Source organism: Silene latifolia, chromosome 11 (assembly GCF_048544455.1).
Source record: "Silene latifolia isolate original U9 population chromosome 11, ASM4854445v1, whole genome shotgun sequence".
Taxonomy (NCBI): Eukaryota; Viridiplantae; Streptophyta; class Magnoliopsida; order Caryophyllales; family Caryophyllaceae; genus Silene; species Silene latifolia.
Genome location: NC_133536.1, coordinates 77295506 through 77367594, shown reverse-complemented (window position 1 = coordinate 77367594; position 72089 = coordinate 77295506). Strand labels below are relative to the sequence as shown.

The following is a 72089-nucleotide window of genomic DNA, read 5'->3' as shown; positions in this document are numbered from 1 at the left end:
TTTTGCATTTTTTTTGAACATTTTGAAAGTAACCTCATTTGTAGCAAGGGTAATTCTATTTAAGCATAGAAGTCTCTTTTAAATCCTCATTTCATTTGATGCAATTGCAAACATTTGACATTAATAGTTTGAACTCAATTTGACATTTTTGTGCTCATTCCCTTTTTGTTGACAAAATATGATGATAAAAGTGTAAGGACGGTTGCATGGCATCAAGGGTTACCTTGGAATAAACGGTAGCCAGGGAGTTATCATACCACAAGCCACTCTTGATTAGACCTTAGTTCATGGGTCAAAGGATACTAGTATGACACATCCTAAGGTGTCTTGAGAGTATTCTAGCAAACAAAGTCTCAAGGAGAAAAATTATCTACAAGAGCCTTATATACACTTGTCAAGCTTCCCAAATATGCATTTTCACAAAAAAATTTCTATTATGCAACTACATGCCATGATTCAACTAACATATATACAACTCTAATGCATATGCTTCTATCAACTAAAATGTCATATAAACTAGATACAAAATCATAACACATAGGTTTGTACTGCATCAATCAAAATATAGCCACATTGTCATTAACATATAAGGAGGAAGGAGATTTGGAAAATTCATACCATGCGGTCCTCTATATCCTTCATGCCTCGAATGTGGCGTAGTCGTCCCAATGTGATAAGAGTGACAAACAAGCAAACAAATATATACAATTCTACACTACAAAGAAAAGAAAATGTTTATGAAATTTTTAAATTTTTCAAATTTTTATCATTTTTTGAAATAAGGGTTTGAAATAAGGGTTAGATGTTAGAATGTTAAATGTTAGAATTTCCCATCCCCACACTTAGTATGGACATTGTCCTCAATGGACAAAACAATAGGAAATTATGCAAATGTATGATATGATATGATATGCATGATTCTATACTAAATTCACCCTACATGTGAAATATTTACATATATTGAGTATTTACATGTGATGCAAACTAAACTAACCTATATGATGCCCGCTTTCTATTGTTCGGAGAGCTAACTTAAATTAACTCGGGTTGCTTTTGAATGAACTTTCCCAAACCGAACAAAACATTATTTCTAGTGCAAAAAGTAGGGAAGTTTATTCACAAGCATGCAAATATAATGCATGAAAGGTTACTTTGTCATTTTGGATTCTTTATGGTGGGAGCTAAAAGGATAGTCACCTCAAAGTTACCGAGGTGTGAGTCCTTTGATGGTACTAGGACTCAAAAACTCGTAGCCATCAAAGAGTCCAAGATGACTCTCTAGATGCTCTAAACTAAATGTTAAACAAGTTAAGGAATGTATGTAAATATGAGAAAAAACAAAGAAAATGAGGGGTAGGAGACTCACAATGTAATAGGCCGAAATGCTAGCATAAGCTATCAACCCCGCATTTGTGTCGTCCTCCTTGATGTTTTGTCAACAATCAACTTTCACTCATTTCATCATCATCATTATCTCCCTCCATGGACCCGGAGGCTTCACCATCATCCTCTTCTTCTTCTCCACTTGAACTTTGCTCTTCATCATCATCAAGGCTTGACCCACTACCTTCCCTATCCTCATCACCAACTTCCTCACTCCTTGTAATCCGGTTATCCCCTTCTTCATCTTGAGAAGCTAGAGGAAAGAACACTTTTCTATCCACCGAATACGTCAAAGAACTCTTGGGATCAAGGAGTCCTTGCCTAGAAAGATGGTAAATGGGTGGATATTGGACGTAGTAAGGATTCACCCGATCTTTGTAAGCTTCTTTATGGATATGCTTCATGAATTGCGTCAAGTAATCATTGCCCGTCATAACACTAGGATAATTTGTTGTGAACTCTTGGTAAGAAAAGGGGTAAGGAGGTACCACTAAAGAGGATGTTGCTTCATTTGGACATTGTTGTTGTTGGTTGATGATGTTCTTGGCATGCTTTGAGATGGGGAGAAGGTAGTTGTAACAGCGAGTTGAAATTCGGCATATTTTCCTGGGCAAGATAATCGAATTGGCATCCTTGATCACCCAATCATATCCTTGGGCGGAGTTGTCATGTTTTACCCAATGGAACTTGTGGATCAAAGTGTTCATGTCAAGGAGGTTGCCACCTTTAACCGGTTCGTAGGTGTTATTTTCATTGAATATAGGGTTAAAGTGCTTAGCCAATTTCGTTATAAAGCCTCCATTCACAATGAAAGCCGCTTTCTCTTTTCCTTACTTGAAGTCTAACCATCTCTCAATCAACAATTAAAGGATAGTATATTCATTTTTTGATTTCCCATGGGCATTCATCTTGGAATCCAAGTAGGTGAGGTCGAGTTCGGTCATGTGGGTAGCTTCTTTCCTAGCAATCAAGGTGTTGGAAATGGACCTATGTCAATACTGTATACCCGGATGATGGATATACAAGGCATTACACTATGTAAATGTAGTCAACTCCCTTCCGGAAATTGCCTTCCAAAGGGGCTTGGCATCAAATCTGTAAGGTTTATTGTGGAAACTCCAAAGGTCACCAATTCCAAAAACCTTTCTGAAATCACCCATAATCATCCTCCTACTCTTGTTCTCAAGTCGGAATTCAACATATTTCCGAGTCTCTACCTTATACTCCTTCAAAGAGCTAATGAACTCTAATGTGAGGGAAGGGTAAGTTAATTCATTCCTTTCGAACAAGATAGACAATCCCATGGACTCGAAAAATGCTCTTGTTTGGTCAAGTACCCCCAATTTTCCCAAAGTGTCTTGGCATACAAACTTAATGGCGATATTTTTCTTCTTAGCAAGGGATTCAAAAGCGGTTCTATGCTCATTAGAAATAAACGTTACCTCCGGATAATCCTTAAGTTGCTCAATCTCCGGTATAGTGGTAGTAACTTCTTCAACGGCCTCAACGATTTCCCTTGCTTGTACACTTGGTATCTCAACCACCACTAAAGCTTTAGATGCTAGAACCTTTTGTCTTTTGGAGAGAGTTTGGGAAATGGGTGCTTTGGTGTTGCCTTTTGTCCTTGCCATTGTTGTTTTCTCCTTCAAATTTGTGTCAATAAACCTTGATTATGCTTGAATGCTCTTTTTATCTTCCAACTTCAATCAAATTTTCAATCAATTTGGGGTTTTTTCGGATTTTACCCTAACCATAGAAGTTTTGGTTTATTTTGTGAAGATTTTGATGTTTGAAGGTCTTTTTGTTGACAAAGGAGTGATTTGTTTTGATTTTGAGCAAGTTTGCAATTGATTTGTATGGATTTGGTTGAGTAATTTGTGTTTTTGGATGATGGGTTGATGGTTCTAGTGAGGGAATGTGTTGTGTTTGTGTTTGGAGAAGAATAGAAATGAAGGATGAAAGTTAAAAATCCCGTGTTTATGCTTAGTATGCAGGGAGGGATGCTAGACCTCATCAGGGGACGGGCGATTTTATTTTAAGGATTTTTATTAAAGCTCTGGGGACATCCGACCTGAGCTTGGCTCGAGCGTGCTGAGTGCTGGGACGCCCGTCCTGGTGCCAGCTCGAGCGAGTTCTGCTGCAGCTCATTTTTTTTCTTTTCTTCCTTGCTCCAGCCCCCACGAGCTCAAGTTTGCCCATAGGGATCCCTTTCCCGCAATATTTGCTTCTTCATTTCTTAATATTCCATCATGGGGTGCACTACAAAGGCTTGGCTAGCCTAAGCAATTGCTTCCTCACATTTGATCATCAAACACTACACATTTCAAAACATATTAGAATCCCTCCCTCACTTGCTCTCATGTCACATAAATTCTAAAAACAAAGCATAAAATACAATGCAAAAATTGAGTAATGTACAAGTTAAATGAAATGCAAGTTAAGAGGTTAGAATATTTACAAATGGTGGTTTAGGGAGGACTCCACCAAACTCTACTTCTTTTGAGAGGTGTCAAGGGGGTAAAGCAAGGACGTTGTTGATGTTGCTCAATGCCTTGTAGAAGTAATCAAAGGCTTGTTCATTGTCATGATAAAGGTCTTGCATAGACCTTGGAACATTGTTGTCTTCATTCATGTAGTAATTCGAGTCAATGTTGCGGTGACAAGTATCTACAAAGCCTTGGTCTAGGGTCATAGCATTTCCAATGTAAGGATTAACAAGTCCTTCAAACTCGTCATCCCATAGATCATATATTTCCCTTGGTTGTTTCCCTGTGTTGGGAGGATCATGAGTTGGTAAGAGCAACTCTCCTTCCTTGTCATGGCCAATGAGGGCTCCAATGATACTTATCATGGGTGAGCTTTGCAAGCTCTCATGCTTGTTATGAAAAATTCCATGCTCTCCGAATAGAGCCACTTCAACATTATCAATATCTTTATTCCAATTGGGCGGTGTTTCTTTGCCCTCCTTGCTAGGATTTCCATCTTTCACATGACCCTTGAATGGGGATTCTACTTTCTTCTTGTCACCTTCCCGGCTATAGTGATCAACCATAAAGCATGGTTCAAACAAGTTGAGAGATCTCATAGTCTTATCAAGATTAAAGGTGGTTGTTTCATTACCTACTTCAAGTGAGAGCATCCCGTGCTTTACATCAATCACCGCTCCGGCGGTGTGTAGGAATGGTCTTCCTAGAATGATTGGGATATTGGAATCCTCCTCCATATCAACAATAACAAAGTCCACCGGTATGAAAAACTTTTCAATCCTCATGGGCACATCTTCCATACCCCGAGTGGTTTTTTTGTTGTTCGGTCCGCCATTTGTAGAGTCATGTTAGTGCACTTGAGTTCTCCCACTTCTAGCCTTTCACATACCGAATATGGCATAACACTCACACTTGCACCTAGATCACATAGTGCTTTGTTGATTGTGGTATCACCAATGGTACATGGAATGGAGAAGCCTCCCGGATCTTTGAGCTTAGGTGGGTAATTCCCTTGAAGTATGGCACTACTTATCTTTGTGAATGCGATGGTCTCCAATTTCCTTATGGACTTCTTCTTGGTAAGGATATCTTTCATGTATTTTACATAGGCTGGAATATGGTTTATCAACTCCGTGAATGGGATGGAAACCTCAAGGTTCTTCACAATCTCCATGAACTTTCCAAGTTTCTCATCAAGCTTGGGCTTGGGTTGGCGACTTGGAAATGGGAGTCTAATCACAATTGACTCTTTCCCAACTTCTTTGGCCTTCTCTTCATTTCTCTTCCTTGATGATTCATTGGTAGTTGGGTCCACTACCTTAGGAATTCTCCTCAATGGTTCCATCACATCTCTTGTCTTGACACTTTCTTCAACAACATCCTCTTCAATTAGCTCCTTAGGTCCCTTATATCGTGTACCACTTCTCAAGTGGATGGCATTGATAGTTTCATATCTTATAGGAGGATTACCTTGAGGAGGTAATTGTCTTTTTTTGTCTTTGGGAACTTGAAGAGGCCAATTGGGACATTTGTGTCTCCAACATCTTGGTATGAGCTAAGATATTGTTGATGGTGTGTCTTTGGCTTGGCTATCTCTTTGCATTTGAGTAAAAAATTCTTGTTGGCTCTTTTGTATTTGAAAGACCGCTTTTTGAACATCAAAAGTTTGGTCATTGGATTGACTGTAAGAAGGTTGGTTTTGGAATCCTTGGTTTTGATTGGAGTATGGTCTTTGAGTAGGATTTCTCATTGGTGGTGGGGTGTATGTTTGTTGAGGATTTTGAACATTTTGGCTTTTGTATGAGAAGTTTGGGTGAAATTTGGTGTTTTCATTGTAATAGTTGGAGTAAGGGGTGCCATTCTTGTATACTTGAAAATCATTCACTTGCTCATTTGTGCCCCTACACTCTTGTTGATCATGTCCCAAAGTTCCACAATTCTCACACACTCTATTTGGAATAGAAGATATTGCCACCAAGGCATTGACTTGTTGCTTGGGTGATTAAGAAGCTTCATTCATCTTGGCAATGGCTTTATCAAATTTCAAGTTCATTGTGTCAATATGGGAACATAGTTGGGCACCCAAATCGGCACTCAATTATGTGACGGAAACAACTTCATGTCTCCCTCCCCTAGTAGCTTTTCTTAGACTACTATATTGAGAGTAATGAACCGCCATCTCCTCTATCTTTACCCAAGTTTGGTTGTCATCTACCTCGGTGAATCTTTCATTAGAACACATGTTGAGTACATTCCTTGCATCTTCATACAGCCCATTCCAAAATTGTTGGACTAGAAACCATTCGCTTAGTCCATGATGAGGACAAGAGCGACATGTATCTTTGAATGTTTACCATGACTCATATAGAGAGACTTAATCTCTTTGCTTGAACCCGATGATTTGGGCTCTTAGCATGTTGGTCTTCTCCGGAGGGTTGAACTTCTTGTAGAAGGCAACTGCTAACTTCTTCCATGAATTAATACCAAGAGTGGCATTGTCTAGGCTCTTCAACCATTGTTTTGCGGTTCCGATCAAGGAAAAAGGAAACAATACCCATCGAATTTGGTCTTGAGTTACCCCCGTTTGAGAAATGGCATCACAATAGTAAAAAAAACGTCTCCATGTGTAGATGAGGATCCTCACTAGGCATCCCTCCAAATTGACTTCTCTCAACTAATTGTATGAATGCGGATTTGGCAATGAAATTACCGGTCAAGTGGTGTGGTGTTGGAGTACATTTTGGTAGGTTCTCCTCGGTTCGTACGGAATGAGATGAAAATTTAGGCATTGTAGGTTGATTTTGTGGTTGGTTTGGAATTGGGTTTTCCTCTCCTTGTCTTGTAAAATGGTTAGTAAACTCAACACTATCCGATTGGACAATACCAATGTCCACACAATTGTTGAAGTTCCTCTAACAATTCCTCTAATATTCGTCAAAGTTCTTTCAATATCGGGATCAATAGCAAAGGTTCGCCTTGTGATCTCCTAGACATGCAAAAATTAAACAACTAGAAAACAATTAAAACTACCTTGAGGAGTTTGACTTTCCCAAGGTTAAGAAAGACACAACTAAAAACAACAAATGATAACAATTCAATTGAACACCGTCCCCGACAACGGCACCATTTTGATGAGGGTTTGGAACGTCGTTTATTCTCCCTATCAAACACTATTTATAATCTCAACAAACTACTCTTAGTAGAGTGGTAAGTAAAGGTCGGATCCTAAGAGACGGGTATTGTATTGATTTATCAGTTGTAGAAAGCTATGTCTTGGGTGTCACAAATTTGGGTTGAGTTTGAGGTTTACAATCTAAACTACTTAACAAAGGAAATTGTGGACAAGGCCCTCGGGAACTGCGTCCTCGGGATCCACACTAGGCATAATCGACTCGAGGTTCTTTCGAATCGAATTAAGACAAATTAGAGTCGCCACCAAGTTTTTTGGGAACTTGGAACCGTTCAAATCAACTTTACACCTTTCATCGAAAAGCATAAAGCCAATCGACTACGAGTGATTAAAGATAAAGACTTGTACCCTATATCACTCGATTTTAATGACTCTCGTAATCCAATGGTATTTAGACGGATCCACAAACCATAGATCTTGAGTAAGGGGTGAGGGTACGTGTTAGGAAGCCCGTAAGGACACCTAACCCCGCCCGTCGATAACGGCCTCTACTAAGTCAAGTATCGGATTTCAAACAAGGTCATAGCTACTACGATATATGATATGCAAACATTGTTTTAAAACCCTAACATGTGACAACAATTTCTATGTCGTTTTAGATGCAACTAAACTAACTTTGTCAAAGTTGTAATTTAGCATGTGGGTTGATTGATCTAACAACATTCAAACGAAACAAACAAGGCTTGATGGGAATGGGGGAGCCGTTGGGATCTACCCTATTACAACCCAGGCATTTCATGCCGACGCAACGAGAAATTAAAGATACAACTCGATCTAAAATACAACGCTACACACAAAACCGTACACGACACATCACACGGCCAATCGGCCTAGAAAAACATGCACAAAGGGGTGGCCCACGGCTCACATGACTCACGGCCTTGGGTCACTCCTCGTGATGTGTGCTTTCACTTAATCTTATCGAATTAGACATTGGGTCACGCACCAAAGCATGCATTAGCATAAATCGGGCCATGTTGCTTTAAACAACATGCGATTTACTACGCTCTCACTTGCATTGGGGCACAACCGTCAAACCAAACAAGACTAAGGTTTTTGAAAGAGGTTTTGACTCGATAAAAGAAAACTAACTTGAAAATTACAACTCGATGAACAAACGATAAATTACAAGTGATAAGGCAATAAAGAACAAACGATGCAAAACAAACGAAACAAGAAAGATCAAAGGACACGGCCAAATCACGGCCAAACCAAACACGGCTACCCTAGGTCCTAGGTCAGGTTCATTAGTTAGATCAATTGATTGTGAAACGAGCTCGAAACAAATTAGAAAACAAGTTAGAAACGACGTTGATCGATTGGAAGGGTGTCGCGCAAAGGTGTATTCTACACGGCCTAAAAGGGGTCAAGTTAGGTCAAATTCGCTAATTAATTTAACTCATCGAGTGTCAATAAGAAGGTGCTAATCACGCACTCTCATACTAGCGAGAAATTATGTGAAAGAGAGATGCATTCGGTTGAATTACAGAATTGTTAGTTGATTTCAAAGCTTATGTCGAAGCCACCTATCGTGTCTAATTAGGTTATTAAATTGATCTAATGTCATCTAAATAAGTTATATGTTAACAATCAGAGGTCATACTAACATGCAATGGGTCCTAAGGTGGGTCGAATTGGCCGAGACAAACAAAGGGTCAAAAACGAGGAGCGAAGTTAGAAATTCGTTTTATTTATGCCCTACCTTGAACACGAGGATATGTAAATGAGACGGGGGTGTACGACCGACTGATGTAGCGGTTTCTTTTCCCATCTCAAGTCAACGCGGGTGTTCAAGGTGGTACTTTAACTCATACTCGGACTAAACTAGTTTCATAGTTAATTTAAACGATAAATAAAAGCGATAAACAAACAAAAACAAACTATAAGAAAAACAAGCATAAAAATACGAAATAAAAGGGAGAAAGAAGAGGATTTAATGCACCCTCAACCTACATGTATCGTTGACACCTTCTTGGGTCATAATCGATGGTAGATTTTATCTCAAGAGGCCGTCGTCGACGAAGAAACAAAGCAAACACGCGTTTTTGGCAAATCTGGACAGCAACTTTCAAACAACGATTTCTCCCTCGTTTCACGATGAAAATTCGATTTAAAAGATGTTTTGAAAACTAGAAAGAGAGGAGAACAGAGATCTTAAAGCAACCCCTGCTCGTTTTGAGTTATTGGGCACGAAAAACGAGCACAAACAGAATGGACAGACAGAACAAATCACAAAAACAGAGTGTATAACACTCTGTTTTTCGAGGGATTTCGTGTACTCTCAAGGGCAATTTGGCTCGTAAATCTTTGTCTAATGTGTATATGGATGTTATGGGGTTAATTAGGAACAAGAAACTCGAGTTTTGATGGAGGTTTGAAGGAGGCACGAATTGTTTTTCGAAGAGGACACACAAACTGTTTCAGTTTGGGTGTCGGTTTTGTGGAGGGTTTTTGAGAGGCAATTAGGGTTTGTTTCTGAGGTTTAAAGCTTGTGAGTGAAGGTAGGATGTATGGAGAACTTAGAGGAATGAATGTATGGTGAAGGGGTGGTATTTATAAGGAGTTAAAGTAGGGTAAAAGGGAAGAGAGGCAGACGGGCTCGGCTGAGCATAGCTGCTGTCCAGCAGCTTTTGGGGGGCTTTCTAGGGTTCGTATGGGGGGTTTTCTTGGTGATTAAGGTAAGGTAATATGGGTAGGATATTAGGGTATGGGTTAGGGTTAATGGGCACGGGTTTTGGTAGTGTTTGGAGCGGGTTTTGGACTCGGGTTTGAGCTGCAAAACAGGGGGGCTGCTTCGCGTTTTTGTGCGGGCTGTTGGGGGTGATTTGGGACGGGATTTGGGCCATGGTTAAGGGGTTCGAACTGGGGTTGGATGGGTAATGGTCTAGGTTGGTTAGTGTACTCGATATTCGTGCCAATTCGTAAGGGAAACGGGCTCAAAAACCGAGCTAAAATCGAGCTCAAAAACACATGCTTCTAAAACGAGTTTTCTTCGCTTTTCAAATCGATTTTTCAAATCAATTAACACATTAAAATAAATGATTTTTCAAATCAAATATATTCATAAAATGATTTTTCAAATCAAATATTTATTTTATTTTCAATAAAATAAACTTGGGAAAATAAATTCAAAATAAAATAAAATAAATTGAAATCACCTAAAAAAAGCCATAATTTAAATATCATTTAAATTAATAAAATGAACTCACTTAAAAAAACATTAATTTAAATATCATTTAAATTAATAAAATACTTCATCGACGACGCCCATTCTACATCGTAAAACGAGCTCCAAATAATGACAATGACAACTAAAGAATACATGTGTCCTATCATCATCGGGTGTTTGTCGGGTTCTCTATAAATTCCAATATCGACGGATACGGGTATCTACAGAAATGTAAACAAATGAAAGAAAAGCAAAGCAAGCAAATGAGGTTGTAATCAATTGGTTAAGGCACTAGGGTATCATGAGTTCATAAGGGAATCATGGTAAGGTCATACAAACAAGTTTCATAGATGCAAGAAATTTATTGTTGTAGTGGAATCGAGTTAGTTTATATTTTACCATTCTTAGGAAGATTTGGGTCTCGGAGCTGAGTCGGTCAGGACTTTACAACACCTACAAGTCGACTTACTTTCTTCCTATTCAACTATATGCATTCTTACAATTCCTAGGAAGATTTGGGTCTCGGAGCCGAGCCGGTCAGGACTTTACAACACCTACAAGTCGACTTACTTTCTTCCTATTCAGCTATATGCATGGTCTAATAAGCCTTGAGTTAGTTTATGTCTTACACGTCTTGTTGAATGGATAAGAGATTCATACTAGGTTGTCAATAATCAAGTATTTCATCAAGCATAACATGTGCATAAGTTGAAACTACAACAAGCAAGCAATCATATGAAATTTTGAAGTAAAGATCTACCGCATGATTAACTCCCCTAATCCCCCATTAACCCTAGTTGGGAGACTACTGACTCATGATCATGGAAAACATGCTAATAGAGGTGTCAATCACATTAACAAGTCTAAACATGATGGATGAGTAAAATAATAAACAAAGATTAAGCAAAGGGTAAAAGGAATTATACCAACTTAGGATGATCCAATATAAAGCAAAGAATAATAGAAGAAAACTTGATGAATGATGAAGAGTTGTCAATTCTCCAATAAACCCAAATAGTCTTCAAATTACCCAACTAAATCTATGAACACTTGAATAATTAAGGAAAGATTAAGATGTGATTAAGATTTATTTGTGTAACAGAACTTGATTAACATGAATAAAACTTGATCAAAACTTGGTAATAAACTCTACTAAAACTTGATAATAATCTCCTAATACAATGGAGTATTTATACTAAGTACAATTATTAGGGTAACTAAGGGCTTAAATGACGATTAAGTCCCTAAAATGAAGATTAACGACTTGCAAGTCCTCCATGGAGACGCTCGACCTGCCCCTGTTGGACGCCCATGTTGTATGGGAAAACGCCCGTCCTGCTTGTGGGACGCTCGGGATGAGTCTTGGGACGCCTGTCTCAATCTTCAAGGCGCTTGGGCCGAGCTTGGGACGCCCGTCTTGAGGGTCAGTTTGGCTTCTTCTTCAATTGGATGCCTCATGATCCGTGGGGATCGTTGAGGAGCCCAGGGGGTCCTTCATCATTGCCCAAATACTTGTTTTATTGACTTAGGCATTTAGTATTGGTCTCCTCTTTGTTGCTTGGTCGTTAGATGCGACCCATTTAGCTCTGTTTTGCTCCATATATGCAAGGTTAGCAAATTAGGAGGCTAAAGATAAGAAACGACCCTAATGCATGCAAGAAAGCATAGGAACGAGGCTTGTTCGGGGACTAAATGTGTGTAAATATGAGTCACATCAATGGTTTTGACAAAACTAACGGGTTAACCGTAAAAATAGCAGGAGTAGTTATAGAAACAACAGTAACCAAAGAAGTAGTTAACGTAATAGTATTAACACGAGATGTTGTGAAAGTAATAGTATTAACAACGTGAGTGGTGAACGTGTCTCATAATTTGTTGATTAATTTTACCTCTCATCATAATTCCAAGATATAAATTTTTAACGTATGGGTAAACCAAATTTAACGAATCATATTTCATAAAAAAATAAAATTTAAATGATAAATAAAGGTAGCCCGGGCGGGAGTAGTGAATTTGTCTCATAATTTATTTCATCGTTATTTAAGATATGACATTGAAAAATGTATTAAAGATAAATTTATGTGTTACGCAACTTTAAAGTAGTTTTATTTAATTGAAAATAAATTTTAATGTTAAATAAAGGTAGCTCGAGCGTAGCCGGGCACCAATACTAGTTAAACTAAAAGTAGGACCCCAATTTTCCATATTTGAGCAATTTAAAGCTTCTAATATTGGGAATCCTAAAAATTAATACGGAATTACTAAGTTTACACATAAAATGATGATAAGCAAATAAAGCCTCACACATGCTGTAACACCCCCATACTCCAAGTGCCTTACCAGGACCACTCAGGTATAAAGATGTTACCATCTCGGTTCCCCGAGGCAATGATAATCATAAGACAATAACGAAACGACATTTAAATAGTATAAGTTTAGTGAAATAATACAATCCAAAACCAAAAGCCCAAAATACGGGTTACATGTTCTCAAACCAACTATCTCATCAACTAAATAAAATGTCTGACAAACTACTCAAGCTACAGCGGAAGACTCTATCATCTGAAGGTGACACATCCCAGCTAGCCCATGTATCTCGACTCATACCTGCTCAACAACTGCTCACCATCCCCGAATGGATCACCACAGTTTTTAAAACAATAAACGGGGTCAGTACTAATCACACAATTTATATAACTCAACAACACAACAAACAACACAGCTCAATCGTCACAGATATACTCCGAACTCCATCATCAACTCCAAAATACTGACTACACACTAAAGTGTGTAGCCCTGCCAGAGCACCCATCGCAACAGGTTACTCCTCGCCGCCAGTGGGGGACCGCAGCCGTTCCCACCTAAGCCCCGCTCATCTCCATCGAGCGATAAACCCAAATCCATTAATGTGCACACCCCTTCTGTGGCGGGTTCCACAGAAGGCGAATAATGGGCGTGAAGCCACTCCCGCAAGTGACGCACCCCGAAGAACACAGACAGATACAATCACAACAATCAACAACAACCAAATCCAACAACCGTCACAATATGAATATAATACTTTACAACAATCACAAGAAACAACAAACCACATTATGTGACTAATACTGAGTAGGGAAACCCTACCTGGAATGCAATACAGTCAGACGATCTTAACAGCTGTTATCAAAAAGCCTCCTCTACGAATCCTCCTCCTAACATAACATCACATATATCACTAACCACACAAAACTAACACAAATCCCCAATTCCCAAAATTAGGGTTTAACAAGACTTAATTAAATATAACAAATTCGGTACGTAGATCTTACCCTCGACGCAAGGATTACAAAGATGTAAAGAAAGATGAATTCCGACCTTCCAAACTCCGGGATTTGTCAATAATGCGACGAATGCGAAGTACGTAGGTTGAAATCTCTTTTTCAAAGTAATTAGATTTGTAAAAGCGTATTATGAAAGTGACGGAAGTGTTTATATACTAATTCGCATTATTAACAAAACCCGACAAAACATTACCCGTAAACCGGGCTACTCGATCGAGTAACTGACGTACTCGGTCGAGTGCCGCCTACTCGATCGAGTACCCTACAGGTCAGAAACTATTTTAAATTGCAAAACACCCTTACTCGACAGAGTAAGGCCCACTCGATAGAGTACCCAGAGACTCATAAAACCGTAGTATTGCAGTCTTCCCTCCTTAAAAAGAACTTCGTCCCCGAAGTTCAAACCACAACAAAACAAAGACATACTACTACACTCCCGACGCAACAACCAAAACAAAACTCAACATAAAAACATGCTACTAACCAAACTCAGCCCGACTCAACCACAACAAAACATACCGACACAACACAAAAAGGGTATAAAACTCTTAAAAACTCTTTGCGATCATCTCCTACCCCCCTAAAAGAAACAAGGTTATGTCCCCGTAACCATACATACCTGATCAAAAAGGAAAGGGTAACGCTCTCTCATGGCCTCCTCTGCCTCCCATGTAGCTTCCTCTGTCTCGTGATTAGACCAAAGGATTTTGAGCAAAACTGTCTCACCACTCCTAGTCTTCCTAACCTTCCGGTCAAGAATCTGCTTAGGCACCTCAAGATAGGACAAGTACTCATCTAGCTCTATGCTCTCTGCCTCTAACACATGTGATGGATCACTCACATACTTGCGCAACTGAGATACATGAAACACATTATGCACCCTCTCCAACGCAGCTGGTAAAGCCAAACGATAAGCAACCTCTCCAACCCGTTCTAAGATCTCATAAGGCCCTATGAACTTCTGACTCAGCTTGCCTTTCTTCCCAAATCTTAATAACCCCACGCATAGGAGACACTTTCAGAAGAACCTTGTCCCCAACCTGAAACTCTATATCCCGACGATGTAGATCTGCATAACTCTTTTGCATAACCTCTCCAACCCGTTCTAAGATCTCATAAGGCCCTATGAACTTCTGACTCAGCTTGCCTTTCTTCCCAAATCTCATAACCCCACGCATAGGAGACACTTTCAGAAGAACCTTGTCCCCAACCTGAAACTCTATATCCCGGCGATGTAGATCTGCATAACACTTTTGCCTATTTTGAGCCGCTCTCATCCTTTCCCTGATCATCTTAATCTGCTCAACCATCTCATGTACCATCTCTGGTCCTAGAACCACTGCCTCAGCACTGTCGTCCCAACAAATCGGACTCCTACATCTGCTCCCATATAAGGCCTCAAACGGTGCCATGCCAATACAAGAGTGATAGCTGTTGTTGTAAGAAAACTCAATCAAATCTAATCTCCTTTCCCAGCTACCACCAAAATCCATCACACAAGCTCCTAACATATCCTCAAGAGTCTTGATTGTTCTCTCAGTCTGACCGTCTGTCGCAGGATGAAATGCTGTACTCATCTTCAATGTCGTTCCCAAATATTCCTGCAACTCTTTCCAAAACTTTGAGATAAATCTCGCATCTATGTCAGATACTATGTTCTTAGGAACCCCATGCGACTTTAGCACATTCTTCCGATAAGCCATAGCTAATTGTGCCTTAGTCCATGTATCTTTCATTGGCGCAAAATGAGCTGACTTGGTCAGTCGATCCACTATTACCCATATCATGTTGTTACCATGTTGACTCTTCGGCAAACCCACGATAAAATCCATAGAAATGGATTCCCACTTCCACTCAGGTACCTCTAAAGACTGAATCTTACCTTGTGGCCGTCGCTGTTCCCCTTTAACTCTCTGGCATGTCAAACAACGGGCCACAAACTCAGCTGTTTCTTTCTTCATCCCAGGTCACTAGAACGTGTTCTTTAAATCCTTGTATAGCTTGTCACCACCTGGATGTACTGAATACGGTGTACAATGTGCCTCTGTCATGATTGTCTTTTTCAGCTCCTCATTATTAGGGATACACCACCTCCCATCAAACCTCAGACTACCATCTGTATGAATAGAGAATCGAGACACTGTCCCTTTCTCTACTCCAGCCCTCCACTCTACCATCTTAGGATCAAACGCCTGTTTACCACGAATATCATCATAAAGATCAGGCTGTACTGTCAAATCTCCCATGGCATCCCCTCTCTGCATCATATGTATCCCAAACTTCCCCACCTCATCTCTCAATCTCATCAAAGACAAAGCTGTACACAAAGAATGTACACTCTTTCTGCTCAAAGCATCTGCAACAACATTCGTTTTTCCTTCATGGTAGATAATATCCATGTCATAATCGCCAATCAGCTCCATCCACCTCCTCTGTCTCATGTTCAACTCCTTTTGAGTGAAGATGTACTTGAGACTCTTGTGATTAGAAAATACCTTAAAGGTCACCCCATAAAGGTAATGTCTCCAAATCTTGAAGCAAACACCACTGCACCCAAATCTAGATCGTGTGTAGGATAATTCTCCTTATAAGGCTTCAATTGCCTAGAAGCATAGGCAATCACTTTACCGTTCTGCATCAACACACATCCCAACCCATTCTTTGAGGCATCTGTTTAAACCTCAAAGTTCTTAATCCCTTCAGGCAATGCTGAGATAGGAGCTGTGGTCAAACGCTCCTTTAATGTTTGGAACGCCATCTCACAACTCTCATCCCAACGAAACCTGTTCTCTTTCCTCATCAAAGCTGCCATAGGTCTAGCAATCTTGGAGAAATCCTTCACGAACCGTCTGTAATATCCAGCTAAACCCAAGAAACTCCTGATCTCAGCAACATTCTTTGGTACTTTCCACTTTGTCACTGCCTCAATCTTTGTCGGATCCACGGCTACCCCATCCTTAGAGATCACATGCCCCAGAAAAGCAACTCTCTCTAACCAGAACTCACACTTGGACAGCTTAGCATATAGCTCGTGCTCCTCAAGGTCTGCAACACAACCCTCAGATGCTCCTCGTGCTCCTCCTTAGTCTTGGAATAGACTAAGATGTCATCGATAAACACCACCACAAACTTGTCCAAAAACTGTCAGAAGATTCTGTTCATCAAATCCATAAACACAGCCGGTGCATTAGATAACCCAAAAGGCATCACCACATACTCATAATGGCCATACCTCGACGTGAAAGATGTCTTTGGTATGTCCACCTCCCTAATCATCACCAGATGGTACCCCGACCTCAAACCGATCTTGAAAAAGACTGATGCACCACTCAAATGACCAAACAGGTCGTCTATCCTTGGCAAAGGATACTTGTTCTTCACCGTCACTCGGTTCAGCTCCCTGTAATCTATACACAACCTCAAGCTCCCATCTTTTTTCTTCACAAAAAGAACTGGTGCTCCCCACGGTGATACACTAGGTCTAATGTATCCCTTCTCTATCAGATCATATAACTGTTTCCTAAGCTCCTAAATCTCTTTAAGACCCATTCGGTACGGTGCCTTAGAGATTGGCCCCGTCCCCAGTTTCAACTCAACCGTGAAATCTATCTCTCTCTTCGATGGCAACCCCGGAATCTCCTCTGGAAAGACATCTGCAAACTCACCCACCACTGGTATCTGATCAACTGTCGGACTCTCTATCCGGTCATCTCTCACATGGCACAAGATCAAAGGGCATCCCTTCCTCAAGTAGGACTTCAAGGTCACAGCTGCAATCAACTTAACTTTGGTTTGACCACAAACCCACGATAAGACACACTAACGCCCTTAGGACCTCTCAAAGACACTTTCTTTTGATGACAGTCTATCTTAGTTTTGTACTTTTCCAACCAATCCATCCCGACTATCATCTCAAAACCGTCTAAAGGAAACTCTAGCAAGTCTACAGGTAGGTCAACTTGCCCAGCTATCATAGATACATCCCTAAACAACCTCCCACATGATACAGACTCACCCGAAGGTATAAAAACTTTCTCACTTACAGACTCATATACCCTCAAACCCAACCGTTTAACATGACTCGAAGATACAAACGACTGAGAAAAACAAAGGTATGAATACCGTTAACAAGAAAGGTACCAGTGATAACATGTGCATCGTCCTCAGCTGCTTTCTTGTCCATCATAAACAGCTTTCCACTGGTCTTCTGTCCACCTCCCGGACAGTACTGGCTGATGTTGTTGGCTTAGCACCCGACCCCTGATTGTTGTTGTTGTTCGTAGCTGGTTTCTGATAAGAATTATCGTCATTGCGGTTACCTCCACCCTGGTTGCTCTGACCTCCCCGGTTGGACCATGACCCAGCCGGTCTGTTGCTCGCATAACTCTGTGCCGGTCCCTGAGAATAGCTCTCCTGAGCCGGTCTCTGAAAAGCCCCCGGTACACTCGTGCACTCATGTCTCTTGTGGCCTACACCGCCACAGCCAAAGAAAGTCATCCCCCAACTACCACTACCGCTCCCACGGCCACACCCAAAGGAAGCCCCAGTACTTAACCCTGAACCAGAAGAAAATGCTCTAGCCTGACTGTGGTTGCCTTTCTTTTAATTAGATTGGCCACCACCTTCACTCTCAGCCTTTCTTTTCTCACTACCTCTCTCCCGGGCCATCTCCACCAACCTTTCAGCTCTCCCAGCCCTCTCATATGCTTCCTTAACATCAGTAAGGACTCCCACGGGTAACTTGTCCATAATCCCGGGGTCAACCCCTCTCAAATCTCAGGCGCTAGGTTCTCCTCACTCAAACCCATGTCCTCAAAGATACCTAGACTTCTCATTAAACTGCTTGTAGTACTCAGCTACCGACATATCAGATGTCATCCTAAACCCATCAAACTCCTCCCTCAGCTTACTCCTCACATGCTCAGGTACAAACTCTCTCCTCATAGCCCTCCGGAACTCTTCCCAAGGTATAGCAGGTAGGCCCTGCTTCGTATACATCTCCCTAGCACTCACCTTCACCTTATCCCACCACTCACCAGCCGCTTCCCTCAAGTAGAACGCAGCCTGTTCTACTTTCATCTCATCAGGACAATATACCAGATCCAGAATGTTCTCCATCTCACGATGCCAATTGTCAAGAAGAATTGGCTCCCCGGTCCCCTTGTACTCTTTTGGGTTAAACCTCGCTATATAAAGACTGATCTTAGAGTGATCAACCACCTTATCCTTCCCCACTCTCTTTAGGGTCTCCGTAAGAGCATCTTGATGCTCCAACATCTTAACTATATCGTCGATGTTCATGCTCTCAGCTCTCGCATACAAAGCGGTTTTCTATGGCGGCATCTTGAAATTATATAAGGAAAGGTAGATATAAACATACATACTATAACCCAAAACACGAAAACACTCTGCTCAGAATCCACTCGATCGAGTGCCTAAACCTACTCGATCGAGTAGAGGCTACTCGATCGAGTGCCCAACATACTCGATCGAGTGCCCCGACTCCAGACCCAAAACAGACCTTCTGATCTCTAACATACTCGACCGAGTAGCATAGCCACTCGATCGAGTGACCCCCTACTCGATCGAGTGCCCCTATGTACTCGATCGAGTACCCAAAAACACGCTTCTGATCATAAAAAACGTCAAAATATCCACTCGATCGAGTCAGACCCACTCGATCGAGTACCTCACCTACTCGATCGAGTGCCCCCTACTCGATCGAGTCATGCTGACTCGTACATACTACCCGCATGTTATCTCTCATAACCCAACATACTATGCAACTTCATAATCTCAACATTATAATATAACTACGCATGCAATTCTACACAATTCCTCATACAATTAACAAAATAAACTACTTCATGTTATCAAATGCCACATAATAAATAACCATCATGCTTCTTTATTCAAACCAACATATATACACACCCCACCAAATTTTCAATCACAATTTCAATCCTCTACTCCCAACATCCAACAATTCACAACATATATCGTTACATTCACATACAAGCTAACAGACACCACATACGACCTTGACATATATCCGCCCATGTGACCGGTTCAAAATTGTAGGGCGAGGTTGCGACTTTAGGACGTCTCCCAAGCCTTTGCATTAGCTCCTACAACCCTTACCCCGGGTTCATTTTAATTGACTCCATATATTCATTAGATTCATTAGTTACAGGTTTCAGGATCGTCGCTCTGATACCATTTTGTAACAACCCGACTCATCACCGTCGTAACACAACCCAATAAGATGGGTGTGTAACTTTGGGCCCTTTACTTGTCCTCACTTAAGCCCAAAAGCACAAGGCCTTGTTACTAAGTGGTGGGTGGAATCCCTTATAAACATATCACAACCTCCTTAATTCCCCGATGTGGGACAACCTTACTCTCAATAACTTGGGCTGTTACAATCTCCCCCACTTAAAGAACACAACGTCCTCGTTATACCTCCAACTTGACCGCAGCCAAACCCATAAACCTCCCCCGCTAGGTGTGTGACCCGGGTACTCCCGACCACGGGCTCACCACACGGTCGCAGGGTCGCTCTGATACCATTTTGTAACACCCCCATACTCCAAGTGCCTTACCAGGACCACTCAGGTATAAAGATGTTACCATCTCGGTTCCCCGAGGCAATGATAATCATAAGACAATAACGAAACGATATTTAAATAGTATAAGTTTAGTGAAAGAATACAATCAAAAACCAAAAGCCCAAAATACGGGTTACATGTTCTCAAACCAACTATCTCATCAACTAAATAAAATGTCTGACAAACTACTCAAGCTACAGCGGAAGACTCTATCATCTGAAGGTGACACATCCCAGCTAGCCCATGTATCTCGACTCATACCTGCTCAACAACTGCTCACCATCCCCGAATAGATCACCACAGTTTTTAAAATAATAAACGGGGTCAGTACTAATCACACAATTTATATAACTCAACAACACAACAAACAACACAGCTCAATCGTCACAGATATACTCCGAACTCCATCATCAACTCCACAATACAGACTACACACTAAAGTGTGTAGCCCTGCCAGAGCACCCATCGCAACAGGTTACTCCTCGCCGCCAGTGGTGGACCGCATCCGTTCCCACCTAAGCCCCGCTCATCTCCATCGAGCGATAAACCCAAATCCATTAATGTGCACATCACTTCTGTGGCGGGTTCCACAGAAGGCGAATAATGGGCGTGAAGCCACTCCCGCAAGTGACTCCACTCAGCCAGGGACGCACCCCGAAGAACACAGACAGATACAATCACAACAATCAACAACAGCCAAATCCAACAACCGTCACAATATGAATATAATACTTTACAACAATCACAAGCAACAACAAACCACATTATGTGACTAATACTGAGTAGGGAAACCCTACCTGGAATGCAATACAGTCAGACGATCTCAACAGCTATTATCAAAAAGCCTCCTCAACGAATCCTCCTCCTAACATAACATCACATATATCACTGTAATACTACGGTTTTATGAGTTTCTGGGTACTCTATCGAGTAGGCCTTACTCTGTCGAGTAAGGGTGTTTTGCAATTTAAAATAGTTTATGACCTGTAGGGTACTCGATCGAGTAGCCTTGGTACACGATCGAGTAGGCGGCACTCGATCGAGTACGTCAGTTACTCGATCGAGTAGCCCGGTTTACGGGTAATGTTTTGTCGGGTTTTGTTAATAATGCGAATGAGTATATAAACACTTCCGTCACTTTCATAATACGCTTTTACAAACCTAATTACTTTGAAAAAGATATTTCAACCTACGTACTTCGCATTCGTCGCATTATTGACAAATCCCTGAGCTTGGAAGGTCGGAATTCATCTTTCTTTACATCTTTGTGATCCTTGCGTCGAGGATAAGATCTACGTACCGAATTTGTTATATTTAATTAAGTCTTGTTAAACCCTAATTTTGGGATTTGGGGATTTGTGTTAGTTTTGTGTGGTTAGTGATATATGTGATGTTATGTTAGGAGCAGGATTCGTAGAGGAGGCTTTTTGATAACAGCTTTTGAGATCGTCTGACTGTATTGCATTCCAGGTAGGGTTTCCCTACTCAGTATTAGTCACATAATGTGGTTTGTTGTTGCTTGTGATTGTTGTAAAGTATTATATTCATATTGTGACGGTTGTTGGATTTGGTTGTTGTTGATTGTATCTGTCTGTGTTCTTCGGGGTGCGTCCCTGGCTGAGTGGAGTCACTTGCGGGAGTGGCTTCACGCCCATTATTCGCCTTCTGTGGAACCCGCCACGGAAGGGATGTGCACATTAATGGATTTGAGTTTATCGCTCGATGGAGATGAGCGGGGCTTAGGTGGGAACGGCTGCGGTCCCCCACTGGCGGCGAGGAGTAACCTGTTGCGATGGGTGCTCTGGCAGGGCTACACACTTTAGTGTGTAGTCAGTATTGTGGAGTTGATGATGGAGTTCGGAGTATATCTCTGACGATTGAGCTGTGTTGTTTGTTGTGTTGTTGAGTTATATAAATTATGCGATTAGTACTGACCCCGTTTATTGTTTTAAAAACTGTGGTGATCCATTCGGGGATGGTGAGCAGTTGTTGAGCAGGTATGAGTCGAGATACATGGGCTAGCTGGGATGTGTCACCTTCAGATGATAGAGTCTTCCGCTGTAGCTTGAGTAGTTTGTCAGACATTTTATTTAGTTGATGAGATAGTTGGTTTGAGAACATGTAACCCGTATTTTGGGCTTTTGGTTTTGGATTGTATTCTTTCACTAAACTTATACTATTTAAATGTCGTTTCGTTATTGTCTTATGATTATCATTGCCTCGGGGAAACTGAGATGGTAACATCTTTATACCTGAGTGGTCCTGGTAAGGCTCTTGGAGTATGGGGGTGCTATAAATGGTATCAGAGCGACCCTGCGACCGTGTGGTGAGCCCGTGGTCGGGAGTACCCGGGTCACACACCTAGCGGGGGAGGATTCTGGGCTTGGCTGCGGTCAAGTTGGAGGCACAACGAGGACGTTGTGTTCTTTAAGTGGGGGAGATTGTAACACCCCAAGTTATTGAGAGTAAGGTTGTCCCACATCGGGGAATTAAGGAGGTTGTGATATGTTTATAAGGGATTCCACCCACCACTTAGTAACAAGGCCTTGTGCTTTTGGGCTTAAGTGAGGACAAGTAATGGGCCCAAAGGTGCACACCCATCTTATTGGGTTGTGTTACGACGGTGACGGGTCGGGTTGCTATACATGCTACTACACTAACCCCCCAAACCCTCACTAATTACACTACTCTTGTGAAAGAGGATTGGCAATGCTTTGAGATTATTTGGTCGGTCAGGCACGGGGATGTGGAAGAGTCATGGTCCTGTGCGGTTTTGGTCGGCAAGGCACGGCGGTGTTCAGAGGGTTCCGTGGACCTGAGCAGTACACCGTGTGGTGTCAGTTGTGTTACGTTGGTATTGGCGTTTGATGAGGCAAACGGTTGAGCCGTGTGTGACGGTCTTGGTTTGAGCTTTTGTTGTATCGTGTTGCAGGTTACTTACTATTATCATTGTTGTTTAGTTATCCTACTCAACCTCGTGGTTGACTGTGTATTCGTGAACACCGATGATGAACCAAATATTGGGGAGCAGATTGATTTCAGGTTAGCTTGTGAGAAGTGCTGGATGCTTAAATGGGGAGCAGGTGTTAGTTGATATGTTGCTTGCGTGACATGGAAGGGAATCGAGTTACCACGCTACCTAGCTACTTGTCGCTGTCACTCATGTTTAGTAAATCATTCGGTTGTTAGAGTTGTAATCGTTGTTACGTTGGTATAATATGTAAGAAACATTTAATAAACGTTCTGTTATTGTCAATTTGATACACTTACCTCGGGCAACCGAGATGGTAACGCCTTTAATCACTAGGGAAGGTCTTATTAAGGTTCCTTGGTAGGTGGGGGTGTTACAAGTGGTATTAGAGCAACCCTACGACCGTCTGGTGAGCCTGTGGTCTGGAATACCCGGGTAACCAACATAGCGGGGGAGGATTCTGAGTTTGGCTCGGTTAGTGTCAGATGCTGCCATACGCAACGAGGATGTTCCGTTCTTCAAGTGGGAGTGTGTAATACTCCACTTAACCGAATACGTTATTCAGGTAGGGTACCCCCTTGAAGAAGTTTACTGATAGGCTTAAAATCTGACTAGTGCTTAAAGGGATTGAAAGTATTATTCATATCAATAAAGTGCACTTTCTTTTCTGGTTAGCCATGCGAAAGAACTCCACAGCTAAGCGTGTTTGGCTGGGAGTAGTCTTAGAATGAGTGACCTCCAAACAACAACAAACACATATATCAAACCATTACGGTACAGTCATCGTTGAGCTCTCGACATAAATGGTTTAGTTTATCAACAAATCTCATTGAAGACGGTCGATATCCGTCACAAGCTTGTGACGGATACCGTTTTCTCTCACAAATGACCCATGAGAGGTGAAAGAGGAAGCACATGGGTGGTGGCCCATCTTGCCCCCTCTCCCTTTTTTTGAGAGGTCTTCAGTTTGTGACGGGATTAGCCCGTCACAAGACGCTTTGTTTATCAACATAACTGCAATTGAAATGGTTTAGCGCACACACCCATTATTAGTACACCATGTGGTGCATTTACTACTTAAACTAAATGACCACTTACATTTACGAAGTACTTATTCTTAAAAATACCAACAACTCTCAAATCATTTTGGTACATTAATCATTGAGCTACTTTACCCTTCCACCAACAACACCCAACTAAACCGCCTCTTTGTCCAATTCAGACCTTTATTGAGATTTAGGCAAATTCAGAACTTAAAAATGTGAATAATTATGAGATAAATTTTTCAAGAAAAGGGCAGCAATAAAAATGAAATAAAGAGAGTAGTAATTATCCCTAATTATTTTGATTGATTATTTCATTATTGTGAATTTTGATCGGTGGCAGGAAGCGTAGAACGTAATAGGTAGATGGTTTCGATCTTTATGTTTAGACTTTAGATCATGTTGGATTCGAAATGATGCAATGTTCGCAAGTGATTTATTTTGGAGAGTTTGGAAATATTGGCATGTTCTCTTCCAATTGATGAAATTCGATGGTTGTTTTTCCGTCTAACTAAAATTTGGCATGTTCGAAAATTTTTGAAACTCATGGACATTTTTTGAAAAATTTCATGGATTTGAGGGGGATTGTTAGAGCAGTAAGTCTCATGAGAGACCGTCTCCCACTAATATTTATGGGGAGATATAATAGGGAAAAAAGAAATTTAGTGGGTCCCTCACCCATCATGTGAGAGGTCTCTCAATAACGCTATTGAGATACCGTCTCTCTGGAGTTTTTGTGTTGTTAGAGATATTTTGATATATGGTATTATATACCGTTACCAAGATAATATATTAGTGTTAGATCGAGAATGATCTCTTAATTAGTTTACCAATTACGAGAGATTCTTGATTTTGATTTAGTCCATGTTCTTTTCGGCTTAAAAGAACTGAATTGAACTAAACTAAATATACTGGAGCTGAATTGAGCTGCATAGGGCTGAATTGAACTGAATTAAGAGTTAATTTATGAAGCGATGAACTGAACTGAACTGGACTGAATATATCTGAACTGAACTAAAATAAACTAAAATTCCGAAAAGAACATGGCATTAGAGTTACCTTGATAACGATATATATGGCGGCCTCTATTATAATTGAATCACCACAACAACTGTAATAATATAATTGTCTTTATAAAAATTCCCAAGCTAATATAAAAGTACTAATATACAACCATGTCTTAGGCTAGTTGTTAAGAGTTAAGACGAAGATATTTGAACAATAGTTCCAAAGTTCGAATCTTCCTCCCTTTTATTCTTACGCGAATAAGTGCACCCTTCGTTAGACGAAATAATTATACAACCTTTCAACTTTACTACGAGTATTTTTTTTTGCGAGTAAGTCTCTTTTAAGACGGTCTCAATATAAAATGAGAAAATGTCGACAATTTTTAATAGAAAGTAACCATTTAATAATCTGAATTGTTATAACTAAAGTTATCACTTATAAACATAAAATTGTTGATAACATTTTATCAAGAAATATTTTCTATATTTTATCGTAAAATGGGTTACATTTTGTCCGTCTGAAAAATCGATCTGAAACAAAAAATTGTCTTATTTTGCAATTGTCCTGTAGCTTGCCCGTTGTGAGTTGTGACTACTTGTAAGTGCCTATTGATTCGGCACAATAATAGAACATCAAGTCTTGCTATAGACGGATATATCCGTTTATAACAATAGATGGGTCAAATACCTTAAAGTGGTGACATTTTTGGGCTCCACCACACAAGTTGTTGTTTGTCTTATACATAATATGGCATGTTACTTGGCCCGTCTTTAGTTATAGACGGATAATTACCGTCTATAATGAGATTTTGGGATAATCGATTCACTTTTTGTTATTATATTACAATCATCCGGGAAACAAACCCGATAAATCTTTATCTATGACAAATTATACTACTCCCTCCAAATTGCTGTTTTGTTCTCTTTTGTTTTGATATAGGAATTAAACAAATGAATTAGGCTAGTAAGACTACACAAAACACTCTACCCCACATAGAAAATTTGAACCATATAAAGATTTTTAAATAAGGAAAGAGGGAATAAAATCTCATTAGCATGAAAAAGGAAGAAGGGAACAAAACAGTAGAGGGAGTATAAGAGAGTCTCACATTGTGAAATGGTGCACTTTCTTAAAAATAAGATTCATATTACTAATATAAGTGTTTTCTTTTTACATAAAGGGACCGTCTTACGCTGTGACACTTTTTTTTTCATGACAAGGGAATTCGCATCCGCTACCTTTGGTACGCACTCGATAAACCCCCGACAATACATCATAACCTGTAAATCACGTACATCAGGTGAACCACCCTTTTGGCTCTTACGGGGTGACAGACTCGAAGTCTAGAAGGGATAGCCCAAGACCATTTTACCATCACAAAATTGGTCTTAGTAATGTTTGAACCTGAGACTCTTGGCAATTTCATCCAAGTTTTAACCATTAAAATCTACTATTACGGACTCGTGAGTTGTGACACTGTCTCATAATTATTGTAATATAATATTTTTTGTGGGGGCACTAAACATAGTATTAATAGAGGCGCGATCTACTGTATTTTGCGCATCTCCCTTCCTTCTCCCTTACATTCAAAATGATTAATACCATATTGTTAGCTGTTTTTATCTCAACAATAGCATGGTTAATATTGGAAGCGATAAATAAGTTTTGGTTAAGGCCAAAGAGGATAGAGAAATTACTGAGACAACAAGGTCTTAACGGTAATTCTTACAAACTATTTGTTGGCGATGTTATGGAGATTTACAAGGAGTCCGAAGCCGCATTTCAACAACCTATCCCCTTTTCTACTAACCACGTGCCTCGTCTTACCGGCTTTTTCCACAAAAACATCCAAAAATATGGTAAATCCCCTATGTAGTACTCATTTTTATTATTGGCAATTCTATTTCCCAAATTCTCATTTAACATATATTCCTCTAAAAGAAACTTATTGATTCTATTTTGAACATGTAGTCATGTAGAGCCGTTTAGTAGGATGTACAAGAGGTGTTTAACAATTCTATTGTCCAAAGATATTACTATGAAGTCTGAACGCCAGGATTTACGTAACATTGGTCAGAAAAATTCTTAAGGCAGCTCTACGTATGTGCATGTGCTGATGTGCATGTGGTTTTCTCGCAAATGGTTCACTTTGTAACAAGAGACGATATATTTCACAAATTTAAATAAATCAAAATCATTGCAATCTCATTAAAATTTGATCGAGTTAATAAAAAAAAGCTCAGTTAACAGTAGGTCACCCAACAAAATGGAATTCATAATATATTTGGACACTAGATTTGAATTAAATGAAATCTGAGCCCGAAAACTTGGACCATTTAGTTCTTTTCCTAATCCACGATAGTTTTTGTCATATATTTTACGGAAATTCACATAGTTTACCTTGAATTTTACCTAAGTTTTTCAACTTTGTGCACTAAATGCCACTGAACTTTCAAATTTGGCACTAAATATCCAAATTTAGCAATTTTGGTTAACGCCGTTAACTTTTGATTACATGACAGTAATTAATTAAAAATTAAATTGGAAGGAAAACTAGTTTGCTTAGGTATATTAAATACAACTAGAGTTATTTCATAACAATAATTCATTATATTAGTAATCTGCAATAATTACACCATCCTATCAATAATCCCAATTAAATTCAACCTAAGCACCATACCTTCTAATAACGAACCAGATAATATTTTTTTAAGTTTATGTTGGAATATTTGATAATTTTTGGACAACCTAGCTGATATATGTGATGTTTATATATAATATTTTCAAGTGATGAATCAAGTACTTGGTTTATTTGATACACATAAACATAAAAAAATACCAGCTGGTTCGTTATTAGATGGTATAGTGCTTAGGATGGAGTGATTATTGCATACCACCAATATGATGGATTATTCTTATGAAATAACCCATGATTTTAATATAAATTGAGTTTTTTTATAAAAAAAAATGATGTCTCCCAAGTTACTATAACACTCTCTTACAAATTTAAAAGAAACATATTGCTATTTATATAATTTGTTTAATTTTTTCACCATGTATAAGGTTTATAAAATGACTTCTTCTTTTTTTAAAGAAAATAATAAATTCATATTTTAATATTTGAAAAATATAAATTTGTAATCCACGTATAATTATTTAAAAATGTTCTCCGTGATAAATAAATTCGAATAAATGATCGAAATGTTAAAATACTTGAGATGAAATATTTATTTATATAAAAATAAAAATTTATCTCGGTATTTTTTATCCTAACTTTGTCCCTGATTCAGGCATTTTGTACACAAATGTAAATCTTAGGTGTATATTGTGCAATTCGTGATAATTTTACTAACTAGTTTTTCTTCCAAACATCCCCCCTACTACTAAGAGAATAAGAATTCTCTTAGTTTTCCCTTCAAAAAGCATCTAGCTAAATAAGGAAATAAATAAAATTTTCTTTCATTACATTATTATCTTTTCAATAAATATATTTTTATAAATAAACTCTAATTTTTTAAATAAATTCATAATTATGTTTTTTTCATTAAAATAAAATAAAATTGATATTAAATTATAAAGTATAAGTTGCTAAATTTTTCAGTAATGCAATAATTATTACTGTAGAGAATAACTTGACACATGCTTATTATTAGCTTCGTGACAAAAAACATGAGATTTGCTATATCACGCCCCCTGTTTTACTTGTTACGCCCCTTATTTTTTCATTTATTCCTATTTTGCCCTTAAACTATGTATTTAATTATGTAAAATATTTCTAGTTTTTTAATTTATGATTTTTTGAGACGGTTATTTACAAAATTAAATAAAATTAAATCGTGCTCATTCATTCAAGACGATATTAAATCGTTACAAAAAATCGTCTAGAATGAATGAATGAAAAAATTATATCGTTTCAAAAATAATGATTACAAGATTTAAAAAATAAAATAAAATTTAGCGGCACACATAACACGATTTAAAAAAATACGAAAATTGGCCTTGTCATGTAGCTTACAAGACACAGCCAAGGACCCGTCATGTGGATTACAAGACATGGCCAAGGACATGTCGTGTGAATTACAAGACAAGGCCATGGCACTGTCATTTGGCTTACAAGACATGGCCATGGACCTGTCATGTAAACCACATGACACACCCATGGTTCTGTCATGTAAACCACACGACATGGCCATGGCACCGTCTTGTAATTCACATGACACCACCATGGCCGCTTCTTGTAATTCACATGACACCACCATGGCCGCGTCTTGTAATTCACAAGACAAGGCCACTTTTTTTTTTTTTTTTTTTTTAGTGAAATTTTAAGTAAATGCAATAGTTGGTGGAAAATACGTCTTTTTAAGACCGGGTACATATTAAATTAATTACTCTAAAAATTGCCCCAAACTCAGTTACGACGAAGCGACAATTAAATCAAAAATGAAAAGTTCAACAAAAATCAATTACTATAATACAATTATTAGTTATTGTAAAAGATATTACCAAAATCAAATAATTATAAAACAGTAATTTAAAAAACGTCTCCGATTATAATTTTGTAAAACCCGTCTCCGAAAATCATAAACTAAAAAACGAGAAATATTTTTTTTACTTTAATTAGTTAAATACTCCAAGGGTAAAATAGGAATAAATGAAAAAGTAGGGGGCGTAACAAGTAAAACAGGGGGCGTGATATAGCAATTTTGAAAAACATTCACTAAAAAAAATTCTCCTATGTACTAAGAGAATACAATGGAGTGAACTGATAAATATTAATGAGGTGCAAATTTTAAAAGTATAAATCCTCCTATGTACTAAGAGAATACAACTTCTCTAAAGTTTTTCCCCCAAAGTGCTCAAACTTATATATGGAAACAAATTAGATTTTCATTTATTAAACTAATTTTCCATTTAAAATAATCTATACATAAAAACTGTATCTCCTATTATTAACTTCGTGACGAAAAAGATTTAAAAAAAAAATCAATGTAATTAAAATATTTTCAATAAAAAAATGCATGGAATTATTCAATTCTTTTGATTAATTTTATATTAGTTATTTTTTATAAAAATTCGCGAGATATAAATCTAAAATCTATAACTAATACACTAAAAATTAAAAGGCCTATATTTACTGTGCATTTGCGCGGGATCTACACTAGTAATTTTGTAATTAATTGTTCTATGCATCCAAAGTTAACAATATTACCAAAATCGCTAAAAATGGGCATGATATGCTAAAATTAAAAGTTTAGGGGCATTTGGTGCACAGAGTTTTAAAGAAACTTGGCACCATTTACAGGTGGCAATCATTGACACGATCCAAAGACACGACCGAACCGAAATTAGCAGATTAGAGTTAAGACGTTGAGACCCATTTAAATAATTGGGTTGACATGGATTATGGATACGACACGAAATTTAAATGGGTTGGGTTAGGGTTGGGCTCTTTTGACACGAACCCGACACGAATAACCCATTTATTTAAAAGTGTTATAATATATTTGGGTTGAATCAATAACCCAACCAAACAAACTTAAAAATACACATTTTCATTCATCATTTTTGGGATAATAGGGCTATAAAACTTAGTTTATTTTATTAGTTTATTGGGATACACGGGTTAAGTGAGTTAAAAATGACATGCTAAAAGATAAATGGGTTAAACAGGTCAGGTTGAGTTATAGAAAAAATAAATGGGTTGGGTTAGGGTTGAGACAAGTGACCTGTTTATGTAATTGGATCGGGTTAGGGTTGGGGTAGTTGTGACCCGTGTTTAAAGTTGACATGGACACGAACACGAACACGACACAACCCGATCTATTTGCCAAGTCTAGTACCACTAAGCAAGAGGCGAACTCAAGAGTAACACACAATGGTGGAGCTTGGGGGGGGGTTAGTAGGGGGGGCTCGTCCCTATAACACCCCCATCTACCCAGGAGCCTTAACAAGACATTCCCTAGAAGATAAGGGCGTTACCATCTCGGTTGCCCGAGGTCAGTAATAATCGAATGTCGATAATAGAACGATTATTTAATATTACAAGTGATTTAAAACAAACAACAGATATAAAAGATACAACTCGTGATAACTATTAACTAGATGAAATTATCTCTGCCATGACGTGATAGACTCATCCCTCCAAGCACCCAGCTATAGTCCATAAATCAACCTGCTAAGACTGACTGCTCACCATAGTGGATCACGGCAGACACAACACAGAAAGACAACACAACAAAACCACACAAGGTCAGTAACTGAGGTAATAAGTACAAAAGCAGACACAACACGATTACAGCAATACATACACACCACATCCTCCAACCAACCACACATCTCTGACTGCCCGAAGGTCCAGTCCTACCAGTAGGGGACCGCAACCGTTCCCACCTAAGCCCCGCTCATCTTTCTGAGCGATAACCCATGTTCCTTAATGTGCACATCCCTTCTATGGCGGGTTCCACAGAAGGCGAATCAAGGGCGTGAAGCCACTCCCGCAAGTGACTCCACTCAGCCGAGGGCGCACCTCGAGAACCACAGACAAACAATCACAGTCAACTGTACAATCACCAACTCCTATTTCAATGCAATGATAATCAAACGACCACAACCATCCATCAACCATGACACCAAACCAACTAAACAACAACAATAGACCCTCTAGACAATCAACAGTACTGAGTAGGAAAACCTACCTTTAGCAAACCGCAGTAATTCCTCGCACGACCATAAGATAACAAGCAACCACCAAAACCACCTATAAGAACCAGCATAACCATCTATTACTACTACCATAACCATAACTGAAATCAAGGGAGACGATGATGATGATGACAACATACCTATACAAAACAATCCGGCGTCAAGACCGCTACCTTACTCAAGCATCCCATCCTTATGGTATAGCCACGCTCAAAGGCCTCAAAGAGAGGAACTATGGTGGAGGAGAAGTGAAATGACGGAATTAGGTTTAGGAAGAAAGGAGAAATGATTTGGGTTTCACGATTATACGATTTATAACTCCCCGCTGAAATCCCGTTACTCGATCGAGTAGGCAACTTACTCGATCGAGTGGCCTCTACTCGATCGAGTGACTAAGCTACTCGATCGAATAGCCTCCGCTAGATGGAGTAACACGCACTCCAAGGCTTACATCGTCACAAGTCATCACTCGTAAGGTTTCCGAAGGTCAAAGTAGGTGTCTAAGGTCAGTCAACGTCGGTCAACGGGTCTCTAAAACGAAGGGTATTACAGTCCCCGCTGCCAGTCGAGAATTTAAAAGTTTTAGTTAAAAAATTTCAATCTTTTTTTCCCCTCACTGGCGTTAATTCTTGATAGCATATTTTAATTTCATTAAGCAATTGTAGGTGGACTGGAGATGAATTTTTTAGTATATTTTTTTTGTTAGATTTATTATCAAATAATACTTTACGAAAAAAGATAGTTGTGATATATTATTTTTCAATCTCGTAAGATCTTACAAAATACTTATTAATTTTTTTTTAAAAAAAAAGATGATGTGAACTCTCTAATCCTTTTACTATAAAAGTCAAAATATTTAAAGGTTTTTGATTGTTCCCGAAAAACTAAGGAGAAAAAAGGATCTAGTTTCTCTAGCATCCCACTTTCTCTTAGAAGATCACGGGGTCCCACCACTCCTTATTAATTATCATATGAACACTGATGATATTATATGATAATTAATAAATATAATCTAACTATAATATTTCTCTTGCTCTTTTTATTAATCTAACTATAATATTAAAATCATGTTATATTCATTAAACATATACACTTATAAATGAGTTGTTAATTTATTTATCGGATTAATTCAATTCTTTTTATAAAAATGCAATTACATAACATTATTCATATTTTGGTTGCACTAAATCAAACCCGTTAATATATTAAAACTTATTTTGTATATCGGAACATTAAAGGCAAATCCTTGCATTTTTTGCACGAGACTAAAACTAGTATCTAGTTGAAAGCATTTCACAAATGTATAAAAATTATATGAACAACTAGATGAGGCCGAAGGAGTATCATTTACTATCATATCTTTATTAATTTAGAAGACAATGCTGAATGGAGAATGCGCCACGTCATTTGTACAACTTTTTTTTTTTGGAAATTCAGGTTATGGTGGGTCCCGTTGGTGTGCAAAGAATTTATTTCTTCAAATCTTCTGCCAATACAACCATGCGACAATTTCCGTCTCAAAAAAAATTATGAAATAATTACATACAATCGGAATAAATGAAATTAATTGCATATAATCGGAATGAATTACAAATCGGAATAAATGAAATAAATTATGATAAGGTTATTTTCAGTCGTTTGCCTTAATCAAAATAAATCCTAGCTTAGTACTAACAAAATAGCTAGTGGTAACTCAGGGTCGAATCCACAGGGAGGCGGTGATTATCTAGTTTGTTTATATTTAAATCCGTCTTAAAGGTAACAAGTTATGTGGTTTTGATTGGTTTGATTTCTAACAGCTAATTGCAAAGTAAATAAAAGATGAATAACAATAATATTAACGAGTCTAGGAATTCGGGTTCACTAGGTCGTCATCAAAGGGTAGGACTTAATTCATTGATTGAGCAATTTATATTGTTGAAAGTCATAAGATCAGTCGATTCTAATATGTCTTTTTAGATCTAACTTAACATGCAATCGCTATCAATAAGTCGGTCTAATTCAATTATCGTGGCCTATACTAGTCTTAACCCTGTCGGTGATAATCCTAGTTTATGCGATACTAATTAATCAATTCTGATCAGTAATCAACTAATTAGAAGTAGAACAATAATTGAACAACAATAGAAAGCAATTTAACAATCAATTCATAATAATCCCTTTTCTAACAACCTAGATCCCCTTTCACTCTAGATGATAAGTTTAGCTACTCATACTAATTATAATAGAAACAATAACAATATCAGAAGGCATAATTAAGAACATAATAAGATGAACAATAATGATAGAATAATTATTAAAGAAAGATTGATACCGTAATAAAGGAATGCTTAGATCGGAAGGAAGAATAATAAATAAACTAAACTAAGTATTTGATAGAGTTTTCTAAGGTATATATAATATACATACGTAAAATAAAGCATAAAATAACCTAGAGTACGAGTTTTGGTATTTAAAGTAGTCATAACCGACTTAAGGAAATTTGCGGAATATTATGGAAACTAGTGGTTCCTCGATCGAGCCTAGGTGCACTCGATCGAGGTACCAATTCTCAGATACCCCAACTCTCGACATTGCGAATTTTAATTGTTTATGGAGGTTCCTCGATCGAGCCCAAGGTGTACTCGATCGAGTATGAGGTTCCTCGATCAATCCTAGGTGCACTCGATCGAGGAACCAAGTTCCTGCTTCGCGCACTGAACTTCAAACGGCCGCCATTTCTTCGTTACTTGTCAGAAACAAGCAAATTTTACGGCGTTGGAAAGCTAAGAGGATAAGTTTTCATCTCCAGTTGGAATCACTTGAAAATCAATTGTAGAACTCGAGATATGGCTATTCAAAATAGGCACTTGTAATAAGAAGCTCTTTTCTTCGTGTTTTCTTCTTAACTTCTCTTCCTTCATTCTTATGGATTCTCGTGCCATGCTTCGTGTATCCCTTCATGCCTAATCCGCAATGCCCATTTCATTCCTTTGCTCCTCAAATGCATCATTCCTGCATTAAACATCAAAAAGCGGAAGTATCGACATTCTAACATAAAAGGCATGTAACTGACATAATTTAGCACGAAATCGTATCAAAAGTAATTAAGGGGAGGCATAAATATGTATATAATTATGACTCATCAAATTACATATAATCGGAATGAATTACATAATTAATAATAAAATTACATAATTACGAGAATAAATTACATTTAATTACGAGAATGAATTACATATAATGGGAATATATTACAGAAATTAATGAAATTAATTATTACAAACCATGCGAATAAATTAAATAAGTTAAATAATTTTTAAAACTAGAAAGTACGATGTTGTTGAGCGCTTAGTGAGAGATCTATGTGTCGAATATGGTGAAACTCTTACTGATGTTAATCCGTCTTTAACTGGAAATGAACATTCACCCGGTAGTTGTTGTTTTAACGCATCCTATTTACGTGGAGAATGTTCATTTCCAGTTAGATCACTGATTTAATGTAGATCATTGATATAAAACTATTAGATAATTACAATAGAAATGTAAAAATGAAATATTCATCAAAAACATTCATACCGTCTGTAGATACCCGTATCCGTCGATATTGGAATTTATAGAGAACCCGACAAACACCCGATCATGATAGGACACATGTATCCTTTAGTTGTCATTGTCATTATTTGGGCTCGTTTTACGATGTAGAATGAGTATTGTCGACGAAGTATTAATTTAAATTAAATGTTTTTTTAAAAAAAGTGAATTCATTTATTGTTTTAATTTGAATTTATTTTCTTAAATTTATTTTATTTAAAATAAAATATATTTTTGATTTGAAAAATCATTCATTTTAATGTGTTATTTGATTTGAAAAATCGAATTTGAAAGTTGAAAACTCGTTTTAATCACACGTTTTGGAGCTCGATTATAGCTCGGTTTTTGAGCCCGTTTTCTTTACGAGTTGGTACGAATCTCGAGTACACTAACCAACCTAGGCTTCTACCCATCCAACCCCAGTTCGAACCCTCATACCCACGTTCCAAATCACGACCAAAACAGCCCATACAAACACCCCAACCCGCGTTAGCTCGACCCCTCTTCCAACCCGTTTTGTGTGCTTCAAAGCTTGACCCAAACCCGCCACAACCAACCCAATTCCTGCTCCTCATTACCCACAAAAACCCATCACCAAACCCACCACGAAACCTTTCCACAAGCCCGTCCCAAACACTCCACAAACAGCCCGCAAATAACACAAGCAGCTCCCCCTGTTTTGCGTGCTCAAACCCGAGTCCAAAACCCCCTCCAAACATCACTTAAACCCGTACCCATTAATCCTAAACCATACCCTAGTATCCTACCCATATTATCTTAGCTTAACCACCAAGAAAACCCCTCATACAAACCCTAAAAACCCCACGAAATAGCTGATGGACAGCAGCTATGCGAAACAGGCCCGACTGCTTGTTGCCCTACTTTTACCCTTCGAAACTCCCTATAAATACCCCCTCTTCATCATACTTTGATTTCTCTAAGTTCTCCATACATACTACCGTCATTCACAAGCTTTAAACTCCAGAAACAAACCCTAATTGCCTCTCAAAAACCCTCGACAAAACCGACTTACAAACTGAGAATCAGTTTGTGTGTCCTCTTTGAAACCATTCGTTCAACCATCAAACCTCCATTAAAATTCGAGTTTCTTGTTCCAAATTAACCATACAACATCCACCTGCATCTTAGACAAAGATTTACGAGCCAAATTGCCCTTGAGAGTACACGAATCCCCTAGAAAAACAGAGTGTTATACACTATGTTTTCGCGGCTTTTCTTGTCTGTCCAGTTCTGTTTGTGCTCGTTTTTCGTGCCCAATAACTCAAAACGAGCAGGGATTGTTTTAAGATCTCTGTTCTCCTCTCTTTCTAGTTTCCAAAACATCTTTTAAATCTAATTTTCACCGTGAAACGAGTGAGAAATTGCAGTTTGAAAGTTGCTGTCCAGATTTACGACGGCCTCTCGAGATAAAATCTACCATCGATTACGACCCAAGACGGTGTCAACGATACATGTAGGTTGAGGGTGCATCAAATCCTCCACTTCTCCTTTTTATTTCATTCTTTTATGTTTGTTTTTTATTGTTCGTTTTACGTTGTTTATCGTTTTGTTTATCGTTTAATATCATTAACTATGAAACTAGTTTAGTCCGAGTATGAGTTAAAGTACCACCACGAACACCCGCGTTGACTTGAGATGGGAAAGAAATCCGCCACATCGGTCGGTCGTACACCCTGTCTCATTTACATATCCTCGTGTTCAAGGTAGGGCATTAATAAAACGATTTCTAACTTCGTTCCTCGCTTTTGATCCCTCGTTTGTTTCGACCAATTCGACCCACCCTAGGACCCGTTGCATGTTAGTTGGACCCCTGATTGTTAACATATGATTCACTTAGACGACTTTAGATCGATTAAATAACCTAATTAGACATGTTAGGTGGCATCGACATAGCTTTAAAAATCGACTAACAATTCTATAATTTAATTGAACGCATCTCTCTTTTCACTTGATTTCTCGCTAGCATAGGAGTGCGTGATTAACACCTTCCTATTAACACTCGATGAGTAGCGTTAATATCGTAACTTCGTGACCTAATTCGACCCCTTTAAGCCGTGTAGAATACACGTTCGCGTGACATCTTCTCGATCGATCAACGTCGTTTCTAACTTGTTTTCTAGCCCGTTTTCGAACTCGTTTCGCAATTATTTGATTTAACTAATGAACTTGACCTAGGAACTAGGATGGCCGTGGTTTGGCCGTTAGGGTGGCCGATTTCTTTGTCCTTCTTGCTTCGTTTTTTTATACCATTTGTTCTTTATTGTTTCGTTGCTTGTAATTTATAATTTGTTCATCGAGTTGTAACTTTCGAGTTTGTTTTGCTTTTATCGAGTCAAAAGCTTCTTAAAAAAAACCTTAGTCTTATTTGGTTAGACGGTTGTGCTCCAATTCGTATAAGAGCGTAGTAAATCGCATGTTGTTTAAAGCGACATGGCCCGATTTATGCTAATGCATGCTTTGGTGTGTGGCCCTATGTCTAATTCGATAAGATTAAGTGAAAGCACGTATTACGAGGAGTGACCCAAGGCCGTGAGTCATGTAAGCCGTGGTCCACCCCCCTTGTGCACGTTTCCCTTGGCCGAATTGGCCGTATAATATGTCGTGTATGGTTTTGTGTATAGCGTTGTATTTTAGATCGAGTTGTATCTTTAATTTCTCGTTGTGTCGGCATGAATTGCCTGGGTTGTAATAGGGTAGATCCCCACGGCTCCCCCATTCCCCTTAAGCCTTGTTTGTTTTGTATGTTGTTAGATCAATCAACCCACATGCTAAATTACAACTTTGACAAAGTTAGTTTAGTTGCATCTAAAACGACATAGAAATTGTTGTCACATGTTAGGGTTTTAAAACGATGTTTGCATATCATATATCGCAGTAGCTACGACCTTGTTTGAAATCCGATACTTGACTTAGTAGAGGCCGTTATTGACGGGCGGGGTTAGGTGTCCTTATGGGCTTCCTAACACGTACCCTCACCCCTTACTCAAGATCTATGGTTTGTGGATCCGTCTAAATACCGTTGGATTACGAGAGTCATTCAAATCGAGTGATATAGGGTACAAGTCTTTATCTTTAATCACTCGTAGTCGATTGGCTTTATGCTTTTCGATGAAAGGTGTAAAGTTGACTTGAATGGTTCCAAGTTCCCATAAAACTTGGTGGCGACTCTAATTTGTCTTAATTCGATTCGAAAGAACCTCGAGTCGATTATGCCTAGTGTGGATCCCGCGGACGCAGTTCCCGAGGGCCTTGTCCACACCGTCCTAAATACAAACCCGTGCAATTTTGCACGGGTTTAAAACTAGTTTTACTTGTATGCTTCATGAATCGTTCGCAATAGGATAAAATATGAGCAATTAATAATTAAGTTGCGTATTTGCAGGCAAGAATTGTTTCGCCTGGGTTGGCCCCATACTATGGTTGATAATTGGAGAGTCTGAAAAGATCAAAGAAGTTCTGACCAGACATGAAGATTTCCAGAAACCAAATCATCCCTTCACTCTGTTACTTATGGTAGGCCTTGTTGGTCTTGAAGGAGAAAATTGAGCTCAACATCGAAAAATTATTACCCCTGCGTTTCATAAAGATAAATTGAAGGTGAAATTTCCCCTACATTAAACTCACTAAATTCACTATGTGCTTTTTCAAAGCAGTTTTATATATTCAGAGTACATTATTGCAAAACCGTTTGTTATTTTTTCAAATTCTACTATTATTCATATTCTATAATCTGCAGTCTTGGCCAAACCAACGGGCCAGCCCAGCTCTACCCGACTCAGGGGTCACATTTGCCCTGGTTCACATGGCCCGCCTCTTGAGATGCCAAGACCCGCTCCATATAGGGCTGGGTACAAGTTCCATGTTTCTAAGAATTCTAACCCAGCTCTCCACCCCTGTCAAAAAAAAAAAAAAAAAATTTAAACATACTAGGACCGCAAGCCCGACTGGCCCAAAACCCGTATAAGACTCACCACGGGTCGAGGTAGGGTTACATATTTGCATCATCTTACAACCCGGTCCCACCCATTCACAGCCCATTTTGTGTCTCCATGCTGGGAGCCCCGCCCGGCCAGTGGCCAACTCTAGTCTGTACCTACAAAATTTAATATGTCCGTGGATATCATCTCGTTGTATCAATCATTTGTTTACCAAGTATCAAAATTTCTAATACGCAATTGTTTTGATTTTTCTTTTTTTATGCGGAAAAATTTCGGGAAAAAGCATATGTTTGCAGCGGTATATGAGAGTTGTAGCACGATGATAACTTCATGGGAGGATTTGATATCAAAAGAAAGATCAACGGAGTTAGATGTGTGGCCATTCATTGAGTCTTTGACTGGCGATGTAATATCTAGAACAGCTTTTGGTTGTAGTAGTAATGAATCAAGAAAAATTATCCAATTAATTGAAGAACAAGGCATCTTATCGGTATACGATCCCCAACCATCAAACTACATCCCTGGATGGAGGTACCGTTCTCATAACGTTTTCTTAAATGTTGAAAATAAACGGTGTTTGTTGTTTGTATTGAAATTATTTGTATTACTTAAGTATATCGTATATGTGGTAATTATTAATGCGACACGAACTTAATAAAAAGTTAGCTTGTGGTAGACGACGGACATGTTTCGGTAACATTTCTAGTACAGTTAAAGCAATTATCACCTAATTAAATAGGATGGAGAATAAAACAAAAACAACAAATAAATACTTAAGAATATACGTAACATTTCATATTGAAACACATTAACCGTTATTACGGTTTTTCTAACATGTATTCTTATAGCATGCAATAAAAATCTATAAAAACACAGATTTGCAAGAGTTTTCAATAAATATTGTAAAACTAGGTCGAACGCCCGTGCATTGCAACGGGATAATTAATTTAGGTTGGTAATCATTATTGTAGGGACAATAATACAAACTCTTACTTCTATTTTTAATCATAAGATCACCCCACTTTATGGTAATCCGATGTGGGCCGATTCTACTATTTATACGTAGTATACACCACACCTACATTAATTTTAAACGTGGGACAAATAAGATATTCTAAGAAAAGTAATAGTACAAATAATTTTTTTACTAACCATTTATAGATTATTTTTCATAAACTTTTTATCAACCATTTATAGATTATTAGGCGATGAGAACAAACTTTTACAAACTTTTAAGAGCTCTCTATAAGACAATACTTAAGAGACTTAAAAGATTTTGGGTTGATACCTAAGTTTCAAGGATGACTCCTATTTATACATAGTATATTCACCGCAGTTATATTACTTTTTAATGTGGGACATATAACATATTAAGAAGTACATATCTTTTATATCAAAAAATTTTAGGTTAATACCTAAGTTCAAGGATGTCTCCTATTTATATTTATAGAATCACCCTACAGTATACTATTCTTTCGATGTGAGATATATAATTTAATTATTTAGACGTAGTATGTTCACCACGCATGCATTATTTTTCAATGTGAAAGATATAACATACCAAGAAGTAAATGACTCTTCTTAAAAAAATCACTATTGTATACATATTATTTTTCTTTGAAGGTAAAACCACTTAGTCTCGATCATTAGATAGGGATCTCTACATCGTATATATAACGACTTATTAACACTCTATTAGTGCATTCAAGAGACAACCATTAGTAAAATCTTTAGTTTTGTACTGTGTTAGGAGACTACCATTAGTAAAACCCTTAATTTTTGTAGTGTGCTTTAACTTTGTGTACATTGTAATGTTGTTCATTATAGGTTGCCTATGTGACACCAATATTAAGTGATTTTTGCTTCTCTTGTTCATGTTGTTAACTCTTTCTCGGGTAGTTATCATCATTCTCCACTTTATTTTTTTTATATCATATCATAGAGATAATGATAGAAAATCTTAAGAGATCTCTTTAAAACAATATTTATGAGACTCGAATTTTTTTGGGTTGATACATAAGTTCCAAATATGTCTCCTATTTATAATCATAGGATCACACTACCTTATACTAATCTTTCGACGTGGGACAATTCTACTATTTATATGTAGTATATTCACCATACCTACTTATTTTCTAATGTGGGACAAAACATACTAAAAAGTACATAATTTTACATATTAAGAAGTACACCATATTTAATATGTGCAAATAATATGAAATTTATACTCTAATGATAGCATTTTTTTTTTACCACAAAGCTAATTATATTATTTTCATAATTTTTTAACGATATTTTTTTGCCAAATGAAATGTAAAAGTTTGATATAAAAATTGGAAATATCACTTGAATATAATTTAGGAAATATACATATTATAATAATTAAAAGATTCTTCACTTTATTTTTTACATAAAAAATTATACTTTCCTAAATTGATTTTTGATGACGTGGACGCTCTCAGATCGCTCGAAAAAACTCTCTTTCATATATATACTAGATTTAATGTCCGTGCGATACACGTGCCTACTTGTAATTAGCTTATATGTAAAAGTGGAAAAACAATGGATATAGTTAAGACTAAGAAATATGAAAATTCGAAACCGTCGGTAAAATTTTAGTCCACGTATATTGAAAAACAGTCCAACTTTTCTTTATGAGCAAAATTATAAGAAAAGGAATGATTAGAGCGTACGTTCACCAAATTAAAGCTATACTTACAAACATCCAATTCCTTTGTCAAGCTATACTTCTAAGGTTTACTCAATCTCATAAGTTAGCCTTTTCTAAACCGGAGAGATAAGATTTCTTTAAGAACATGATTTGTAGGCTCCTACAAATATACTTAAATCACATAAATTTTTATATTTTTTTTTTAAATTAAAGTAGTTTGTAAAAGATGGAGATTTCAACATTGTTTGAAAATTCAACTTTTAATGTGAGCTCCAAAGTCTATAATTATCACTCAAAATAATCTAATGTTTTTGAGTTCATAGTTTTTAGAACATGATAATCTTATGGACATGAACATAAACCATGAATGTTGAATTGTGACTTATATGTTTGGCTTAGTATAAAGTCATGGTGCTAAGTTATTATGTTTTTCCTCTATATGTTAGACTTATTGTTTATCTTAATCGGAGGTAGATATGTGACTTGTCAAATTGACTTGAAAACAATACTCCCCATTCCAAATTTTAACCATTTCTTTACGTTTGTAGAGTATATATCAAATATATTTTAATAAATTAATTGTATTTGATGTAAAATCTGGTCGATTTTAAGGTTTAGAACAGATCGTTGGACTGTTCGATTTATATAGTAAAATACGCAGCGGAAAATTAAACTGTTTATTTGATTTTAATATGTTTTTGAACGAAAATAATAAAGATATGACGTGATCACTCTCTCCTCCCTCGCAAGGAACTTGATTGCAACGCACGACTGAGTTTTTGTGACTCTCACCTCGCAAGGATCAACCACACTCTAATCTCTCCCTCGCAAGAAAGAATTAAAACACTCAAAGCTCGCAAGCAATAAGCAACAAGAAAAACTTGTATTAATTCTCAAACTCAATGTGTATGTGTATCTTAAAAACTGAATACAAAAGACCCATATTTATACTATAAGGAAACCGACCTTCCTTCTCTAGAGTTCCCTAAAACGTCCTAAACTGATTAAGGAAACCTACTCCTAATATGGCAAATTGCCTTATTACAATCTTGCTAAGATTAAGAAAGAAACTATAAGGAAATAACAATACTACCTTAAATTTATTGACTAGAATAAGGAAAGCTGAATTTAGGAAACTAAGGAATTATAGAGTAAATAGCCGACTTGAACATGCTTCCATTGCCTCCATTGCTTTCCCATGTTAACATAATCACTTGAATATTTATCATTTTCGCTTGAATTGAGCACATTTTGAATCCTTCAAAATATTTGGGACACATTTCGACTTCATCTTCATTATACTCTAATGCTCCCGCATCATTCTCCCCTTCTTAGAAAAAAATTGTCCTCACATTTGTAAGATAGATGCTGCCACCCGGATCAAAAAACGAACCACAAAAACTTAACCATGATAACAATAATGAACCCATGTAGTATTTCCTCGAACTCTTCTAAAGCAACGATAATCATACAGCCCCTACGGCTCTTGAACCATCCATCCTTGTGCTTTCCACCCCGCCTCCCTCCTTGCACAAGTGTAGCAAAATCAAAACAATACTTGCAATACTTGCTTGGAATAACATGATCACCTTCAACATCCATAGGAATCGAACTCAAAAAGAAGTAACATTGACAACTTCCATCATATAGCTTCTTATCAATGGATATATCAAGTGGTGATCGATATGGTTCCTTAACTTTAAAATCCGAACAAGTATTATCTCGTAGTACCTCCTTACCTAAGAATGGTACGAAACTAGGATTGTCGGACTTGCCATTGGACAGATTTGGAACATCTTTGTTATCATCTTCATCTAATGGTTCAACAATATTTGTTTCACTTTCGTCCTCCCCTTTTGATTCATCACCCTTAATCGAACAGTCTTCTGAACTGTCTGTTTGGGCAAGATAAGGCATCTCCAAAATCTGACTGTCACCTGTACTGTTCTGTGCATGCTTTTTTGCTTCTTCTTCGTGAATGTCTTTGAACGACTCAACTTGCTCTTCTTGAAGCTTGTTTTCGACATGATATTCTTCTTCCTTATGAATAGCAACAAACTCAATCTCCTCTTCCTTGATCGGACCAGTTTGAAGATGTAAATTGCGAACCACTTCTTCTTGTTGATCATCATCACTCAATGGTTCAACATTATAAACCATTCTTTCTTCTTCTTTTACACCATCAGCGATCAGATTTGTTTCTTTTTTGGGCATGACAAATTCAGGAATCATGTTGCAAAGCTCCTGCGTGGTTAGAGCTCATTTTTTAGTACACTCATTAGCTATGTGTCCATAGCCTTGACACTTGAAACATCGCCTCATAGAACTTCCTTTGGTAGACTCCACGGCTACTCCCTTGCCTTTGAGTTTCACATTTTCTATTTGAACTTCCTTAGGCTTGCTAGATTCGGGCTCCCAATAAGAACTCGGACCTGAATTTCCTCCTCTTGAATAAGTATAGGATTTCTTTGTTTTGTCTTGCTTTTCGAACTTTAGAGCCAAACGACACACTTCATCAAGTCCGTTGTAAATCTGAACTTCTACTCTTGAAGCAAGTAACGGTGTTAGACCCTTGATAAATCTTGCAACTCTAAGCTCTTCCTTCTCTTCAAGATCACAAACAATCATCATTCTTTCGAAGTCTTTAATGTACTCGGTCACGGACAGATTTTCTTGTGATAAAGATTGCAACATTAGGTAATTTTCTTGCTCATAGTCTCTTGGTAAGAATCTCCTCATAAGATGCTTCTTAAGTTTCTCCCAAGTGTCAATCTTGCTCTTCTTATCTCGCTTTCTATGCTTTTTCAAGTTTTCATACCACAATGAGCATATTTAAGGAGTTTTAGAATAACTACCTTGAATTGTTTATGCTCATCGTATTCCTTGTACTCGAAAACTCGTTCAGCTTGCCTAATCCAATCCAAAAACTTTTCGGGATCCAAATCTCCATTGAAATCAGGTATATCAAGTTTTAGACCTCGATCATCTTCGTTCTTGTTCTCCTTTTTGGACTTGGAAATCGCATCATCCGAATATGATCCACGAGACCTGCTACGACTTGAACTTCGTTCTCTACCTCCTCATCCAAGGTTCTTTATCATATATTTTAGCTCAGCCATATCGTGCTTCGCTGGTCTAATTGTTCTTGAAATTCGCTTGAACCATTACCGGTACCTGTAATACTCCGTATTTATAAGTCTTGGGGTACTCTATCGAGTAGCCCTTACTCTATCGAGTAAGGGTAAGTTGCGAAATAAAATAGTTTCTGACCTGTTGGGTACTCGATCGAGTAGCTGGGGCACTCGATCGAGTAAGGGGGTACTCGATCGAGTACCTTGGGTACTCGATCGAGTGTCCGGTTTTACGGGGAGTTTTCTCGGGTTTTGTTAATTATGCGATTAAGGTATTTAAGTATCGTCGTCATTGTTTTAAATCACTTTTACAAAACCTAAAACCCTGTTTAAGAGAGAAAGCAACAAGTTCATCTTCCTAATCGCATTCTTAGCAATTCCGGAGTTCGACGGTCGTTCTTGTCGTTATTCGTATCGTTGAGTTCCTTGCGTCGAGGGTAAGATCTACGTACCCTTTTTATTGTTTTTCCCTTGATTTGGTTAAACCCTAATTTAGAGATTGGGGGTTTTTGTGTGTAGTATGTGATGTGTAGCCTCTATGTGTTATATGATAGGAGGAGGGTTCGTAGAAGAGGCTTTTTGATACAGCTGTTGATACCGTCTGACTGTTGTGCTTTCCAGGTAGGATTTCCTACTCAGTATTAGTCCCATAATGGGATATTGGTGATGTGTTGTATTTGGTTGTTTGATATAATGATTGTACCGTGTTTGTGGTTGTGATTGCTGTTGATGGTTCTCGAGATGCGTTCTCGGCTGAGTGGGGTCACTTGCGGGAGTGGCTTCACGCCCTAGTTTCGCCCTTCGTGGAACCCGCCACGGAAGGGGATGTGCACATTAATGGACAGGGTTATCGCTCACTATGTGGAGCGGGGATTTGGTGGGTACGGCTGCGGTCCCCCATCGGCGGGGCTGGTCCAAAGGACGATCGGGATTGAGATGATGGAAATTGGTTGGTCGTGTGTGTGTGTGTGTGTGACAGATTAAGTCAGTCTGTTTATCTTATTATTGTTATACATATTGATTGTGTGATTAGTACTGACCCCGGTGTTGTTTTGTAAACCTGCGGTGATCCATTCGGGGATGGTGAGCAGATATTGAGCAGGTATTGAGATGAGTACTGGGATAGCTAGGATGCCACGACATGATGATAGGAGTCTTCCGCTGTAGCCTTTAGTTTAATTACATTTCAGTTAGAACAATCATTTTGAAATAGTGTATCGTACTTTTGGTTTGGTTTTGAGGATTGTAACTATTCGCTAAACTATTTATAATAAATGTTGTTTCTTTATTGTTATTTGATTATCATTGCCTCGGGTAACCGAGATGGTAATGTCTTCATACCTGAGTGGTCCTGGTAAGGCACTTGGAGTATGGAGGTGTTACAAATGGTATCAGAGCGACGATCCTGAAACCTGTAACCAATGAACTTAATGAACATAGGGAGTCAATTAAAATGAACCCGGGGTAAAAGTTGTAGGAGCTAGTGCAAAGGCTTGGGAGACGTCCTAAAGTCGCAGGGGTCGCCCTACAACTTTGAACCGGTCACATGGGGGAAATGTTTGTCGAGTCGTATGTGTGTTTGGTTAACTTGTTTACGAATGTGATGGAATGTGTTAATTGTTGGATGTTGAAGTAGAAAGTTGAGCATGTGAAAGAAAATGGTGATATGAGGAAACTTGTTGATGAGATGATAACATGTTGGATGATTTACAATGTGGCATTTAATAATATGATGAAATGATTTCGTGGATAGTAGAAAAGATGCGTAGTATGCTTATTATGATATAATGTGGTTTATAAAGTTTAGCATGTTAGCATATGACGTAACATGCGGGTAGCTTCTATGAATTAGTGTTACTCGATCGAGTGAGACTGACTCGATCGGGTGGGTTTTTGGCGAATTTGAGTCCAGAATCAAGTTTTGGGGCACTCGATCAAGTAACTAGGGGTACTCGATCGAGTAGGGGGTCACTCGATCGAGTAGCCTAGATACTCGATCGAGTAGGTAAGAGATCAGAAGGTCTGTTTGGGTCTGAAGTTTGGGTACTCGATCGAGTACGTGGGGCACTCGATCGAGTAGCCCGTTACTCGATCGAGTGTGTTTGGGAACTCGATCGAGTGGGTTCTGGGCATCGTGTTTTCGTGTTTTGAGGTTTAGTATGTGTGTTTATGTTTACCCTTTCTTATATAGCTTCAAGATGCCGCCCAAGAGAACTGCTTTTTATGCGAGAGCTGAGCTTATGACCGTGGATGACATCGTTAAGATGTTAGAGCACCAGGATGCTCTCACTGAGACCCTGAAGAGAGTGAATGAGGACAAGGATAATAATAAGGAGAAGGAGGTTGATCATTCTAAAATCAGCCTCTATATTACGAGGTTTAACCCGAAAGAGTACAAGGGAGTTGGGGAACCTAATCTGCTTGATAGTTGGCTGAGAGAGATGGAGAACATCTTAGACTTGGTTCATTGTCCTGATGAGATGAGAGTGGAACAGGCTGCATTCTATCTAAGGGAGGCAGCAGGCAAGTGGTGGGAGGGGCCAATCTCTAAGGCACCGTACCGTACCGTATGGGTCCTAAGGAGATGGAGGAGCTTAGGAAACAGTTGGATGATTTGATAGAGAAGGGATACATTAGACCAAGTGTATCGCCTTGGGGAGCACCAGTTCTTTTCGTGAAAAAGAAAGATGGGAGCTTGAGGTTGTGCATAGATTATAGGGAGCTGAACCGTGTGACGATAAAGAACAAGTATCCTTTGCCAAGGATAGATGACCTGTTTGATCAGTTGAGTGGTGCAACAGTCTTTTCTAAGATTGATTTGAGGTCGGGGTACCATCAGGTGAAGATTAGAGAGGTGGACATACCAAAGACAGCTTTCACGTCGAGGTATGGCCATTACGAGTATGTGGTGATGCCGTTTGGGTTGTCTAATGCGCCGGCAGTGTTTATGGATTTGATGAATAGAATCTTCAGACAGTTCTTGGACCAGTTTGTAGTGGTGTTTATCGATGATATCTTAGTCTACTCTAAGACTAAGGAGGAGCATGAGGAGCATTTGAGGATCGTGTTGCAGACTTTGAGGGACCATGAGTTGTATGCCAAGCTGTCCAAGTGTGAGTTCTGGTTAGAGAAAGTTGCTTTTCTGGGGCATGTGATCTCTAAAGATGGGGTAGTCAGGATCCGGCGAAGATTGAGGCGGTGACAAAGTGGGAAGAACCAAAGAATGTTGCTGAGGTTAGGAGTTTCTTGGGTTTAGCTGGATACTACAGATGGTTCGTGAAAGATTTCTCCAAGATAGCTAGACCGATGACAGCGTTGAAGAGGAAAGAGAACAGGTTTCGTTGGGATGAGAGTTGTGAGACGGCGTTCCAGACATTAAAGGAGCGTTTGACCACAGCTCCTGTCCTAGCATTGCCTGAAGGGAGCGAGAATTTTGAGGTTTATACGGATGCCTCGAAGAATGGGGTGGGATGTGTGTTAATGCAGAATGGTAAAGTGATTGCCTATGCTTCTAGGCAGTTGAAGCCTTATGAGGAGAATTACCCTACTCATAATCTGGAGTTGGGTGCAGTGGTGTTTGCTCTCAAGATTTGGAGACATTACTGATACTGTCGTTTCGTACCAAAAATAAAATACCTAGATTACTGCTAACAGAAGTCAGCGGCAAGTAGGGTCGATCTCCACAGGGAGGCGGTGTACTATCTATTTGTCTATTTATCTGTCTAATGTCACGATGGGGGTTGAATTGATTTTAACTAAACTACTAAGGCTAAAGGCAAGAGAAAAAGGATAAAGGGAATTAGCAATAAGAGAAAGGGAGTATGCTAGGAGTCGGTCTACCACGGCAGCTATCAAATCTTATACTATTGGGAATACTGAGGCGATTAAACTATTGATAAGAAGAGCTATGGTCGTCACCTTTCGGTCCTTAAACCGCCCTAGAGCGTAAACCACTTAACTTTCGCCCTCACTGCAATACCCTATTGTAATTAAGCAAGCCTTCCCTTCCAATCTTTCGATCTAGGTCGGGGTTAACTAGATTTATGGTCTCTTGCATGCATTCATTCGACCGGATAACAGTTAAATTGCCTAATACAATTCCTATCGCAAGTCTAACCTATTTAAGTCAGTTAAAACATCGCTACCACGGCTTCCCTAATCCTAACATACTAGGGGGAATTAGCTACGCATAATTAAGGGGGAAACGAGAAATAAGGGAAGAACAATAAACATAAGTATACAATAATTAAAGGAGAAAAGGAAAGGAAAGAATTACTGAATTAAGTCCGGAAATTAAGAACAAAAGTGGCCGTCAGTAACAATGTATGTGAAAGTGATAAAAAGAGGAGAAGAAAAAGAAGAGAGGTCCGTAGTCCTCTTGTTAGATTTCTTTTATAGCCTTCAAAACATAAAACCTAATCTAAACTTCACGTGAATAGAAGCCCAATAGCTTGTAACTGCTCGATCGAACAGTTAAGTCACTCGATCGAACAGTTCCTGCGTCTGTTTACTCGATCGACCAAAGGTAAGGCTCGATCGAACAGTTGGCCACTCGATCGAACAGTTGCTTCGTCTGTTTACTCGATCGATCAAAAGAAACTGGTCGATCGAGTGGTTCCTGGTTCCAGCTCGTGTTGGTCTTGTAATTTGGTCTTTGACTTGGCCTTTTAGCTCCCGAAACACCTTCACGCATCCCAAGACAACTATATTTCCCGCTCCAAATTATCTCTTCCTCCAAATGCATGCAAAACGGACGGTAAATGACTTGATTTCACTACTTTCTGGTTCATTCCTGTAAATAAGACAAAATAACCCAAAGTAGCATATTCGGGGCATTTCGTAGCATAAAACCACGATAAAAACATAGAAATACGTGCATAAAATAGGCTAAAAAGACTATATAAAATGCACGTATCAAATCTCCCCAAACCAAACCTTTACTCGTCCCAGAGTAAACTAAATGCAACTAAAGGAACGGAAAAGATAACTCAGAGCTAGCTACAAATGCCCACTTAAACCAATTTAATGCAAGCAAACTAACACTTATAGCAAGACAGTCAAATGCAAACGAGTTATAAGATGTTTATAAAAGTGGCTGAACCGTCGACTTTGCAAGACCTTTAATAATGGACTCTCACGGGTCACTCTTCTCTCATGAAGCAAAGGGTAAGCAAATGAATGTAAGAGAGAAGAAGAAAAATCGTCGCTCACCTAGACTACGACCCACATAAACATGCATGCAACTAATATGATAGACAATTCTAGCTACCGTACATACATTCCAACCAAACAAGGTCTGTCACAAATAGAGGGCTTACAAAAATATGGTAAAGTGAGGCAATGGGTAGGAAAAGGCAAAACATTTATGGGAATGTGGAGGTATAGGCGGCCAAGCTAGTACCTAAACAGAACCATATGAAACATATCCATTTCCAACTCAATTTGAAATTAAGCACATGCCCTTCAGTTGGCATAAAATCTCACCAAACCAAACTAGAAACACTCCTCAAATGATATAAGATAGAACATAGGAGTCAAACCGTCAACCATTTTTTTCTTATCATCATCACGTTTTTTCTTTTTCTTTCTTTTTCAATATTTTTTTCATTTCTTCTTTTTTTTTTTCAACTTCTTTTTTTTTTTTCTTTCTCACGCTTTTTTCATCAACCTCCTTTTCTTCATAAATTACCAACTCCGAATCAATATGATATGAGCCAAACTTGATACAATAGACAATATACCGCAAAACAATCTAAACTAGCTTGACAAGGCAGGCTAAATTTGGATGTAGCTAAGGGTCAACTGGCAGATTTTGCTAATGTGGAGTTTATGGGTAAAAATGAAAGAAAAGGGAAATGTAAGCACCTCCCTGCATGTGACACCAACCACTAACCCGAATGTATGACGGCAAAAAGCAATTGAATTTCATATACGTGCAAATTGCTGAACATGTTATGCAAGGAGTAACTACTCACAATCCTACATGAAACCGGTCATAAATGACACCAGTTTATAAGGCTCTAATTCTTAGAAATTATAAGTAGGTTGCCAAAATTTCAGGTCAAGTCTATTCGTTCAGCTAAATTTTAACATTAACTCGTAGACATGCAAAAAGACGAAGCTAATAAGACTAATAGTTCAATGCAAGGCTTAAGCAAAAAGACAGATATAGTGCAATTTCATCATTGAAATCCACCGTTCCGACTCAACCTATATGCAAAAATAAACGTGAAATTTTTGAATTTTAACAATTTTTTTTTTCAATTTTTATGGAATTTTTGAATTTTTAACAAGAATAAACAACAATGCAAACATAAATTAAACGTGATAACTGAAATGCAATAAAAACAAGATGCAGACACAGATATGGATGCATAACCTCCCCAAACCAGACCGTACAATGCCCCCATTGTACCAAAACATGGAAAGGAAATGCAAACTGAAAGGAGAAAGAGAGTAAATACGGAAAACTCACAAGATACGCGAAATAAGGGACCTCCCCAAACCGACCATGAAATGGGAGGTTGCTAAGGGCCCGGAAAACCGTCTCAGGAAGCTAATCCAAGTCAAGAATACTCGATCTAGAGGAATAGTGTCTGATCGAGTAGAACGGGCGTCTAAAACTGCTCGATCGAGGAAGATACCAGTCGATCGAGTAGTTCTCATCTTGCAGGTGGTCGATCGAGTGGATTAATCACTCGATCGAGTGAATCCATCAGCAATAGTGCTCGATCGAGTAGAAAAACTACTCGATCGAGTGATCTTCAGCGTGTTCCTGCAAAACGCAATGAAAAACAGCCCGCAAACTAACAAGACAAGTATACTGAGATAGTTTTATGGTATAAAAACCATTTATTACAACTGAAATGAAATAAAAATGCAAAATAAAATCGCCGGGTTGCCTCCCGGGTAGCGCTAGCTTCAGTCAGGTCCCAGCTCGACCTTCTTTTTCTTCGAGCTCTCTAATTAATCATAATCAAAACAGCTCAAAGCGCGCAGCAACCTGTCAAATAGCTGCGCATGTGCTACACAAAAAGGTAAGTAGCACCAAAGTGGAATAGCAAAGTAGGAAATAAAAATGTGTAAACATTTAAGTCTAACAAATTTCCTATGAGCGCTCCTAAATTTATCCACAAAATAAAGGAGCGCGGGAGCAATTGTCAATAATATAGGGCTCCAATTCAGATTAACAATTTTATAATGATAAGGACGGTGAAAAATCGTTAATTTGTGCGTCCACATATGAGGGGGTATAGCTCTGAAAGAGGAAGAGTGAATAAGACGAGGCAATTTACAAACAATAATAAAATTACCGTTTACTACCTCAGGTTGATCACTCTTAACGACGGAATCATAGATAAAATAATGCATTACCTCTTCCGTGCTAGGAGTAATTACCGACTCAGCTGTCCTTTTGTCGCCCTCAGTGGAATTCGTCCCGTAAATCTCAGCCTCAAGCGCATCTAACTCGGCTTTGAATAAGGGGGATTCACCATAACCGTTATCATCGTCAAAATCGTCATCAAAATCAAGCCCAAATGACGAACCAAAGCTCCCAATGGCCAGACTACTCGATCGAGAAGAATTGTCATTCGATCGAGCAGTTTCCTCCTGCGTGCCACTCGATCGAGTAGAAATTCCACTCGATCGAGCACCTTCTCCTGGAAAATCACTCGATCGACCAATAATTGTCACTCGATCGAGTGATTCCTCCTGTACAGCGCTGAAATCTTCGCGTGGGACAGTGAAATATGATAGGAACTCGTCATCCGAGTCATAGAGGTCATCCTCGGCATTGGGCAACACGGTTTTCTCAGGGGAGAAACCGCTCTCAGCAAGGTATACCTCTTCTTCTTGCATCTCAGCTGCTAACTGAGCAACTACAGCCTCGAGCTCATGGAATCGAGCGTCCATATTTTTGTTGCACTCTTGCATTTGTGATACAAGCGTCGCCACTGAATATGTCCACTCCGCGATCTCTTCTATCTCCATCTCAGCTGCTAACTGAGCAACTGCAGACTCGAGCTTATCAATTCGCGAGAAGTATTCTTGCGCTTGGAATGCAAGTGTCTCCATCAAGGATTTCAGCTCCGCAATCTCTTCTTCTTGTATCTCAGGAGGATCTTGTTGCGGTGGCCATTGATAGGATGGATGTGGCGGCACAACTACAGCTGGATTGTGCTCAGCAGGACCACATCTCCCGCAGCGGATCACCTACTTTCCATATAATGGGACATCGGTGACGGGTAAAAGGTACTCAAGCCTTCCCTTTGACGGTCTTTCACCTAGAACTGTCTAGGTAGTACCTGTAAGGCCTATCAAAACAAAGACTCAAGGAAAAAGATCGGAAACGGCCTCAAGGGAAAAATCCCCTGAGGCTAAAAACAGATAAAATTTAACAAATAAATAAATAGATTGCCTCCCCGGCAACGGCGCCAAAAATTTGATACTGTCGTTTCGTACCAAAAATAAAATACCTAGATTACTTTGCTAATGTGTCGGCGGCAAGTAGGGTCGATCTCCACAGGGACGCGGTGTACTATCTATTTGTCTATTTATCTGTCTAATGTCACGATGGGGGTTGAATTGATTTTAACTAAACTACTAAGGCTAAAGGCAAGAGAAAAAGGATAAAGGGAATTAGCAATAAGAGAAAGGGAGTATGCTAGAGTCGGTCTCATGCGGCGGCTATCAAATCTTATACTATTGGGAATACTGAGGCGATTAAACTATTGATAAGAAGAGCTATGGTCGTCACCTTTCGGTCCTTAAACCGCCCTAGAGCGTAAACAGCTTAACTTTCGCCCTCACTGCAATACCCTATTGTAATTAAGCAAGCCTTCCCTTCCAATCTTTCGATCTAGGTCGGGTTAACTAGATTTATGGTCTCCTGCATGCATTCATTCGACCGGATAACGATTAAATTGCCTAATATAATTCCTATCGCAAGTCTAACCTATTCAAGTCAGTTAAAACATCGCTACCACAGCTTCCCTAATCCTAACATACTAAGGGGAATTAGCTACGCATAATTAAGGGGGAAACGAGAAATAAGGGAAGAACAATAAACATAAGTAAACAATAATTAAAGGAGAAAAGGAAAGGAAAAATTACTTTGAATTAAGTCCTAAATTAAGAACAAAAGTGGCCGTCAAGAATAAATGTATGTGAAAGTGATAAAAAGAGGAGAAGAAAAAGAAGAGAGGTCCGTAGTCCTCTTGTTAGATTTCTTTTATAGCCTTCAAAACATAAAACCTAATCTAAACTTCACGTGAATAGAAGCCCAATAGCTTGTAACTGCTCGATCGAACAGTTAAGTCACTCGATCGAACAGTTCCTGCGTCTGTTTACTCGATCGACCAAAGGTAAGGCTCGATCGAACAGTTGGCCACTCGATCGAACAGTTTTGTTTCGTTTACTCGATCGACCAAAAGAAACTGGTCGATCGAGTGGTTCCTGGTTCCAGCTCGTGTTGGTCTTGTAATTTGGTCTTTGACTTGGCCTTTTAGCTCCCGAAACACCTTCACGCATCCCAAGACAACTATATTTCCCGCTCCAAATTATCTCTTCCTCCAAATGCATGCAAAACGGACGGTAAATGACTTGATTTCACTACTTTCTGGTTCATTCCTGTAAATAAGACAAAATAACCCAAAGTAGCATATTCGGGGCATTTCGTAGCATAAAACCACGATAAAAACATAGAAATACGTGCATAAAATAGGCTAAAAAGACTATATAAAATGCACGTATCAATTACCTTTATGGAGCAATCTTTAAGGTATTTTCTGATCACAAGAGTCTTAAGTACATCTTCACGCAGAAGGAGTTGAACATGAGACAGAGGAGGTGGATGGAGTTGATTGGCGACTACGACATGGAAATCATCTACCATGAAGGGAAGGCCAATGTTGTTGCTGATGCTTTGAGTAGGAAGAGTGTACATTCCTTGTGTACAGCTCTATCTTTGATGAGGCCGAGGATGAGGTAGCGAGCTTTGGGATACATATGATGCGAAAAGGAGATGCCATGGGTGATATGACAAGACATCCGGAGTTTTATGATGATATTCGGGATAAGCGGCTTTGGATCCTAAGATAGTTGAGTGGAGAGTGAGTAGAGAAAGGGACAAAGTGTCCCGCTTTTCTATTCATACAGATGGTAGTTTGAGGTTTGATGGTAGGTGGTGTGTTCCTAATGATGAGGAGTTGAAAAAGACGATCACGACGGAGGCGCATTGCACACCATATTTAGTTCATCCAGGTGGAGACAAGCTATACAAGGATTTGAAGAAAACGTTTTGGTGGCCTGGGATGAAGAAAGAGACAGCTGAGTTTGTGTCCCGTTGTTTGACATGCCAGAGAGTTAAAGGGGAACAGAGACGACCACAAGGTAAGATTCAGTCTTTAGAGGTGCCTGAGTGGAAGTGGGAATCCATTTCCATGGATTTCATTGTGGGTTTGCCTAAGAGTCAACAAGGTAACAACATGATTTGGGTGATAGTGGATCGTCTGACCAAGTCAGCTCACTTTGTTCCAATGAAAGATACATGGACTAAGGCACAATTGGCTATGGCCTATCGAAAGAACGTGCTTAAGTTACATGGAGTCCCTAAGGACATAGTGTCTGACAGAGATGCGAGGTTTATATCGAGGTTTTGGAAAGAGTTGCAGAATCGTTGGGAACAACTTTGAAGATGAGTACAAAGATTTCATCCTGCGACAGACAGGGCAGATCGAGAGAACAATCAAGACTCTTGAGGATATGTTGCGAGCTTGTGTGATGGATTTTGGTGGTAGGCGGGAGCGAGAGGTTGGACTTGATAGAATTCTCTTACAATAACAGCTATCACACCAGTATAGGTATGGCACCGTTCGAGGCTTTGTACGGGAGGAGATGTAGGAGTCCAATCTGTTGGGACGATAGTGCTGAGGCAGTGGTTTTAGGACCAGAGATGGTGCATGAGATGGTGGAACAGATTAAGATGATCAGGGAACGGATGAGAGCAGCCCAGGATCGACAAAAGAGTTATGCAGATCTACATCGTCGGGACATAGAGTTTCAAGTTGGGGACAAGGTTCTTCTGAAAGTGTCTCCGATGCGGGGAGTTATGAGATTTGGGAAGAAAGGCAAGTTAAGTCAGAAGTTTATAGGGCCTTATGAGATCTTAGAGCGAGTTGGGGAAGTTGCTTATCGTCTGGCTTTACCAGCTGCGTTAGAGAGAGTGCATAATGTGTTTCATGTATCGCAGCTGCGGAAGTATGTGAGTGACCCGTCACATGTGTTGGAGGCAGAGAGCTTAGAGCTAGATGAGTCCTTATCATATCTGGAGGTGCCTAAGCAGATTCTAGACCGAAAGGTTAGAAAGACTAGGAGTGGTGAGACAGTTTTGCTTAAGATCCTGTGGTCTAACCACGAGACCGAGGAAGCTACATGGGAGCCAGAGGAAGCTATGAAAGAGCGTTACCCTTTCCTCTTTGATCAGGTATGTATGGTTACGGGGACGTAACCTTGTTTCTTTTAGGGGGGTAGGAGATGATCGCGAGCAGTTTTAAGAGTTTTATACACCTTTTATATGTAGTGTCGGTAGGTTTGTCGGGATGAGTTGGGTTAGTATCATGTTTTATGTTAAATTTTGTTTGGCTTTTGAGTCGGGAATGTTGTGGGAGTACCTTTGTTAGTAGTGGTTTGAACTTCGGGGACGAAGTTCCTTTTAAGGAGGGAAGACTGTAATACTCCGTATTTATAAGTCTTGGGGTACTCTATCGAGTAGCCCTTACTCTATCGAGTAAGGGTAAGTTGCGAAATAAAATAGTTTCGACTGTTGGGTACTCGATCGAGTAGTCAGGGCACTCGATCGAGTAAGGGGGTACTCGATCGAGTACCTTGGGTACTCGATCGAGTGTCCGGTTTAATGGGGAGTTTTCTCGGGTTTTGTTAATTATGCGATTAAGGTATTTAAGTATCGTCGTCATTGTTTTAAATCACTTTTACAAAACCTAAAACCCTGTTTAAGAGAGAAAGCAACAAGTTCATCTTCCTAATCGCATTCTTAGCAATTCCGGAGTTCGACGGTCGTTCTTGTCGTTATTCGTATCGTTGAGTTCCTTGCGTCGAGGGTAAGATCTACGTACCCTTTTTATTGTTTTTCCCTTGATTTGGTTAAACCCTAATTTAGAGATTGGGGGTTTTTGTGTGTAGTATGTGATGTGTAGCCTCTATGTGTTATATGATAGGAGGAGGGTTCGTAGAAGAGGCTTTTTGATACAAATTTGTTGATACCGTCTGATTGTGTGCTTTCCAGGTAGGATTTCCTACTCGGTATTAGTCCCATAATGGGATATTGGTGATGTGTTGTATTTGGTTGTTTGATATAATGATTGTACCGTGTTTGTGGTTGTGATTCTTTGTTGATGGTTCTCGAGATGCGTTCTCGGGTGAGTGGGGTCACTTGCGGGAGTGGCTTCACGCCCTAGTTTCGCCCTTCGTGGAACCCGCCACGGAAGGGGATGTGCACATTAATGGACAGGGTTATCGCTCACTATGTGGAGCGGGGATTTGGTGGGTACGGCTGCGGTCCCCCACTGGCAGGGCTGGTCCAGTGGACGATCGGGACTCGAGATGATGGGAATTGGTTGGTGTGTGTGTGTGTGTGTGTGTGATTAAGCTGTTTGTCTGTTTATCTTATTATTGTTATCTATATTGATTGTGTGATTAGTACTGACCCGGTGTTGTTTTGTAAACCTGCGGTGATCCATTCGGGGATGGTGAGCGGATATTGAGCAGGTATTGAGATGAGTATCTTGGGATAGCCGGGATGCCACGACATGATGATAGGAGTCTTCCGCTGTAGCCTTTAGTTTATTTACATTTCAGTTAGAACAGTCATTTTGAAATAGTGTATCGTACTTTTGGTTTGGTTTTGAGGATTGTAACTATTCGCTAAACTATTTATAATAAACGTTGTTTCTTTATTGTTGTTTGATTATCATTGCCTCGGGTAACCGAGATGGTAATGTCTTCATACCTGAGTGGTCCTGGTAAGGCACTTGGAGTATGGGGGTGTTACAGTACCCTTGCTGGAATCACCATCTCCCGGCATCTTTACTTCCCAAGATTAACTTGTTAAGAAACAAATTAATAACCTCTCTCTGGTAACTAAATTGATGTAAAATCTGGTCGATTTTAAGGTTTAGAACAGATCATTGGACTGTTTGAATTATATATTTAAATACGCAGCGGAAAAATAAACTGTTTATTTGATTTTTATATGTTTTTGAACGAAAATAATAAAGATATGACGTGATCAGTCTCTCCTCCCTCGCAAGGAACTTGATTGCAACGCACGACTGGGTTTTTGTGACTCTCACCTCGCAAGGATCAACCACACTCTAATCTCTCCCTCGCAAGAAAGAAATAAGACACTTAAAGCTCGCAAGCAATAAGCAACAAGAAAAACTTGTATTAATTCTCAAACTCAATGTGTATGTGTATCTTAAAAACTGAATACAAAAGACCCATATTTATACTATAAGGAAACCGACCTTCCTTCCCTAGAGTTCCCTAAAACGTCCTAAACTGATTAAGGAAACCTACTCCTAATATGGCAAATTGCCTTATTACAATCTTGCTAAGATTAGGAAAGAAACTATAAGGTAATAACAATACTACATTAAATTTATTGACTAGAATAAGGAAAGCTGAATTTAGGAAACTAAGGATTTATAGAGTAAATAGCCGACTTGAACATGCTTCCATTGCCTCCATTGCTTTCCCATGTTAACATAATCACTTGAATATTTATCATTTTCACTTGAATTGAGCACATTTTGAATCCTTCAAAATATTTGGGACACATTTCGACTTCATCTTCATTATACTCTAATGCTCCCGCATCAGTATTGGAGAGAGTAATAAATTACAATAATGCAAATTATACACCGTATTATGTATTAGAGTATTATACATAGTAATATTGATCAATGATTGCTAATTGTTATCAGTACCCACGCTAAGTAAGTTAATTCTTTTTTTTTGAAAGAAACTCGTAAGGGTCTAAATAGGTTGTTTCTAATTCTACGTGAAGTATAAAATACAAGGTATGTATGGAACGACTCCTTTTGAAATTTAATCTACACTAATGAACAAAGACTTAGTACTGACAACTCTTAGACTATGTTGAAGTCTTGTGGAAGAGTAATAATTTAATTGATTGGCAGATTTTAATCCACCTTTCATTTTCGCCGACCATTTAGCCTCGCTCTCCTGAACAAATAAATGGCAGAAAATTATCACATGAATGACATAATGAGTCGATCAAAATATACAACAATTAGAATTATTTTACCTGACCAAATTTATCTATGAAGTTTATTTCTACGTGTATCATTGACTCTCTATCTTTTAGAAAAGGAAATAGCAGCATGTTATTTGAATTTAATTGGAACCATTTAAAAATTGAGAATATTTTGAGATGAATACATCTGTTATTAATTCATTTGCAAAAGCTAAATAGCATAATTAAAAATACTAATACTTACCATATAGAGTTGAAGCTGTTATGTTGCTCAAGAGGCAAGAGCACTTAATTATCGAAATCTCGGTAAAAGAAACGAAATTTACCTTATATTGACGTGAATATCATCATGCACTTCGATTAATGTTGGGCCTAAAAACTCGAAATTTTGTTGACATGGTCGTCTTGAGAAAGCTCCCGGGATCAAGTTATGTACCTGTCAAATGAAAAATATATCTTAGACCATTAGTGAATAAGCGAGAAATTTAAACAAATTGAAAAAAAAAGGATAACTGAACTCTAATATAAAGGCACGTCTAACAAAGCAATTATGGGGATAAAAGGAGGTAGACGCTGAATACAGATTAAAAGATACGTTAGAGGGTCACAGGCAAGGGCCAAGAAGACATAACAGTAAAGCATTAAGCATATATAGATTTTATATGAGTAATTATTAGTCATAGAAAACTTGGTTTACTTTTGCTGACCAAATTACATCTACTCGATCCCATATAATTTATCTGCATGAAAGCCTAGGAGGCTAAACTTCCATTATCATCTTGCATTATTTATACTAATATACAATGCATCAGTAGTGTAATGGAATTTGGTTTCCAATGCAACTTTGTAATTTGGGTTTGACTCAAATTGTATTAGAGCATCTACAATGGCAAGCTAGTTGTCACTAGCTTACCTTTGCCACATCATTTTCTTAAGCTACAACCATTTTAAGCTAGAATTTACTCCAATGGTTTAGCCAACTTATTATTAGCTTAATTGCACCCACTTAATATAATCCTCTCTTTATTTATTCAATTTTCAAATTTCCAAAAAAAAATTAAAACTTTATTAATAGAATCACTATTTTCCTATTAGTTACATTACATTGTGGGTCCATTTAAGCAAGTAGCTCCATGGAGCTACTAGCTTAAAATTTTTTGGGCAAAGCTAGTCTACATGGCCAACTCCAATGGTTGAGCTACTAGCTTGCAATTTTATGAAATTGCAAGCAAGTCCCTAAATTAAACCATTGGAGATGCTCTTACTCCGTAAAATCTCTATCTCTATCTCTATATTTTATAATTTATGTTATCTTTGCATTATGATTTAGTTATGTATAACCCGAAAGTAATTCACAAAACTTGGACTCTCTATAATCGCTTTAAAAAAGCTTCTTTTAATAATATAAACTAGATTTAATTTAATGCCCGTGCGATGCACGAGCCTGTTGATAGAGTCTTATATAATAGTTAAAGGGGTAAATAAAGGTAAATAAATGAACAAGACGGAGGAGTGGTATTATAAGCATATGATTAGTAGAGTGTGATCATAAACTCACATTTGCATTGTACGGAGTATTACTCTTTGCCTCATCAATATATATCTCATAATGTGCAGTTTTAACTAAATCATGCTATTATTCTTTTTCTTCTTAAATAACTTCCATTTATCGACAGTTTAATGAGTTATTTACATCATAATCCCTATGACTCTTAGCTAGATAAATCATGCTACTCTTGCGAATAAAAGGTATTTCAAGTCATCATATAGTCTTAATAATGGATAAAGCTTATAGTAAAAATTCTTTTAACGGAATATACAACATATATCTTACTTAGGTGTAGAGATAATCCTTATTTGCTCTTTCCCTAAAACTCCAAGAGATCAAAAGAGCTCTTCTCCATTATTTTTTCCATGGAAAGTACATTATAATTTATAATCTCTTAGAGTAAGGGAAAAGCTCATCTTTTATCCTCTCCAATTATGAAGGGGATTTGAAGAGTATATTAAAAAGTCCAAAGTATAAATTACATGTTCTAAGTTTATTTTTTTTTTTAGTGAAAAATGTTCTAGACTTCTAGGTTTATTTTTATATAGCAATGTCCACAACAAATTGTGCATTGTAAAGCCGTTAGTCTCCCATGCATGATATATAGTAGTAATAGGCTATAAACACCAAAAATCCACCGCTAAAAGTGCACTCTCCAAAATCAGTTTATATATGATAGTTATCATTTTTTCAGTAACTTTATCCTATTTACCTATTAGGTTAGGATTGTTTACAATAGTAATATTATTATGTGTTTTACAAACTATGTCTATTTTGGACGTTCTAGATACACATTCTCGTTCTTCCGTGTTTGCCTTTTGTCCTCTTCAATAATCGCCCCTTCCTAATAAAAATCAAATAAATTTATTATAAAATCATATTATAAAAAATTTAATTATATAATAAATAATTATTGGATACCAGCTCCGTCATTAGAGATCTTGGACATAAGATTATTACTAATATTATATTGAATTATTGTATTAGAGCAATTGATTTTTTTTACTTTAAATAATACACAAGAGTTTTTTCACTCTTACTAAACCTATACGACCTCTCTAATTTCGGGAAATCATTTAAATTTAAACTTTCTACATAGCATGACATGGGTCAAAACTATTAAAAAGATATAGTAACTTTTATTATCTCTTTGAACATACAACGTGAAAATTGAAGACTTAAAATTTATTTATTTGACTTGTCTCATACTTAAGACGGTTTGTACAGTTTTAATTCTTAGAATTTTCCATTAATGAGAAGGACAATAGTTTAGAGCGATTGATTGTGCTCCTACAATACCCATAGATTTATTTTGTAACTTTAAAAGGTATAGTGGATATATCATCTTTTTGTAATAAAATCCACCATATCTACCTAGTCTGCGTACAATAGTACTTGGTGGTTGTTTTCAATTTTAAAGAAACTGTTATGTGTTACTCGTCTCTAATCATAATTGTTGAAAATTCTACTCATATCTCTTGTTATTTTAGGCTTACAAACATAATATAAACTACTAATCCATATAACTACACAGATTTCATAGTAAATGAACAATATAAAAAGGAAAACACTTTAATTACACAAATTATTGTTTAAGATGGTGGTATTTGTCCTAAACTTAAGACGGTCCAAATAACATACCACTTGGTTAGATAAGACAAAAACAAAATTATGCTTAGATAAACTATATATGCAGTGGTGTACTATTTAACCCATTTTATCTTAGATAATCTAAGACGGATATACCCGTTTTAAGAGAGACATTGAATTAAATATTATACTACAAAAAGCAAAAAGCAAAAAATAAAATAAAAATCTTACCACGATGGAAAAATGACCTTTTATAAACCTTTGCAATTGCTAGCCAAATTCTCCATAACTACAACAATAAAAAAACAACAAAATATGCATTAGTATAACTAAATTAAAGCCAATATGCATCATATAATATTTACATTGGGCATGCAATCATAAAATTTGTCTGATTGTACTCAATCAATATCGCAAGGAAATAAAACGATAAAAAATTAATCTTGAATATAATTAAACACAAGCTGGAAACGTGAAAGGAATAATATGGGTAAAATCAAAAGTGAAGGAAATAATAGGGGAAAAAGATTGATCTTTGCTTGTTAAGAATTACGGAGTCTTTATATATCCAACAAAATTAGTTGAATTGTTGTAAAACTCTCAACTTTTATTATTGTTTATTATTGTTTATTGGAAGTCCTTGTTTATCTATGATACGCAATTGCATTAAGATTGTTAGCATAAGAATACCAACTGTCAATCAGATTTTGTGACTTTTAAAAAAATAAATATTAAGTAGTTATTCTAGGTTGGAGACTCTAATATTGCTCGAAAAAAGTTTCCTTTATTAATATAGATAGATAGATAGATAGATATAGATTAAGTTGAAACGTCAATTTCATAATACATTCTTAATATGTGACCACCACCCACTTGATCACCACTCGAAAAAAACTCGTTACTCATGCCCCAATATTACGGGCCACAACCCTCTTGACCATCACTAACCTCGGCCTTACTAAAAAAATTGGCCACCCATCTCAAGCAAAGTTTATCGTCTTATGGATAGCCAAGTTTTGACAAATTGACAATTAACCTAAGCGCAATTTTATGACTTGTGACTGTTTGAAATTTTTGTTCTTAATCGTTATTCCCTGTCTCAATTTAAATAGTAGTTGTATTTAGTTATCATAGTAGTTAATAATAGTTAAATAATTAATAATATACAGAAATTAATGTTATCCAAACACACAAAATAACAAAGGGCAAATCGGAAAATTCTATGGAAAGGTAAGGATACAATGAGTAAAACAAAGAACGTGATATTGCAATATCAAGTTGTGCGATCATGTCTCCTCAACCGAATAATCTCATTTCTAACTCCTTACCTTTATAGTAAAGCTCAATGTTTAGGTGAACGAACTCATATACTTCACCGTAAAACTTAAAATCTTTAAAATAAAACTCAAAATTTTTATTATAAATCTCAGAAACTACACCAATAGTTGTACTAGTACAATTGGTGGTATAGTCTATGAACAAGTCTACTACTCACTATTATTATTATTAATTTTTGCAGTTATTTGCCAACGAAGAAGAATCGGCGAGTTAAGGAAATTTGTCGAGAAATCGAAGAATTATTGACAAAGATGATTCAATCACGGAAACAACAGATGGAAACTGAGGGAATCAGTAAGAATGATCTATTGGGAACTTTACTTGAATCAAATATGAGAGAAATCAAAGCACACGACAACCAAAAGGGAAAAGGTCTTACAACCCATGAGGTTGTGCAAGAATGCAAGATTTTCTATCTGGCTGGTTCCGAGACAACATCCACTTTGCTAGTTTGGACTCTAATTTCATTATGCAAACATCAAACATGGCAAGACCGTGCACGAGCAGAGGTATTACGTGTTTTTGGCAAGGACGGACAACTAAACTTGGAGAGTTTGAACCAACTCAAAATTGTGAGTTTTATTAATATTTCTCTAGTAAGTCTTTTTTTTCTAGAAACAAGAAGAGAACTGCAAAGCAGGTGCGAATTTGGTTAATGTTGGCGAATATTCTGCAAAACACATATAATACGTCAATTATTCGTTTTACTTGGGTGACAGACACCTACTCAAAATTGGTTTTGATGGCAGGTAAATATGATTATATGTGAGGTTTTGAGGTTCTACTCGCCTGTTTTTATGCTCATACGGAAAGTTCATAAAGACGTTCAATTAGGCGAGCTATTTGTTCCAGCTAATACAGAGCTTCTTTTGCCGCTTTGTATAGCTCTTTAAGATTGCGATATTTGGGGTGAAGATGCTAAGGAGTTTAATCCAACAAGATTTGAAGAAGGAATCTCAAAAGCCACCGAGGGTCAAGCTGTTTATTTCCCATTTAGCGTTGGTCCGCGTATTTCCATTGGCCAAAACTTTGCACTTATGGAAGCGAAAGTAGCCTTAACTATGATTTTGCAATGCTTTTCTTTTCATATTTCACCAGCGTATGTTCATGCTCCATATGCTATTACAACTGTTAAGCCTCAGTTTGGAGCCAACTTATTGTTGCAGAAACTATAATTGCATACACCTTCCTTGTTTATGTTGTGTTAAACTTTTGAAGACGTAATTTCTAAATAATAATTTCAAATAATTTTGGGGTATATAGTTTAGTTGCGGTAATTAGATAGCAAACTTATTGACACGCTTAAAATGTCGCACTTAAAGACGGCCAAATTAACAATTTATATACCACTAAACACACTAATTAGCACTAATTAAAAACTAGTAAAATAGCAAGCAAGGGATCGAACCCAAGAGAAGATGGGTTTTGCAAAAGTGAAATTAAAAGAGTAATTAGAACAATTGTGAGAAAAGTAACAACAATTATGTAAAAAAGGGGGGGGGGGGGGGGGGGTTTGGTTTGGTTTTTAATTGTAACAAAGCAAGGCAAATTCAAACAAGAGTGCAAGGCAAGTAAACAATCAAAAGTTTAAGATGGAAATTAATCAATGTTAAGAGAGACTTAACCCGACCCAAAGTTTGGCACTTTAGTTGACAAAACCCCTCAATCAATCCTTTAGTTATAAGTTATCACCCTATTGTGAAGATAAATCTTCTAAATCTCCTTAGTAATGGCCAAATGACAAGGAAATCACACTTAATCAAATAACCCAACTTATCAATTCTACCAAGTAGAAATCACATACATTGGTCAAATTAACAAGAAGATATGAGCACAAGAGATTTAATAGAGGTAATTAGACACAATGAAATCACAATTAATGCCTAATTACAAGTTAATCCTTTACTTGCTAATTAAGCCAAGAAGAAATCACATTCATTAGCATAATAACAAGGTGTTGCAAAGATGGGATTACAAGGAAATCACACTTAATAATCCCAACAACAATAAATTAAGGAACTTGATTAATTAAGCAACAAGGAAATCACACTTAATTACTCAATATAAACAAGGATTCCAAAATTCAATCAATAAACACAAAAGGATTAACAATGATAATAAAAATTAAGGAAGGATTAAAGAGTCTTACAACCAAAAATTAAACCTTGAGTCGGATTAAGAGAGGAGATTAGTTCTCCATAATTAGATCTAAACCCCAATTCAAAAGATGATAATATTCCCAAATTACAACTTTGATTAATTAAAGTGAACAAAAGATGCTTAACCTACTTGCAAACATTCTATTTATAATCTACCGTAACCTAATTAATTATGGGCTTAACAAAAGGGAAGGCCCGTAATACAAAACGCTAACAAACGCCATCAAACCCAGAAAATTCGCACCGTGCGAGTTCTGGTGTCTGGAAACTCGCACGGTGCGAGTTCAGCCCTGGAATGCGTCTTTCTTTCTTGCTTCCTTTGATCCTTTGGAAGGCTTTTTGGTGGTGTTTCTTCAAGCTTGCTCTTGGCTCTTCCTTGGACACTTCTCTCATTCTTTTGGCTTCTTAATCTTCACTTGAATTCATGCTAAATGGTGAAGCATTCGGAATTGGTTAAACAATGTAAAAATCGTCAAAAATCACCCCTAAATGTTACCAAATGAGCTCAAAAAGGTGCCAAAATGTAGTAAAAATAGGAGCTCATCAAACACCCCACACTTAGCCCTTTGCTCGTCCCGAGCAAACTAGAATAAACCTAATCACCACCTAGGCCAAGAAGTATGGGCACTCCTAATTTTCCACTCTTCATCTCACTTCTTCCTTCTTATGTCATCCTTCTTCTAAGCACATGGTCACTTTTCTTCATAGCTTCAACAAGTGAGTAAGTGACCCAAATTCCACCAATATGAACCTCTCTTCTCTCACTCCCCCTCCTTACGTCATCCCTCTTCTAAGATGATCCTAAGTCCACCAATTCATCCATTCATCCTTTCCCAAAACTCATCACATCCTCCTTATTACTCCCCCTTATCACTCCACTTGGTTCATACAAGGCTACCATAGTCATCAAAGCCTCTCCTATCTATCAATTTGGCAACCTCAAATACCTCCATTCTTCAACAATTCTACAACAACTTAACAACTCAACAACCAAACACAACCAAACATAATACAAGTAAACACAATCCCACACAACAAGTATGCCAAGCACTAGTAACAAAGTAAGCTTCCAAATCCCCCTCCTAGTCTTGGCATACTACTATCCTACCCTTCCGGCCTTCTAGAGCTCCACCACTTATGTCACCAACTCCAAATGGAAATAGTCAAGTATGTGACATGATTTCAAGGTTTCAAAGAGGTCACAAGATTTTTCAATTTTTTCCTACTTCTCTCATTTTGCCTAAACCGCCCTTTCGGGTTTTCGGTTTAGCTCTTTTCCTCACTTCTACTCTCGTGGCTCGCACTCTTTTCTTCATTTTGCCCGGAGCGCCCTTTCGGGTTTTCACTCCGGCCTCGGCCACTTTCCCATTTTTGCCTAGGATGCCCTTTCGGGTTTTCATCCTAGCCGGGTTTTTCTTTTTCTTTTCTTTCTTTTTTTCTTTCTTTTTTCTTTTTTTTTTCATTTTTTTTTGTTGAAATGAAATACAATGCATGGAATTGAATATATCACAATATATACATGATACCAACTCATGCCCACCCCACACTTAAATCTTCACTTTGTCCCCAAAGTGTGAGGTGAACACCCTAAACTCACTCAAGAGTGTGAGCTTAAGGCACCTCCAAAGTCCGGAGGTCCTCCTCTTCTTCGTGATTCTCTTCTTCTTCTATACCTAGCCATTTCGGCTCTTGTCTCCTCAACCCTAGTCTCGCTATACCCTTGGTATTGGGTGGGGAATTGTTGCATGAATTGAGCATTCATCGCGGCCACCATATCAAAAGTTGCGTTTGAAGTATAACGCATATCTTCCAAATCTTCTTGATAATGGTGGTAGCGGTTTTCGGTGATTCCCCACCGAGCATTCTCCGTTAGTTGCATTTGGGAGAGGGTAGACTCAATATTTGAGACACGGTTGGTGATGTTGGTTTGCCATGATTGGAAGGCCGAGTAGTTGAATTGAGGGCCCGAAAAAGGATATTGTTGTTGTGTTTGTTGTGCAATTTGGGGAGGAGTGAAGTGGGGCTCATCATAAGGGGCATTAGGCATGGGTTCATCGAATGGTGCATCATTATGAGGCATGTCACCAAAAGTCAAAGCCCCTCCCACTTGCGGTTTCTCTCCTCCCTCATCCTCTTCCGACTCAACTACTTGGGCTCTATCAACCCAAAGGTACACAAAGGCATCGTCGGGGGGCATGTAGAAATCTTGTGCACTCCCCCAACCCAAGGGTTGTGAGTCAGAGAGACGGGGTAGGTACATGTAATGCTTGGAGTTTTGCCCACCCATGCACCAAATGACTAAGGGGGCGGTTTTGTCAACCACCTCAATCATTTTTGAGTGCTTCAAGTAATGGAAGTCTATGCGACCACTACCCTCAAGTTCAAAAGCATTGGGTGGAAATGGTACACCCGTCTTTTGCACAATTAATTCAATCATCCCCCCAATAAAAATGGTCCCTTTTGGATTCTTTTGTAGTTCAAGGCAACCACTCACAAACAAATCCACCCAATCCGGTACTCCCCTCCCTTCCGGGGTCATCGACCATAGACATTGAATTTGTTGATATTGCATTTTGGTTGGTTCGGTCATGACCAAGGAGTTTGTGTTTATATGACGGCTTAGGAGGCGTAAGACCGGGTTGGGGATGGTGGTATTCTTTGAGTTCCCATGACGCACATCTCCCGTAATATCGTTCCAAAAAGCACTCATCAATTTTTTATCAAGGTTTTCTTTGACGGGGGCTTTGGTGATATGTAGGGCCTCTCGTACCTCATCATATGTCAAGGTATGGACAAGGCGACAAGCCCGGAATTTGATCCCCGGGACCTTGTGTAATACTCCGTATTTATAAGTCTTAGGGTACTCTATCGAGTAGCCCTTACTCTGTCGAGTAAGGGTGAGTTGCGAAATAAAATAGTTTCTGACCTGTTGGGTACTCGATCGAGTAGCTGGGGTACTCGATCGAGTAAGGGGGTACTCGATCGAGTAAGGGGGTACTCGATCGAGTACCTTGGGTACTCGATCGAGTGTCCGGTTTTACGGGGAGTTTTCTCGGGTTTTGTTAATTATGCGATTAAGGTATTTAAGTATCGTCGTCATTGTTTTAAATCACTTTTACAAAACCTAAAACCCTGTTTAAGAGAGAAAGCAACAAGTTCATCTTCCTAATCGCATTCTTAGCAATTCCCGGAGTTCAGACGGTCAGTTCTTGTCGTTGTTTATATCGTTGGATTCCTTGCGTCGAGGGTAAGATCTACGTACCCTTTTTATTGTTTTTCCCTTGTTTTGGTTAAACCCTAATTTAGAGATTGGGGGTTTTTATGGGTAGTATGTGATGTGTAGCCTTTATGTGTTATATGATAGGAGGAGGGTTCGTAGAAGAGGCTTTTTGATACAGCTGTTGATACCGTCTGACTGTTGTGCTTTCCAGGTAGGATTTCCTACTCAGTATTAGTCCCATAATGGGATATTGGTGATGTGCTGTATTTGGTTGTTTGATATAATGATTGTCTTGTGTTTGTGGTTGTGATTCTTTGTTGATGGTTCTCGAGATGCGTTCTCGGGTGAGTGGGGTCACTTGCGGGAGTGACTTCACGCCCTAGTTTCGCCCTTCGTGGAACCCGCCACGGGAGGGGATGTGCACATTAATTGGACGGGGTTATCGCTCGGTATGATGAGCGGGGATTTGGTGGGTACGGCTGCGGTCCCCCATCGGCAAGGCTGTCCAAAGGGACGATCGGGATTGAGATGATGGGAATTGGTGTGTGTGTATGTGTGTGACGATTCAAATTGTATCTGTTTATCTTATTATTGTTATCTATATTGATTGTGTGATTAGTACGACCCGGTGTTGTTTTGTAAACTGCGGTGATCCATTCGGGGATGGTGAGCGACATATTGAGCGGTATTGAGATGAGTCTTTGGGATAGCCGGGATGCCACGACATGATGATAGGAGTCTTTCGTTTGTAGCCTTTAGTTTATTTACATTTCGATTAGACAATCGATTTGGAATAATGTATCGTACTTTTGGTTTGGTTTGAGGATTGTATTTATTCACTAAACTATTTATAATAAACGTTGTTTCTCTATTGTTGTTTGATTATCATTGCCTCGGGTAACCGAGATGGTAATGTCTTCATACCTGAGTGGTCCTGGTAAGGCACTTGGAGTATGGGGGTGTTACAAATGGTATCAGAGAGACGATCCTGAAACCTGTAACCAATGAACTTAATGAACATAGGGAGTCAATTAAAATGAACCCGGGGTAAAAGTTGTGGGAGCTAGTGCAAAGGCTTGGGAGACGTCCTAAAGTCGCGGGGGTCGCCCTACAACTTTGAACCGGTCACATGGGGGAAGTGTTTGTCGAGTCGTATGTGTGTTTGGTTAACTTGTTTACGAATGTGATGGAATGTGTTAGTTGTTGGATGTTGAAGTAGAAAGTTGGGCATGTGAAAGAAAATGGTGATATGAGGAAATTTGTTGATGAAATGATAACATGTTGGATGATTTACAATGTGGCATTTAATAATATGATGAAATGGTTACGTAGATAGTAGAAAAAATGCGTAGTATGCTTATTATGATATAATGTGGTATATAAAGTTTAGCATGTTAGCATATGACGTAACATGCGGGTAGCTCTTACGAATTAGTGTTACTCGATCGAGTGAGACTGACTCGATCGGGTGGGTTTTTGGCGATTTTGAGTCCAGAATCGAGTTTTGGGGCACTCGATCGAGTAACTAGGGGTACTCGATCAAGTAGGGGGTCACTCGATCGAGTAGCCTAGATACTCGATCGAGTAGGTAAGAGATCAGAAGGTCTGTTTGGGTCTGAAGTTTGGGTACTCGATCGAGTACGTGGGGCACTCGATCGAGTAGCCCGTTACTCGATCGAGTGTGTTTGGGAACTCGATCGAGTGGGTTCTGGGCAGCGTGTTTTCGTGTTTTGAGGTTTAGTACGTGTGTTTATGTTTACCCTTTCTTATATAGCTTCAAGATGCCGCCCAAGAGAACTGCTTTGTATGCGAGAGCTGAGCTTATGACCGTGGATGACATCGTTAAGATGTTAGAGCACCAGGATGCTCTTACTGAGACCCTGAAGAGAGTGAATGAGGACAAGGATAAGAATAAGGAGAAGGAGGTTGATCATTCTAAAATCAACCTCTATATTGCGAGGTTTAACCCGAAAGAGTACAAGGGAGTTGGGGAGCCTAATCTGCTTGATAGCTGGCTGAGAGAGATGGAGAACATCTTAGACTTGGTTCTTTGTCCTGATGAGATGAGAGTGGAACAGTGCGTTCTATCGAGGGAGGCAGGGCAAGTGGTGGGATTAAGTGAAGGTGAGTGCTAAGGAGATATACACCAACCAAGGCTTACCTGCTATACCTTGGGAGGAGTTTCGTAGGGCCGTGAGAAAGGAGTTCGTACCGGAGCATGTGAGGAGTAAGTTGAGGGAAGAGTTTGATAAGTTTAAGATGATCACGAGATGTCCGTGAGCCGAGTACTACGAGACGGTTCAATGAGAAGTCCGGTATCTTTGAGGATATGGGTTTGAGTGAGGAGAACTTGGCATTGAGGTTTGAGAGAGGGTTGACTACCAAGATTATGGATAAGTTACCCGTGGGAATCCTTACCGATGTTAAGGAAGCTTATGAGAGGGCTGGGAGAGCTGAGAGGTTGGTGGAAATGGCTCAGGAGAGGTCTGGTGGTGAGAAGAGGAAGTCTGAGAGCGAGGGTGGTGGCCAATCTAATTACAAGAAAGGCAACCACAATCGATCAAAGGGGTTTTCTTCCTGGGTCGTGGTTCGATCTTTGGGGGCTTCCTTTGGGCGTGGCCGTGGGAGTGTGAGTAATAGTTGGGGAGTGACCTGCTATGGTTGTGGTGGTGTAGGCCACAAGAGACATGAGTGCACGAGCGCACCGGGATCTTTTCAGA

General features: G+C 38.6%; 1 protein-coding gene and 1 long non-coding RNA gene across 2 annotated transcripts; one reads left to right on the top strand and one right to left on the bottom strand.

Moving 5' to 3' along the window:
- Nucleotides 1–26762: 26762 nt before the first annotated feature.
- On the top strand, nucleotides 26763–65170 carry LOC141614929 (cytochrome P450 CYP72A219-like). The gene is made up of 5 exons (XM_074433595.1): nucleotides 26763–27040; nucleotides 38860–39074; nucleotides 39699–39946; nucleotides 64172–64562; nucleotides 64740–65170. The coding sequence occupies exons 3-5, from the start codon at nucleotides 39702–39704 to the stop codon at nucleotides 64881–64883; spliced, it is 780 nt and encodes a 259-aa protein (XP_074289696.1). The 5' UTR covers nucleotides 26763–27040; nucleotides 38860–39074; nucleotides 39699–39701; the 3' UTR covers nucleotides 64884–65170.
- On the bottom strand, nucleotides 59117–63164 carry LOC141614928 (uncharacterized). Its single transcript, XR_012529476.1, has 3 exons — nucleotides 62884–63164; nucleotides 59840–59949; nucleotides 59117–59482 (listed from the first exon to the last, which is right to left on the bottom strand). It is a non-coding gene; the product is annotated as an uncharacterized LOC141614928 (long non-coding RNA).
- Nucleotides 65171–72089: the final 6919 nt, after the last annotated feature.

Bases quoted from the DNA above. Each gene is read 5' to 3' on its own strand.
- LOC141614929 (XM_074433595.1), top strand. From the start codon at position 39,702: ATGTTTGCAGCGGTATATGAGAGTTGTAGCACGATGATAACTTCATGG. The intron at 39,947-64,171 runs GTACCGTTCTCA...TAATTTTTGCAG, and splicing joins AACTACATCCCTGGATGGAG to TTATTTGCCAACGAAGAAGA. The intron at 64,563-64,739 runs GTGAGTTTTATT...TTTTGATGGCAG, and splicing joins GTTTGAACCAACTCAAAATT to GTAAATATGATTATATGTGA.